The sequence below is a fragment of the Phyllostomus discolor genome, chromosome 8, assembly GCF_004126475.2.
Source record: "Phyllostomus discolor isolate MPI-MPIP mPhyDis1 chromosome 8, mPhyDis1.pri.v3, whole genome shotgun sequence".
Classification (NCBI taxonomy): Eukaryota; Metazoa; Chordata; class Mammalia; order Chiroptera; family Phyllostomidae; genus Phyllostomus; species Phyllostomus discolor.
Genome location: NC_040910.2, coordinates 106,637,293 through 106,703,128, shown reverse-complemented (window position 1 = coordinate 106,703,128; position 65,836 = coordinate 106,637,293). Strand labels below are relative to the sequence as shown.

Below are 65,836 nucleotides of genomic sequence, written 5' to 3'. Positions count from 1 at the left end.
CCAGCAGGGAGAAGGGAAAGGCCAGGTGGGCCTCCTGGGCCCAGGGGTAGTCGGGCCTGGGACACTGAGGCCCCTCTCACCGACTGGTCCGTGGTGAGGGGCGTGTAGCCCGTCATGAGGAAGTGGAGCCGTGGCGTGGGGATGAGCGAGGCGATGAGGCCGATGAGGTCGTTGTTCATGTAGCCAGGGTAGCGCAGGGTGGTGGTGCTGGCGGACATGATGGTGGACACCTGGGGACGGGGACGGCACACCGTGGGTGGGCCTGGTTGAGGGGTGTTCCCCTCTGCAGGCAGCACTCCAGTAGGGTGGGGCTCCACTCCACAGCAGCCCCGGAGTGGGGGCTCACCAGCTGGTTGATCTGGGAGAAGGACGGGTTCTGGATGTGCAGGCGGTCCGTGGCGATCCGGTTCAGGGCTGTGTTGTCCAGCACCACCTGCGGGGGACAGAAGAGGGTCACAGCACCTTTTTGAGGAGAAAGGGGGCAGAGAAATGAGTTATTAGCTTAGCCCCCTTCTAAACTCCAAAACCAGGAATTAAGTGTGTTAATTTAAAAGAAAAATACTGTGTCTGGGGCATCATGAGACACGTTTCTACCATCCAGTGCAGTAAGTAAATATTTGACTATCCCACGAGCCACACATGGTGCGGGCCTGCTCTGGAGATAACAGAGAAAGTAACGGGCATGGTCGTCCCCTCACCAGGTCACCAGACTAGTGGCGGGAGCTTGACATTAAATACAAAACAACAGAAAAGGATAGTTACAGCCTGGAATATGCGCAAAGGCACTTGACTTTGACTTGAGTGGCCAGGAAGGTTTGTACTAAGAAAGTGACGCTGGGGCTGAAAACTTAAGCACGAGCAGGCATTCATAGGCTAACTGGAGACACGTTGGGGACTGTAAGCAACTTGGGATCAGGTGCTTATTTCGTAGTTTGGGGCTCCAGGTAGGGCTTTGTGGGTCCTCTCGTTCCCGCGGCTGGGGCTCAGGAAGGGCAGGTGAACGCGTCCCTCCGGTGTGGAGGGAGGGACGCTTCCTCCTCTGTGCTCACCACACAGTCTGCGTTCTGGGTCAGCCGCTTGAGCGTGAGCAGGGAGTTGTAGGGCTGGACCACCACATCGCTCATCTCGTCCTGGTTGGGAAACACTGAGTAGGTCTGCACCAGCTTCTTGGGGTACCTGGGAGTGAGCAAGAGGGAGCGGGCAAGGTAGCACAGTGAACCGAAGGACTCCCACCACTGTTCATCTCTGTCTTCCCTGGGGGTAACAGGGGCCATTGCTTTCCAAGTGCCACCAGGTTTGTATTGCAAAAGGGTTTGTGTAAGAGGGCAGAAGCGAGTCTTCTGGGCACAGGAGCCAAAAAGCAGACGCCTAAAGCATCAAACCCTGTAGGTCCCCTCCTCTCCCTAGGTAACCCCCCATCCCCCCAGGGAACTCCTGCTTCCAAGGTGCTCCCTAGGTGGCCAGACTCTGTTCCTTCCTAGGACTCAAAGGGCTAGTTGCAGGCCTTCCAGTCCAAGAGAAAAAAGTGAGCAAAAAAAAAAAAAAAAAAAGACATCGCCCAGCAAGCTCAGGCTAATACCCTCTCTCCAAACACAGGCTTACCTGTCATTCAGTCGCTCAAGGAGGTAGGAGCCCAGGCCAGAACCGGTCCCCCCTGCGATGGAGTGGCACAGCACAAAGCCCTGCACGGGGAGGGGAGGGGTGGGGAGAGAGTCTCCAGGGCCCCGGGGAGAGGCTCTGGGCTTGTCTCACTCCCCGCTCCCAGCACACTCCGTCTCAGGCCTGCCTCTGTGTCCACCCCGGCTGAGGCTCCTCGGGAAGAATGACTCATATCTGAGAAGCTGATGCCAGCCAGGCTGGGATCTCCTTGAAGACAAGGACTGGGCCTTATTCACCTCGGTGTCTCACGTCTGATGCTCAATAAATTAGGTCTGACTTGAACTGCCCCCCTCCCACCCCCTGTTCCAGGCCACCTGCTGACCTCCCCCGCCCCCCCCCCCCCGCACTTGTGGGCTTTTTTGTTTTTTCCTTGCCTTCAGTGGGGCAGAACCTCACCTCTAGGCTGTCGCTGCCATCTGCTTCTCGGTCGATGATGTCAAAAATATCTTCGTGGATTTTCTCACCCTGCATAGAGACATGGGGAGGGAGGGTCAGGATGAAGGTTCTGGAGAGCATCTCCTTCCAGCACCAGGGACCCCACCCAGGGACGCTGCTGCCATCCTCAAGGAGAGCTGCAGCTGGGGCCCTCCACCCAGAAAAGCTGCTTTGCAAAGGATTCGCACAGTTTGCATAAACCTCTCCCTGGCTGTCCCTCTTGTTAGGGTATTGCTTTGTCTGCTATGATTGTTAATCGGGTCTAGTTAGATTCCCAGGCTGCTTTGAGCCGGCCTTACCTAGGGGAGAGGACATCAAGGGTCTCTGAGATGGCCACCTGAATACCTGGGAGAATCCACTGGCCCAGTTGTTGCCAGCTCCTCCTCCGTGCTCCGACAGGTAGATGTTCTCTGGGTTGTAGAGCTTGGCATAGGGCGAGTTGAGGATGGAGTGGATCACCCGGGGCTCCAGGTCCAGCAGCACAGCCCTGGGGATGTAGTGCTCATCGTCCGCCTGTGAGCGGGAGTCCAGGAGGGCGCCCACTCAGCTAAGGCCAAGTCCACCATCCTCCCAACTCTGGCTCCTGCTCCGCCTCCCTCCTCGAGCCAGCCACCCTGGCCCCTCTGCCCAGACAGGGTTCCCAGTACCGGGCCGTTGCCCTTCCCTTCAGGCCTCCTGGCCAAGTCGCCGGGAGCACCTGGTAGAAAAAGACGTCCTTGCGGTCAGTGCCCTCGGTGGCGAATTCCTCCACGATGCCCTCGGGGCTGATACCATGCTCGGCGCACAGCTGTTTCCAGAACTCGAACCCAACTGGGGGATGGGGAGAGATGCCTGGTTCTGCTCGAGTCACAAGGCCCCAGAAGCCCGGGGTTAGGCTCACAGGCTGTCCCAATCAGAGGCTGGATCCAAGACGCCTGGCCTGGGAGCCGTGACAGCCCTGGGCTGGAGGCGCAGCTCCGGGTTTGGGGCTCGTTCATCATGCGCAGTAAGGCAGGGGTCATGGGAGGAAAAGGGGAACTGGAGGATGCCAAGCGCTTGGGTGGGACCCGAAAGGGCAGAACCGGAGACTGGAGGGGCCCTGGCGCACGCTCGCTCACTCTGGTTGCCGCACTGGCCCAGCTGCAGGGTGATGATCTCCCGGGGCATCGCTCTTCAGACGCGGGCGTTCCAGCCCGGTCCAGCGGGAGTCACGACACAGACGAAAGCCTGGCAGCCGGACGCGCAGGACGTGGAGAGCGCGCTCTCTCTTCGTCTTTTGACGTGGGCGCTCGGTCTGCGCGTGTGCAGTGCAGGTCTCCCGGCGGCCGGCGGGCCGGGATGCCCAGGTTGGGCATCATTTTCACCAAAACACTTGCAGCTGGAATTCGGCACAGGCGCAGAGTGAGGCCACGCCTTCCCGCTAAACTACCTAGCTCCGCGCCTGCGCGATGAGACTAGCTGGGGCTGCAGGGTAGCGACTCCGGTGCTGGGGAGGTGAGCGGAGGGGCGGGGACAGCGGCCCCGAGGTGTGTTGTCTGCCGTGCTGTGGAGGCTGGTGAGTGACTCTGCTCCAGGGAGGGGCTGCAGTCAAACCAATTTTCTTTTCTCTTTTTAATTTTGAATTTTTAAATTAAATATTTGTAGCACAGAATTTACCATTTTAATCATTTTTGAATGTATCATTCTATGGCAGAAAGTACATTCACATTATTCTGCAGCCCTCAGTACCACTCATGTCCAGAACTTTGTTGTCTTTACAAACTGAAATTCTGTTCCCACAAACAGTAACTCCCCATCACCACTCTACTCTCTGTCTCTGTGATTTTTTTTTAAGATTTTATGTATTTATTTTTTTAGAGAGGGAAGGGAGGGAGAAAGAGAGAGAGAGAAACATCAATGTGCAATTGCTAGGGGCTGTGGCCTGCAACCCAGGCATGTGCCCTGACTGGGAATCGAACCTGCGACACTTTGGTTCCTAGACCGCACTCAATCCACTGAGCTACGCCAGCCAGAGCTATCTCTGTGATTTTGACTGCTCTAGGTACTGCCACAGGTATCAGAGATCACACAGTATTTGCCCTTCTGTGTCTGGCCTATTTCTCTTCCCACAGTGTCTTCAGGGTTACTCCATGTTGTAGCTAGTGTCAAATTTTCACTCCTTTCTGAGGATGTATAACATTCCATCGTGTGTGTGTGTGTGTATAATATATACATACACACATATATATTCTCACATTTTGTGTTTGTGCGTTCATCTGTCAACAAATACTGGGGATGCTTCCACATATTAGCTATTGGGAATAATTCTGCTATGTACGTGGGTATACAAATGTCTGAGTCTCTGCTTTCAGTTCTTCTGGGTCTATATCCAGAATTAAAATTGCTGGGTCATGTGGTAATTTCATGTTTAATTTTTTGAGGAACTGCTGTGCCATTTTCCACAATGCTGCACCATTTTACATTCCCACCAGCAATGTATTAGGGTTCCAATTTCTCCGCATCCTTGCCAGCAGCTTCTCTCTCTCTTTCTTTTTTAGTAATAGCCATCCTAAGCCCTGGCTGGTGTAGCTCAGTGGATTGAGTGCAGGCTGCAAACCAAAGTGTCGCAGGTTTGATTCCCAGTCAGGGTACATGCCTGGGTTGCAGGCCATGACCCCCAGCAACCGTACATTGATGTTTCTCTCTCTCTCTCTCTTTCTCCCTCCCTTCCCTCTCTAAAAAATAAATAAAATCTTTTTTAAAATTATTAAAAAAAATAAATAATAGCCATCCTAATGAGTGTAAAGTAGTATCTTATTTTGGTTTCCATTTTAATTTAAATTATAAAAAGCTTGAAACATACACGCGTGACTTTGTATTTTTTAAAATATTTTATTTATTTATTTTTAGAGAGGGAAGGGAGGGAGATAGAGAGAGAGAGAGAGAAACATCAATGTGCGGTTGCTGGGGGTTATGGCCTGCAACCCAGGAATGTACCCTGGCTGGGAATCGAACCTGGGACACTTTGGTTCCCAGCCCAAGCTCAGTCCACTGAGCTACGCCAGCCAGGGCTGACTTTGTATTTTTACTATATATTTTTGTTTTGAAATTATATATCAGTGGTATCAGAATGTAATCTTCTTTTGTAACCTGCACTTTTCACCCAGCATTAGGTTTTTGTAATACAGCATTGTTGATATCTGTAGGCTTATTTCATTCTTTTTAACTGCTTTATAGTATTTCGTCGGATAAATAAAACCAATTCATCCTATTTCCACACAGGGGCAATTTAATTGTTTCCACTTACTCCCTGCCACCTCGGAGGAGTACAGGATTTGTTCACTTGTGAACGTGAAGGAAGATATTCCCCCTAGATGGTTTTCACTCCCCTCCACCCGCATCCGCCCTTGGGTTGTCGGGTCTTAATTTTTGTCAATACCATGGCTGCTCAGTGAGGTCTTTTGGCTGTAATTTCCAATTGCGATCACAAGTGAAGTTGATTCTATTTTCTTTAGAATGCTCTAATGAATATTTTCATTAGTGACATTCGGAATTGCCTACTCATGTCCCTTGCCCATTTTTCTGTTTATGCAAACAAAGTGATCCATCTTTTCCTTCTGTCTTGCCCTTGTTGAAGAATCCTTCCCCTCTCCCAGCATCATAAAGCTGAGTTTTCTGTGCCTTCCTCCAAAAGCCCTGTCTTGGTTTCGCTTGGTCCCTGTAGGTCTTTAGTTCATTTGAATTTATTTGGAGGCCTTCTGTAAGACAGGGATCTAGTTTATCTTTTCCATGTGGACAGCCGGTTGTCACCCAACCAATGATTGAAGTGTTGTCTCCTCCACCTCCGGAACATTCCGAGGCCCCCCCCCCCCCAGCCCCTGACGTGGGCCCGCCTCTGGCCTCTGGCGTCTGGCCCCTCTTCCACTTGGCTGGGCTGTCCGTCCCCGTCTGGCTGGCTTTCTCCAGGGGCTGCTGCAGAGGCGCTGGCGAAACCGCCACCGCCAAGAGTCACGCTCAGACGATGTTTTTTGTTTTCTCTTTTTAAGAGAGCTCGGCCGCCTTCTAGCGCTGGCCGCCAGGAATCCTCTGGGCTCCTTTAGAAGATTCTGGCTTGCCCCACGCCCACCCCCTCCCCAGCCTCGGCTCAGTTTCCCGCCCCTCACCCTACCCAGGCTTCCCGCTCTCGTTTCCTGAAGATGCCGAGCCGCCCCCTGCAGGACCGGCTGCTTCGCCCTTTCAGGGAGGTTTGGTTGCACCCTTTGAAGTTTGAGGGTGGGGTGCACACTCCACCGTTAGCCTCGCGGCACCCCTCCCGGGCCAGAGTCGCTCCTCCAGGGCTGGCTGTCCTCAGAGGCTGTGCCAGGCCCCTTTCTGAGTGCGGCCAGGTGAAGAGGAAGGCTCTAAAGATGAGAGTCAACTTGCCAGGCCTCCCCCCTCCTGGTGAGTCTGGACCGGCTGTTCGCTTCCTGGAAAATAATAAGCTGGAAGCGGCTTATGGCCACTTGTGAAACACAAGAGTTTAATTCCAGCCTTTTCTGAGGATGAATAACAGTGCTTTGCTCCTCCTCCTGTTTTCCCAGATGTGGGAAACGTCCTTCCATCCCAGTTTATGGGCGAACAGGTTAGAACGTGTGGATTTCTCCGAGCTGGAGAAGTTGCAGAGTCAGTTTCCTCCGAGGAGCCACCTCTGACAAGCCGAAGGCTCCTCCTAGTCTGGAGAGGGGGGCGGGGGACGGGTGCTGGGGAGGGCTGCTCATGGACATCAGGAGAGCAGAATGTGAACGCTCCTGGTTATTAGCAGATGGACGTGTGTTTTCCATTTCTGCTGAGAAATGACCATTCGCATCTGTTAATGACGGGAGACCAGCACACAGCTCGGTGCCTGAGGCATCAACTGTACTCGGTACATACGAACTGTCACCGTGATTATCACCAGATGCAGTAGGAACTGAAAGATAGTTGGGCTGCTGTTACAGAGGAAGGCGCTCATGCAGGGTTAAAAGCAAAATGAGTGGTTGCTTTAAACACGTTTTTAAATATGAAAACCTACGTATTTGTCAGGATCCTACAGATTCGGCTTTAGATCTGACTTCATGGAGGTTGAGCAAAAGGCCCAGGTTCATGATCTTTCTAATGGGTTTCAGATCCAGGGTCTCAAGATCATTACCCATGATGATTGAGCGTTGAGTTTAATTTGCTTGGCTCCATATTCTGTGATAATGTACTGGGATGTGGCATTCTTTTGTATGAAGCCTTGGCCTGCTTCTAATATAAGTGTAGCATTTGTAAACTAACACGTTGGGTAAATGTCTTAAGCCTTTATTTGACATTCCAGGGTGAAAAGACATTATTTTGGCTGCGCCTTCATTTCTGGCTTTTCCTGGGCACCTGGTCTGCCGTGTTTCAGGAGCTCAGGTACATTGGGCAGGAAGTGAGGCAGAGGTGTGCGGTAGGGACATGAGGGTGTGTCTCAGAGACTGGGAGGAAGAAAGCTAGTTAGAGCAGTTTTAGACCCTGAGACTGGGATCCTATGGCTCCAGGGAGTTTAACTTTCCAAAGGAAGCCCAGGAAAGATTGAATGAAGGTGAAGAGCTTCAGCTCTTTACTGGAAGGTAGTTACTGATATGCTAAGTTCACACTTTGGTCATGAAATAGAACACAATGAGGGTATTTTGTTCTGTGTTCCTTTCTTTTAAAAAACTTATTTCTTTATTTTTAGGGTGAGGGGAGGGAGAAAGGGAGAGAAACATCAAAGTGTGGTTACCTCTTGTGCACCCCCAACTGGGCATCTAGCCCGCAACCCAGGCATGTACCCTGACCGGGAATTGAACCAGCGACCCCTTGGTTTGCAGGCCGGCACTTGGTCCACTGAGCCACACGAGCCAGGGCTGTATTGTTTTCTTAAGGAATAGGAAAAAGGAAATAAGCCCAAGAGCAATTTTGTTTGTGGTCATTTGCTCATTCTTTCATTCATTTATTCCGTACCTTTTTACTATGCAGAGTGCAATAATAGGAGCTGGGGAAGTAGAGGTAACAGAGCCAACTGCCCATGGCCTTGAGGAGAAGACACACGGCAAGGTTAGCACAGAGTGCAGAGTAGAGAGCCTAACCCGAGGGTGGGCGCAGGGAGAGGCCAGAGAATTGGGAAAACTTTTTGGAGGAGGTGGTGTCTGGCCGAGTCTTGCATGTCTGGTAGGAACTGACCAGGCAGGGAAATGCACAAGGGTACAAAGCGGTCAGAAAAAAAACCAACACTCAGAAAAAGATGCATAAAGGGAATAAACAGTTTAAGAGAAATAAAAAGTATATAAAAATATGCTCAGCCTTCCTAGTAATCAGAAAAATACAGATTTAAGGCAAAAAATTAGATAAGCAAAATGTAAAGTTGATGATACCTAGTATTGATGAGGACTCGGAGCCATAGGTGCTCTTCTGCCCTAAGTTTTACAATGGCTGGTGGTCATATAAATGGGTATATTCTGGAGGGTGAATTGGCAGCTCTCTTGATGTGTACAATGTACATAACCTTTGGCCCAGGAATTGCCTGGGTCCTTGATGACACGAGATGCTGGGACACGTTCACAAAGATATTTGTACAGGGGTGTGTGCTGCAGCAGCGTTTGTGATGGTGGGAACCACGCTAGATGCCCACGTGTCCACCAGTGGGGGTGTGGCTAAGTCAGCCTTATATCCCCATTGAGGAATACAAAGGGCCATTTGAAAGAAACACAAGGTGGGGCTCCCCTCGGCCTGCAAAAGTGGCCAACACAGGGCAGCTGAGAAAAACAAGTTATAGCACAATATGCACCATCTTATCCCTTACGACAAAACAAAAACACATGTATTTTTGAGTGTGAATGAGAGGAAATAGACATGTGTGTGTGTTCAAGGAGCTGATGGCATGGAAGCGGCAGCACGTCTACATGTGTGCAGGCTGGAGACGGAAGAAGGTACGTTGAGTTTCGGGTGAACTGGACATGGACACGTCAGCAAGCGCCAGACCTGGCCTTGCAGGATAGGAAGCTGCTGGGGAGTCCTGCACAGGGCTGGGACGGCTTCAGATTTGCATTTCAGAAAGCTCCCTCTGGGATCCCGGAGAAAGGCACAGGCTCAAGTGGAGCAGGAGGCTAGGTGACCAGCCGTGTCTGAGACGAAGAGGGCCCTGTGCAGGGATGGAGAGGAGCGGACAGGGTCTAGAGACACGGAGTGGAGAGAGTCTGCAGGAGGTAAGATGACTGCACGTGTAATAGGGTTACAGGGGAGGGGAGAGTCAGAGCTGACAGATTCCCTCTTGGGACGCTGGGCGAGGGTGGAGACATTGCCTGAGACACAGGGGATTTAGAAGGAGCGTGCATGCACAAGTTGAGTGTGAGACACCGGAGGCATATCCAGGTGGACGTGAGAGGCTGGCAGGCAACAGATACACAGGCCTGGAGCTGAGGAATGAGGTCTAGGTGGAGAGCCAGCTGTACCCGAGTGGCAGTTAAAGCCACGGGCATGCGTAAGGTCACCCGGGGAGAATGAGCGCTGTGGGGTGGCCCTGTATTGGAGGAGAACTGAAATAGGACCTAATGGAATACAATGCTTAAGAGGTAGGATGGAAGACTGTATTGCAAAGAGAAATATAGGAGCAAGCAGGGGAAAAAAAAACCAAAAGAAACACTAATGCGTGTCAGTGAGGGTCGATTGCTTACCCTCTTCTTTTCTGGCAGAGCCTGGAGTTTGTTCTGCTTTTCACCCTTCTTCCAGCACAAAATCCTCATCAATCCAAGCTGACTATGGTTATCACAGTTTCCTGGTCAGGGGCTGATTTAAGAGCGGACATTTGACGCAATTCAGGTCAATGAAATGCAAGGAACATTTTCTGGGGGCTTCTGGAGACGGCCTCCTCACTGGTTAAAATAGACGCACGGGAAGAGACACACTCTTCTTGTTGCATGTTGTCACTTTGGCATATGGCACCTCAAACTGCTGCCACCATCGCCTTTTAACTGTGCAGAGAGCATCTTGGGGAGGGAGCCTCTTGCTAGGGGTGGTAGAGCAGAAAGACGGGGAGCACCCGGGTCCCTGATGACACTGCCGAGACGTCAGATGACCCAGCCCTGGGGCTCCCCATATCTGGACCTCTTAAACTGTGGGATATATTTTTTTCTTACAGTTTAACCCAGTGGTTTTCAACTGGTTTGCCACCACAGTACACTGGTGTGCCGCAAGACTGTATAAAATATGCAATACCTGACTTTTTCGTCAGGGGCACTGACCTTTTTACCTTTAGATTGTCAAATAAAAACATGACAAAGCTGTGCGCAGCGGCAGCGTTGAAGCCAACGAGGTTTATCTGAGGAGCGATGATCGCTAATTGAAAGGAAACAAAAATGACAACAGAAAACACCACAATAGCCGTTCAGTATGAAGGAATCCAGTGTATACCTATTTTTTGTCAGCTTGGCGAAAAATATATTTTTGTATGTGCAGCAGAATTTTAGTAATTCGTTTGGTGCCATCTCATGTGCCATGAGACGAAAAGGGTTGAACATCGCTGGTGTAAGCTGTTTGGTTTGGGCTCGCAGCTCAAAGCGCAGCCCTAGAGAAGCAGACTGCGGAGGCCTTGGGGCGGGGGTGGGGGGGGAGAGCTCGGAGGAGCCAGTGGGTTGGCCTCTGAGGCTGCAGGGAGACGAAGTGAGAGGGAGACCCCAAAGGAGCCTTTGGGTGGAGGGAGGATATGGTGACTTCGGTGACGATAGTGACCCTGGGCCATGAGAGGAAAAACCAGATTCCAAAAGGTTACTTAGCCTTATACGTAGTTGGCACTAATGGAATCATATTTTATGATTTGAGGAATCATAAAATTGAGACGTGAATGGAAAATAACGAGGTGAGCGGGGACTATACAGACTTTAAAACCAGGGTTTTAATCTGGGGCCACAGACCTCCTCCAGTGTATCCATGGCTACAGTTCAGGGATCCGTGAGTGCTAATTTCTCAGTCACCTCTAACTGGAATTTAGCCTTTCCTTCCGTTAGGACTAAAGGCATCACACCTCGGTAGCATTAGCAGTACCTGCGACTATGCCACCTATAAAAGTCACAGCTGCTTTAATATCACATCACAGTTTGATGCCTATGTTACAAAAAATTGTTTATAGTCACCACTACTTGAAAACACAGGGTGTCCTTGCCTTGGCTGGGTAGCTCAGTTGGTTAGAGCATCATCCTGATACCCTAAGGTTGCAGGTTCGATCCCTGGTGAGGGCACATACAAGAATCAACTGGTCCCTGGCTGGTGGGGCTCAGTGGATTGAGTGTGAGCATCAGCCTGTGAATCAAAGGGTCACCGGTTTGATTCCCAGTCAGGGCACATGCCTGGGTTGTGGGCTGGGGGCGTGTGAGAGGCAACCACACATTGATGTTTCTCTTCCTCTTTTTCTCCCTCCCTTCCCCTCTCTCTAATAATAAAATAAATAAAATCTTTAAAAAAAAGATTGAACTGGTGAATGCATAAATAAGTGGAACAACAAATTCATGTTTCTCCTCAATCTCTCTCTCTCCCTCTCTCCCTCTCCCACTCTAAGATCAGTAAATAAAAATTTTAAAAAATATAAGTCAACAAATAAAATTTTAGAAAAAAAACCACAAGATATCCACTTTGAGATTTTTTAATTTTAGTGCATTAATAAAGGACACACAAAAATCAAAGAAAGAAGCACATGCATTACTATGTCACAACTTAAAAAAAAAATCTATTGTAACAGCTGTATTTCAATATAATTGATTTCCATGGTAATTCTATGTAGATGGTTGTACGCATTCAAAAACATTATCTGCCAGACTGCCAAAGACATTCCTGATGTGAGAAAAGGTTAAGAACTCCAGCGCTGGGGCAAGGAGCGCTGGGGCAAGGAGCGCCAGGGAGGCGGGTCCACCAGGAATGGGCGCGTAGTGTGTGAGGAACTCGGCCCTTTGCAACACTGGACAGGGGCCGTGTTGAAACGCTGAAGGGGTGGAGCGGGGATTTGGAGAGCCGAGGTCCCTGAGGATGCTGGAGCTGTTCGGATGCGGGGCTCAGGTGGAGAGATTAATACAGGAAGGAAACTTTTCCCACAGTAAAAGGGAGGAAAGGATGGGTGTAGATAAAAATAAGTGTTTTAGCGGGGTGGGAGTGCAGGCAGGAAGTTGAGGGGGCTCTGCCTGGTGGCTTCTATTTTCACCGTGAAGTAGGAGTGAAGTTGTCTGCTGAGGGTGAGAATGGGAGGGGAGGCAGGCGGTGAGGGCAGGGAACAAAAGAGGGGGCTGACCCCTGGCAGGCAGAAGGACTGACTACCAGCCCAGCGGAGCAGGGAGGTGGGGCAGTTAGAGACCACCAGTTGTCATGGCAACAGTGGGTGAGGGTGTGTGTGTGTGTGTGTGTGTGTGTGTGTGTGTGTAGGAGTTAGGGCAGAAAGTCAGCTAGGGGCGGGGCTGGAATTTTACCAGGAGGTTAGGGTGAAGATCAGGAAAGAAGGAAGGCTGGATCAAATTGTCCAGGCTGCGCGGAGAAGGACGAGAAGCTAGGAAGGGCTGATAGCTGGGGAGAGTGAAGCCAGCCGCAGGGAGAACGGGACAACGGGAATGAGAAAGTGGAGGTGCGGGAAGCGGTGGTGCAAGAGGGAACCGGTCAAGTGTAAGGGTGAGGAGCAGTTGGTGGGATGGCAGGTGCTGAGGCCTGTCCACGTGGTGTGGGTGACAAACGGAGGCAGTGAAGGGCATGAGAGGGGAGGAGGTCAAGGAACAGCCAGTCCAGCCAGGACCACCCTTGTGGAGGTCCAAGTTATCTAGGATGAAGGTGAGGCCTGGGGCGGGGAGAAGGTCTGAAGATCATGGGAGGGTGGAAGCAGGCAGACTGTGGGACACGCGGTGGTGGAGTGTGGTGGTGGTGGTGGTGGGTAACACGTGCCTCTAGGGGGGAGGGCTATTGCAGTGAGGTCAAATAGTAATGGTTTAAAAGTAGCAGTAAGAAGATAAAAGAGTGCCTACCCCTCCATGCTCCTGCTGTGTAGCCGGGGCTTCAAATAACAAACAAAGAAACCTTCCCTTTGGTAAAGAGGCCGGAGAGAACCAGACACAAGCTAGTGCAGTGGTTTCCATCCCCAGAAGACGGTTTCCCCCCACGTCCCACCCCAACCAAGGGGCATCTGCAAACCAGCAGAGGCCTGTTTGGTTGTATCACAATGGTGGGGGAGGAGGATACTGGCATCTGGCACCTGGAGAGCTGAGATGCTCAGTGTCCTGCAGTGTACAGCAGGGCCCCTTATGGTGACGAGTTGTCCTGCCCCCAAATGCCAGTAGCACATCTCATGCACTTTGTGGATGAGGAGATGAGGGTTCAGAGAGCCCAGATGTATAATGTTTTGGAGCTTCTATAGTCTTTTTTTTTTTTAAGGTTTTATTTATTTTTAGAGGGAGGGGAAAGGAGGGAGAAAGAGATGGAGAGAAACATCAATGTGGGTGAGAAACATTGATCGGTTGCCTCTTGCAGGCCCCCAACCAGAGACCTGGCCTGCAACACAGGCATGTGCCCTGACCGGGAACCGAACCAGCAACCTTTCAGTCCACTGGCTGGCGCTCAATCCACTGAGCCACACCAGCCAGGGCCGCAGCTTCTGTAGCCTTGCTATTAAGCTCTGTGTCTCTGTGTTATAGACAGTGTTGGTTATCGAATCCAACCCCCTTTCCCTCTAATGACAGGTCTGTGGTTGCCACACTTGTGGCCAGGAAGATGTGAACATAAGCCATGGAGTGGAACCCCTGGGAAAACGTTTCTGAAAGGGCAAGTGTGCAGCCAGATGCCCCCTTTGCCCTGCTCTCTTCGTGCCGCTCGGAACTTGGTTCGTGAGTGCAAAGCCGCGCACGGGAGGCGGTGGAAGCAAACAGAGAAAGGCCCTCTCCCTCTTCATAGTCTCCTCACATCCTTTACATGTACCTTCCAGAAAAGTACCTTTTGGAAACATAGGAGCGTTTCTGTCGTCTCCATTATTTGCTATATTTCTTTGTGTAGAACGGAGCTTCTGCCTCATTGCCCTGTGCAGTAGGATGTTGATTTATTGGCAGTGCGGCGACAGCGTGCGAGAGCTGGACGGGACATGGGGATCATTATTAACGAGGCCTTCCCAGCCTCTCCCCCTTGCCATTCGCAGAGATGTCGGGCACCCCAAGGACAGGGAAGGGAAGAGGCAGTTTGCTGGGGGGGATGGGGCGGGGGGGGGGTGGTGGCTGCCTGGACGCTCTGGTGACAGACCAGCACCCATTTAAGCACCCTAGTCTATTTCAGCTGTTCATTTGACGAATGAGGAAACGGAGGCTCATTTCTTTTTCCTTCTTTAAACAGTTTTTATTGTATTTTTTCATTACTATTTTGTTTCCTATATGCCCCTCCCCCTAAGGCTCGGTTTTTTTTGTTTGTTTTTTAAATGTATTTGCATTATGTATGCATAATAGTATTATTGTGCACGGTCTGTATTTTCCTTCCTTTTGAAAGTTGTGTTTTTCCCCTCCCTCTTACAGTAAATATGATTTCTGTTTGACTCATGATGTGTTTGTGTCGGCGCTCTCGTCACAGGTCTTTTCCAAGGTCCCGTTGTCCCAGCCGTTTGCGTTTCTGTGTCTTCACAGGTGGTTTCTCTGATGCGATTCAAAAATGCTTCCACTGTGATAAGAGATTGTGTTTTCTGCTACCGCTTTACTATGTTGTTATATTTAATAAGTAGATCTCTTTCAGCATCTGGGATTATTATTACTTTATTTCTTTTTAAATAATAGTTTACTTTTTATTGTATTTTTCCATTATCATTTTCTCCCTTTTACCCTCCTCCACCTCCATCCTCCCTTCCCCCTACTATAATTTTATATTTATATATGTATATATGTGTGTATATATGTATATAAATTTTGGTCCATTTTGACTACTGATGTCAGTACCTCTCTCCAGCTGTGCGAGGTTAGTGGGTTTGGCTAATTGAAACCACTTAGGAGCCCTGGCCAGTGTGGCTAGGTTGCTTGGAGTGTCATTCCGTACACTGAAAGGTCGCTGTTCGATTCCTGGTCAGGGCTCATGCCTAGGTTGCAGGTTCAATCCCCATTCAGGGCGTGTGCAAGAGGCAACTGGTCCATGTTTTTCTCTTTCTCTCCCCACAGCCCCCCGTCCCCAGCCTTCCCCTCTTTCTTGAATGACAATACAATAAAACTTAAAAAAAAACTTTTAAGGAAATTATTAGAAAGTAACTTTGGCCATGGTTTTAGTTTCCTGCTCTCCATCACTTGGTGAAACCAACAGCAAGCCCCGAGAGCAGTTCTGTAGCAGTCTCGTTGGAAATGGGACGGTCTGGCCATGACGGGTGTGGTTCAGTGGGTTGGGCGTCGTCCCGCAGAGTGGAAGGGTCCGGGTTTGCCATCTGGGGCACATGCCTGGGCTTCAGGCCCCATCCCGGGGTGCTGTGCATAGGAGAGGCAGCCAGTCGCCGGTTCTCCCTCTCATCTCTCAGTCACATCTCAGATGGATGTTTCTCTCCTCTTTCTACCTCCCTCCCCCCCGTCTCTAAAAATGAATGAAACCTTTAAAAAAATTGGAAGATCTAGCCCTATATTCACCGTTTAGCATTTTTTTATGAATGATTTTTTTTGTTTGTGTTAGAGCTCTTGTTTTCTTAGTCCTCCCTAGCCTGCCTGCCCCCCTGGCTCCTTACCCCTTCAGGTTCTGACTTGGGCTGTGGACCCTGGGCCTCTGCAGGTCTGTGACGGTGCTGAGATGTCTCCAGTGAAAACGGCGAGTGATAGAAGCGAGTCAGCAAGTGTGTTTTCTGGATGGACCAAGACCCAACAGGTTGAAACAGTGCTCCTTCTGTTGAATCAGCCTGTGATCACACAAGCGAGGAACCCGGGAAACGAGCAGTGCCCAGCTCCCTCGGCTGCGGCAGCGCCGGAGGGCCCGTGGCTCCAGGTGCTCTTTGTTAATCACGCGACAAGCAGGCATTCTCACGCTGTTCCCGCGGGTGGGGATCAGAGCCGATTTAATCTTATCTTCCCTAATCTGAGTTGACAGCTGTGTGACGCGGGCCCTCCTCCTTGGCAGATCTTAGAAGTGTTTGAGAGTGCACAACATATATATTTTGTGCTCTGGGGCCTTTGCTTTGTCAACATAGATTTGTGTTTTGAAAGGAAAAAGTAAAGTCGTGCTTATTACAGGAAACCTGAGACATGACTGTACAAAGAAAACCCCAAGGAATATAAAAAGAGGCTACTCGAACTAATAAGTGAGTTTAGCAAGGTAACAGGATACAAGACCCATGTACACACGTCAGTTATATTTTCAATTAAAAATTTTTATTACTCATTTATAAAAAATGGTGGTAAAATACACATAACAAAAGTTACCATTTTAACCATTTTAGGTGTGTCGTTCAGGGGCATTGAGTCCACCTCGACACTGTTGTGCAACCGTCACGGTGTCTTCTTAACTCACAGAATTTTTTATTGCTAAGCATGTAGATACACACTCATACATGGGAATATACAGTGAAGTCTTATATATTACCTGCATTTCTTTAAAAAAATTTATTTATTCCCCTGGCTGGTGTAGCTCAGTGGATTGAGCTCGGGCTTCGAACCAAAGTGTCGCAGGTTCGATTCCCAGTCAGGGCACATACCTGGGTTGCAGGCCATGACCCCCAGCAACCGCACATTGATGTTTCTCTCTCTCTCTCTCTTTCTCCCTCCCTTCCCTCTCTAAAAATAAATAAATAAAATCTTTTAAAAATTATTTATTTACTTTTAAACAGAAGGGAAAGGAGGGAGAAAAAGAGGGAGAGCAACATCAGTTTGGGAGAGAGACATTGATTGGCTGCCTCTCGCATGCCCTGATGTGGGGACCTGGCCCACAACCCAGGCATGTGACCTGACTGGGAATCGAACTGGCGACCTTTCTGTTCACAGGCTGCTGCTCAACCCACTGAGCCACACCAGCCAGGGCGATATTACCTGCTTTTCTACTTCAAGACAGAAAAATGTTTCAGCACTGAGTTATATGTATAACTGACTTACCAGCCAGTCTGGATGTGGCAGCATCAGATTTCTCACACTTCCTTGGGAAGACAGGAAAAAACCGAATACATTTGTTAATGGTAGATGACAGTTCATCCTATGCAAAATAACAACCTCAACCAGGTTACTCACTTTAAACATTACAACATCAAAACATATTTGTTGTAGTAAATATAGGAAGTATAGGTAAGCAGAAATACAGGAGGAGCCCTGGCTGGCGTAGCTCAGTGGATTGAGCTCGAGCTGTGAACCAAAGTGTCACAGGTTCAATTCCCAGTCAGGCCACATACCTGGGTTGCAGGCCACGGCCCCCAGCAACCACACATTGATGTTTCTCTCTCTCTCTCTCTCTTTCTCCCTCTCTAAAAATAAATAAATAAAATCTTCAAAAAAAAAGAAATACAGGAGGGACTGATAACTGCCCTTTTAGGAATTCTTAACTACCCCTTCCAGTATTGCAGGATTGAAACAGTACTGGCTGGAGTGCAACGTGATTGTAAGCCACAGTCAGCAGACTTCAGTTTCAGTAGCATCTCAGGGTTAATACTGAGCTCCTGGCAGTAACAAATCCGTAGGTTTTACTTCTGGTTGTGTATGAAAAGAAACCTTGTGATGCATTGATGTTTCATGTGTCCGCGTTTCTTTTTTTCTCCTCCTGCACGATGTTTGTCAGCTGCTTCCGTGTGCGCACGAGTGTACGGCGCAAGGGTACGTAGCGTGTTTTCCGACCTTTGAATCGGAAGAGACTTAATTTTACCAAGTGTCATTTCCATGCCCCGGCGATCGCCAGACTGGGATAACCCAAAAGCCTGATGATAAGAGTCTGGCTTCCATTGAATTCGAACGAGAGGAGGCAGTGCCAAATGGGGAACTGCCAGCGCACGCTCCTTATCGGTCCGGTTCAGGGCTGATGTTGCGCACGCCTCCCCGGAATGCAGCTTCTGTGCCCTTTTGGAACGCGTTCCCCTCTGAGAACAACAGGCTCTTTGATCCAGGGGCCCAACGCCTCATTTTCACAGACCCCGCGATGCCCCAGTCAGTCACGGGTGCCCCCTCCTAGTCTTCCTCCTGCAGTCACGTGACAGGGTATTTACATTAACACATAAACAACAGAGCGAGGCATTCTCCAGCCAGGAGATATCTTGCTCATCTTTGTTGTCTGCAGCATTTATCACATTGCTTGGATCTTACTAGCTTCTCAATAAATATTTGTGGAGTGAATGAATGATGTAACCAAGGCCTAGGGACAGGAAGTGACCTGCCTCAGATCACACACCTAGTTAGGAGCTGATAGGTAGTTTATGATAACATTTTAATTACATTGCCTTGCTTGAAAGCACATGTCGAGAGGCCAGAATTTGGCTGGGTCTTGGAGCAAAACCCTGGCACCAGGTTATTCACAGACCGGAAGTTCATGTGGTGGTCGGTCCACAGCATCTAGAGTCGACTCGGAGCCCTGGCTGGTGCAGCTCCATCGGTTGGTCATCATCCTGCAAAGCAAAAGGTCACCAGTTTGAGTCCCCGTCAGGGCACGTGCCTGGGTTGCGGGTTTGGTCCTGGTTGATAGGCAATCGATTAATATTTTTCTCTTTGTTTCCTCCTCCCTTCTTCTCTTTCTAGAAATGGATAAAGTTTTTTTTTTTGAACCTCTTACAAAGCAAGAAAAAAAAAGAAGAGTTGACTCTGAGGTCCATCTCAAGAGCTTTTTTTGGTACCTTAAAGTTTTGCTTTTCTTGCCAATGCTCTGCCAGTCTGAATGGCGGGGACATGTTTGTGGGATGGAGAAAGCCGTCTTCACTGAGAAAGGCTAGAAGGCAAGAAGTTCCTAATCTGTGGAGTGGCAGTGAGACCTCTCCCCACCCTGGGGTCCACAGACCCTCGATCATGTTCACGATCAGTCTTGGTTGGAAACACGTAATTGTTTTTGGCACAGGCTGGGGAAGGCTTGGTGGCATCCCTGTGTGTGTGTGTGTGTGTGTGTGTGTGCATGTGTGTGTGTGATATGAACACTTAGCCCCGTGCCAAGACCATGGCTGTTGTTGTGGTTGTTGTTTTGAGGCAGAGGGGATTGGAGGAGGATATTAACACGAGAACGCCAGCTCGGGGACAGCTGTGGCTTTTGAGGACTGTGATCTGGCGGTGAGGGTCCCTGAGCTCAGCAGCACTGACCCAAAGATGTGCGCCAGGGAGGCGTGGCCCAACCGACCTGCTGGAAGTCCTTATCGTCCACTATTTCAAGGTGCCATGGCGAGCATCGGACTCACCTGACTTGCCTCCATGGCCATACGGAAAGGTATGTAAGGTCTGGGCTGGATCTGTGTGTAGGGGCGTACTGGTGTGGGCAAGGGGTGGGGCCCGCCTCCCGCCTCCCTTGGTCATTATGAATCTGCTGCCTCAGCCGGGTGGACCGGTGCGGACAGCACCTGCTGGACCTCAGGAATGAGGTCGATCAGCTTTTTAACCCAAATCTTCTGCAGGCTTTTATGCGTACGGAGAACAAGTAGGGAAGAATGAAGCTTAAACTCTCACTCTTCTGACTGCCTGGGTTTTTTTTTTGAGTGCCATTATTTCTTTATTCTTTAATTTCTCAATTACAGTTGACATTTAATGTGCCACCATGTGTTTTATGGGTGTGTGTGTGTGTGTGTGTGTATTAGAGAGGGGGGAAGGAAGGGAAGGGAGAAAGAGAGGGAGAGAAACATTGATTGGTTGACTCTCATAAGACCCCAACTGGGGACCTGGCCCACACCCCGGGCTTGTGCCCTGACAGGGAATCCAACTGGTGACCTTTTGGTTTGCAGGCCAGCGCTCAACCCACCGAGCCACACCTGTCCAGGTGCCATCATTTCTTGACATCAGGAATTAGGTTGGGGTGTGAAGGGTGGGCTTTATGAGCCAAGAACCCCTTGAAACTTTTTTCAAACTCATGTTTTTATTTTTCTGAGGAGGTTCATAGCAGATTCTCAAAGAGATCCACGAAGCAGTAAAGACTGAGAACTATTGGTGTAGGGCGAGCAGAAGGCCGGCATGCAGTTACAGGGGCCTTATTCACGTGACAAGGGTATGAATGAATGGAGTGTGGCGGGGCGGTAACGACCAGTTTGGCGGCTCAGGGTGCACGGATCAGCAGCTGCCTCATCACCTGACAACAGCAGTTACCTGGAGGCACGTACACACGTATGTGGGTCAGAGGTAGTGATCAGGAATTCGCTGAATGAGCAGGGGCCCGTGGCGGTGCCTACAGAGAAATAAATACTATGCATTCAAAGGGACATAGCTGGTCGGGATGGAAGTCACTGTGGGGAGAGAGCCCTGAACACAGAAGAACACCATAGTGTTGTCAGGACTGATGCGTTTACAATCCAGGAACTTCCAGGGGCCATGTTAGACTTCACTTAAGGTTGTTTCCCGGCTGTGGGTGGGGGACCCTCTTCAGCCGTATTGCCTATGGTTACGTCCTAGAAGCAGAAATGGTGGGCTGGCCTTCCTTAGCCTCCTGACCTAAACCCTATATTATATGCTTCTCTACTTCATTCTTGTCTTGAAATTCAGGATATTTTCTCTCTCTTCCTCCCTCCCTCCTTCTCCCTTTTCCTCCCTGCCTCCCTCCCTTCCTTTTTAAAAGCTTTTATTTATTTATTTTTAGAGAGAAGGGAAGGGAAGGAGGCAAGGAGGGACACATCAGTTGGTTGCCTCTTGCTCACCCCAACCGGGGACCTGGCCTGCAACTCAGGCATGTGCCCTGGCTGACAACCGAACCAGCGACCTTTGGGTTTGCAGGCCAGCACAGAATCCACTGAGCCACACCAGCCAGACCAAGGCACTTTTTCATGCTATCCCTGTGACCAGTGCTGTCTGTGATTCATTTCCAGCCTGGGGGCCCAGGCTGATGGAATACTCAGAATAGCACCATTACCAGGACTGGAATCTAAGCGGGCAAGTGAAGAGTTCTGGGGAGCAATTCTCTCGAGACTTAGGAATCCTCAGCAAGGGTGGGGTGTGGAGTCAGAGCTCTTGGAGAGGACTATGGATCGGGGACAGGAAGATAAATCATTTTCGAGACTTGGGCAAGAGGTGGGGCTGACCCTGAGGCCCTCTCTCACCTCCTCCTCCTCCCAGCCACCTCTTGACCAAGGCTGTGCTCCTTGAGCGACGCAAGACACTGGAAGTCGCTGCAGAGGAACTCATCCAGTTGGCAACTGCGTCACCGTGTGGGAGACCTTCCAGCTGAGTCAGCTCTGACCACACCCTTCTGCAACTTACTTGACAGGTTCCACCTTGGAACAGCTCTACCTCCCACTGGCATCCCATTTTGGTGCAGTTGTCCACAGATCCAGCTCATGATTCATGGCTACTATTCGATCTTGTAGCAAGTAAGATACTCATAGTCCCCATTTCGTTTCCATTCAGGCGCTAAATGGCACTTTGGATAAGGTATCCATTGAGAACATTTGCAAAGGATCAAATGTCAGAAATTCAGCTACATCAAGCCATTTGGGTTCCTGATACCATACGCTATTCAGTGTAAGAATCTTGGCCTATCTTTTCTTATGTCATGCATAAAAGGAATTGAAAAAAATTCATTTCTAAAGTTAAGTCGCAGCAATGACAACCCTTCCTCCCCGCCCCCTTCCTCTTCTCTTCGAAAATGGTCTAGAATTCAAGCCCCAGCATTCCTGATCTGTGGGCCAAGGGGGAACATGCAGATTTGGCCTGGGGCACACTATTATCTGATGGCGTGGCAAATCTTTTAATGTCTGGTGGAAGGAGAGGCAGGGAGCAGCCAGTGTGGCCTTGACATCTTTCTTTCGTCTGCCCAACCCGTGTTTGTCCAACAGCTGCATTGTGCCGGGTCCGGTGCCTGGGTACCAGGGGCGCAGGGATAAAAGACACCGTCCCAGGCACAGAGGTGCCTAGGCCAGCCGGGAAGACAGGGACGTGAGTCATTAACTGAAACACAATGGGAGTCATCGCCAGGAGAGCAGGGACAGGGTGCAGGTGACCCTGAGGAAGCTCCTGGCTTCTGCTAAGTGGACAAGCAGTAGTTCCTCATTTTTCTTTTTCTTTTCTTTTTTTTTTTCCCAAGATTTTATTTATTTTTAGAGAGGGAAGGAAGGGAGAAAGCGAGAGAGAGAGAGAGAGAGAGACATCAATGTGTGGTTGATGGGGGTCATGGCCTACAACCCAGGCATGTGCCCTGACTGGGAATCGAACCTGTAATGCTTTGGTTCGCTGCCTGCGCTCAATCCACTGAGCTACGCCAGCCAGGGCAGTAGTTCCTCATTTTTCTGCTCTTGTTTTTACCTTCGTCGCATTTTTATCAGAAAAAATTCCATGTAGATATAAGCATCAGAGCAGATATCTAAGGAACTATTGTTCTCATAATTGGCTGACACATTTGATCCTCCAGGTTCCCAGTAGATCTGAAATCTTATTTGTTTGAGTGCTGTATGCTTTCGGGGGTCATTGGATTAGCCAGCCTTTGGGGGGAACACATGTCAAAAGTCCGCTGTATAACATGTATCGGTTACGCTTTATAGTGAGGGAAACATATCCATTGCAAAATTTAAGAACATGTATTTTTTAAAATTTTTAATTGTATTCAAATTAGCATGACATAACAGGTGAAGTCTGCACGTGCTCTGTGGATTGTACCATGGTCAGTTCCCAGGTTTTGACATTGCGCTGTAGTCACGCGAGATGCTAACATCAGGGGAGGCTGGGTGAAGGGTGTGGGAAACCTCCCATTCATTTCCTGGTACTCTGTTGTGAATCTATCATTATTTCAAAATTGAAAAGAAACAGTCTGTAGGTAGAGTTTCGTGCCCTACTTTTCCCATGTGTGTTTTCATTTTTAACAGAAAGAGAATGTTCCACGTTTTCTCTCCATGTGTCCTGGTCACTTTCAACAACAGTCTCAATATACAGGGTGCCGCACAAATAGCGCCCTCCCTGTTACAAAAACTTTTATTACAAAATCATAAGCGTGTAATTCTGTAACACAGCAATATCACACTCAGGCACACCATGTGACGTTTTAGGTGAAGTGTTCACATGGCTGTCCATCTCAGGGGAGACATTCACATGCCCTACCCACCACACTCAATGGCGTTCCTTCTGCTGGACCCTGTGTTTTAGAATGACCAAGTTGCTTCACCTCTCTGAGTCATTTCCCTACGGCGATAAACGACAAACATCTTACCTCCAAGGGTTCAGATCATTATTGTGAGTGAAAGTGCACCGTGATGAGCAGAAATGCTGTGCAAATGGTAACGATGCTACATTCTCCCCCCCCCCCCATTAAACTGGGAACCCCCTTAGGCAGGGTCCATTGCGAAGCTCAGTGGTGGGCAATGTGGTCTCTATTTTTAATAATACTTGCTTAATTCATAAGCAAACAAATGTCCACTAGGCCTAATTCAGCCCTGATCATTCATCTGTACTACTTGAAGCTTTTCTGATCACTCTCTGTGGGGTTAATTTAGGGTGGCCAAATTTTCCTGGTTTTCCCAGGACTGAGGGAATGTGGACATATGAATTTTAAAACTGAATCCAAGGGGGCTTTCGGGACTCAAAACTTTTAGTGTTAAAAGCAGGATGAGTTGGTCACCTATTGATGATTCAGTGACAGCTCCGGCGGGGTAGCTCTGTTGGTAAGAGCATTGTACCGATACGCCCTGGCTGCGGGTCTGATCCCCCATCAGGGTGCACACGAGATTGAAGCAACGATGCATAAATCAGTGCAACAACAAAGCGATCCTTCTCTCTTCCTCCTCCCTCCCTTCCTTTCTTTCTAAAGTCAATCAGTAAATAATTTTTTTTAAAAATTCAGTGATGGATTGGAGGGTTGGAGGGGTAATGGTCCACCTCTGTGCCCCACAGCCGGCGTCACTGCCACGGACGTGAGGAGGGCGTGTCCATCGGGCTTGCATGGGGTGTCAGGCCCAGAGCAGCAGGGCCCACCGCTTCACAACACACTCGGTTTCACCAGTTCATGCCCCAGTGATCTGGCCCTCGGCAGTTCAATGAAAACTTATAAATAAATGACGGATTAGGAAATCAGAACGTCAATTTAAACTGTCCCTGCCTTGGCTGGTGTGGCTCAATGGATCCAGTGCCGGCCTGGAAACCAAATGGTCACTGGTTCGATCCCCAGTCAGGGCACATGCCTGGGTTGCAGGCCAGGTCCCTAGTGGGGGGTTGAAAGAGAGGCAACCACACACTGATGCTTCTCTCCCTCTCTCTCTCCCTTCCTCTCTCTCTAAAAATAAATAAATGAAATCTTAAAAGAAAACCAAAACTGTTCTGGTTAGTTTTCCAGGACAGCCCCTACCCTGCTTAAGATACCCGAGAGGCAATGAAAGGTGAGCCAGTGACGGCAGGCATTACGGGAGAGGGGCACGGATACTGGAGTTGGGTCGGCTCTCCTCTGCAGAGGGGCTGCCTATCTCTAGGGAGATCTAGAATGCTCGTGGCTGGTGGGGGCCGTGGGTAAGGCTTCCTGGACTGGTCCCCAGCTCTGCTCTGCGCCTGTGCTTATTATCCTCATCGCCTCTTCACCTCCTTCATCTGCAGCCACGTTCCGAAGTTACGATCCCTGAGTTTCAGATTCGTTTACACGAGTCTGTTTTTGGTTATGTGCTTCCTGCTGCTGGGTCTCTGTCCCATGCCTGTTCGAGGGTCCCATCACATGGCGTGTGCTGGGAACATTACTTTTCATCAGCTCATTTTCTCTTCTTTGTTCGGTCAAAAAGAGGCCCCTGTTCCAGGCCTGAGCATTCTGCTTTCTCTCCAGTTTTTTTTTTTACGCAGCAGCCTCTTGCTGGGACTGTCACCGCTGTGGCTGGCAGTCTCTCAGGCCACAGGGATTTTTCCCCACCAGCACCACCTGCTGCCCTGATTCCCGGAGGCGCCTCTCCCTTCCCACCTGGCCTCCTCACTGCCCTCTAGGTGACACACAGTACGGGTTTGCCGCCGGCCAAGAGCAGGGAGGGGCTGTGTTGGTGTGGGGTGATGGGCGATCTGGAAATAGCCGTGGGGGAGGGGCTTGGCGCTGAAGCTGACCTGGAGGTGTTTGCTCGCCCTCATCATGCCTGGCACTCAGCAGTCCGAAAACGGAGGCACTTTACAGATCCAATTCATTCTCCCTCCTGGGGAGGCCCACTTGTCCAGGGTGTTTACTCCTCAGAGTTGGAGACGGCAGTGCTATCCGTACAAAATTTTCATTCTGGACTAGCTGGGTGTTTCCTCTGCCTGGGGCTCCACACTCTTACTGGATCCTGCAAAGGAGGGCCCTGGGATCGTTTGCGGCATTGAGGCGGGCCAGCCAGCCGCTCACATGTAGCAGTCTGGCCACATCTGCCGGCTCATGACCCCCCCTTGTGCAGATCCCCACGTGATGAAATGCTAGTCATCGGGGCAGGAACAGTAAAGGGGGCGGAGCAAGGCAAGGTACCCAGTTGTGCAGGGGTCAGAGGTGGAGCCAAGAAGGGACCAGGTGCAGACTCGTTTTTTTTCCCTGAAGGCTGGTTTTCCCTGAAGTGTCTTCCTCCCCTTGGGGAAGACAGGCAGCTGGTTGACGCCCATCAGGCTGGATCTCCCTGAGTCAGCCTTGGCAACCGGCAGTGACAGGCTCGGTGACAGGCTTGTGGCCTCCCTGCCACCCCTCACGCAGCCCAGGGCCTGGCTTCTGACTGCCTGTTCTCTGCTCAGCAATCCGGCCGGGGTCCCTTCTGTCCATAAGGGTATGGCCCGTGTGCTCTTCTCTGTGTTTACAGAGCTTTATTCGAGATAATTAGGCTCATGAGAACAAAAGCGTGTCCCAGGCCAACAGTGAGCAAGAGGGAAAAAATTATTCATTTGTCCGAAGTTCCTGGGTGTCCTTCAGTCTCCGTAGGGAGCTGCAGAACTCTTTCAGGGTTGGTGCTTCCCTTGTGTGCTGAGCTCCGCCAGCCCCAGCCCCTCCTCCACCGGGCCTGAGCCTTTGGCTTTGGCCCCAGACAGCCTGGGGTGCTGAGGGTAAGAAGGCAGGCACAGCTCCCCAGCTGCTCTGACCTGGTGATGGTGACACTTTGTAGGTGTACTTGTAGCCAGGTGAGGCTGACACTCCCTTCCCTGGACTGCATCTGCCCTGTCTGCACAGGTGTTCGAGGCCCTCAGGTCCTGGGATGACCAATGAATGGCTGCAAAAGACCTCAGAGATGGGACGCTCCCATGCCAGCCCTGTAAGACGCCACAGGAGGCAGGGCGGTGTCCGACGGTCAGGACCACTGCTGCCAGGCAGGCCGGCCGGGGTGGGACTCCAGCTCTGCCGGTTACTAGCGGGCTGACTGGGTCAGTTAGACTCTCGGCCTGTTCCCTCATTTATAAAGTGGGATTAATGATACCATCTACCACTTCAGAGGGTGTCCGGGGGATTAAACAAAATGTTTACTACTTAGTGCAGTGCCCACACGTTACTGCTCCTATGGGCCTTCCCTTTGGGTTGTATGGGGGCCTAAGTAAGAGGGGTCCTGACACCCCATCACGGTCTAGGGACAGCCTGCTCTGCCCTTTTGATCCTGAAGATTTAGATCACTCTGTATTTACTATTTCCCTGCAACCTTCCGCCCAATGTGGAAGGCCCTGGCCCTCTTAGTGATGAGACCACCGGAGACCCAGTTTGGGCCCTGCTTATGGTCTAGGCTTCAGGTTTGGTGTCCTGGGCTAACCGTCCGAGGCCCCAGCTGCCTGACCAGTGGCTCCCCAGCACTGCCCCACTTGCTGCAAGACCAAAGGTGCTGGGGCGGGCTGCACTGCCTGTCCGGGGCCTGGTGGTGGGGGTGGCAGCCGCCGGTCCCTGCTGTGACGTGCAGCAGGTCACTCTGACGTGGGAATGCAAAACTGGCGGAATGGTCACCTGCAACAGGGAGGGGTGGGAAGGAACTGGGACACTGTCAGAGAGCAAAGTAATATCCGTGGGCCCTTTTACCCCGGGAACACCTTTCTCAGGTAGCTCCACCTGACCCATGTTCTCTAAATCCAGGCAGGAGAAGCAAAAAGTGAGGGGTGGCTGCCTGCTCAGAGCTGAAGATGCTGGAAGTGGGGGAAGGTCCTGCCAGCGACGGAGAGAGAACAGGTGTTTCCTTTCTCTGGTTCTCCAAGCCTTCAAAGAGACCAATGATTTATATCCAGTGCTTTATTACACATAAATAGTCTCATAAAAGGAGAAATAAACGTGTCCCCAGGCCAACAGAGAGTGTGTGTGTTTATGACAAAGAAATGTACGAGGTCCCTGATCTGTGCTCAGAGCGGGTGGTCAGCCAGGCGAGGCCTGGGCCGACCAGTAAGGCAGATGAGGGTCTCTGTCCTGGGGCCCTCACTGCTCCTGGGTGCCCCAGGAGATGTAGTCCGGCCGCGTGGCTGCGTGGTACTCATCGATGAGCTGCTGCACGATCTCCCTGGACGTGTCCAGCTCGTCGAAGTTCTCCTTGAAGATGTCCTCCTTGCGGAACTGCTCCAGGAAGGCCTCCCGCTTCCGCAGCTTGTCGTACTGGCGACAGGTCCGCTCAAAGAGCTTGAGGCGTGCAGAGAGCAAAGGTCACAAAGAACTTGGAGGGAAAATATGGCCCCGAGAGCCAGGGAACCAGAGCTGGGCTGTCTTCACAGTAAACAAAAGCCAGAAGCAGAACAGCAGGGATGCAGAGAGGTGAGGCACCACCAGGAAAATTATTATGGGGAAATAGGTGCAAACCGTGAAACTCACCGAGGAGATGCTGGTGTGGTTGGCCATCATGAGCCCGCTGACCCGGTGGGCAGAGGGCAGGTAGGGAGACTTCCTGGACAGGGCCACCTGGATGCTGGCCGGGCCCCAGGGGATGAAGTTGGCCAGCTTCCGTTCCCGGATCCTCTGCAGGCTCTTGTGGACCTGGGGAGGGCACAGGGGTGGTGGTGGTCGCCTCTCCTCTACCCCTGCAGGTTCCAGGGGTGGAACGAAGGGGCCTCACCTACCTGAGTGGGGTCCACCTCGCCCTGGATGATGTTGAGGATGGCGATGTAGCAGTGGTTGGTCTGGCGATCCCGGCCGGTGGACACCATCACATTCTTGGGCTGCAGCAGCCGCCTCATGACATCCAGGACCGTGGTCTTCCTCACGCTGGCCACCTGAGGGGACAGTGGGCCACAGGGACCAGGCCAGCACTCAGGGCACAGCCCACAGACGCATGGACAGAGGACAGCAGGCCACACGTGTCCCCCACCAGACTGGGGGCAGTGTGGTCTCTTTGGGCCGTGTCTTTAGATTCGGGTCTATACTGAGCCTCTGCTATGGGGTCAGGAATCAGAGCCGTGCTCAGCTCAGCAACCTCACGCCCCTGTGCGGGAGCATGAGGAGGTCCCATAGTACAGCCCAGGCCCTGCAGGGAGCCGAAGGCAGCGGGGAGAGGAGAGCCAGTGAGCAAAGAAGTGGTCCAGTCAGTGCTGGTGCCTGAGCACAGAGCCTGCTGGGCCAGCAGGGAGAAGGGAAAGGCCAGGTGGGCCTCCTGGGCCCAGGGGCAGTTGGGGCCTGGGACACTGAGGCCCCTCTCACCGACTGGTCCGTGGTGAGGGGCGTGTAGCCCGTCATGAGGAAGTGGAGCCGTGGCGTGGGGATGAGCGAGGCGATGAGGCCGATGAGGTCGTTGTTCATGTAGCCGGGGTAGCGCAGGGTGGTGGTGCTGGCGGACATGATGGTGGACACCTGGGGACGGGGATGGCACGCCGTGGGTGGGCCTGGTTGAGGGGTGTTCCCCTCTGCAGGCGGCACTCCAGTAGGGTGGGGTTCCAGTCCACAGCAGCCCAGGAGTGGGGGCTCACCAGCTGGTTGATCTGGGAGAAGGACGGGTTCTGGATGTGCAGGCGGTCGGTGGCGATCCGGTTCAGGGCTGTGTTGTCCAGCACCACCTGCGGGGGACAGAAGAGGGTGGTGGATTTTGGGGATTTGAAAGAACAGGAGCTCTGCCTGTGCCTGGGCTTTGAAGTTTAATTTCCCTTGAGCCTCATGGCCAGAAAGACCCATCCAAAAGGGACTTGCACAGTACCGGGGGCCAGAAGGAGGCCTCAGAACGGAATTTTTAAATGCATGAAAGTGATGGAAGAGAAAGGGGGGTTGGGAGTCGGGAAAGGTGGACTCCAGGGCTCACCACACAGTCTGCGTTCTGGGTCAGCCGCTTGAGCGTGAGCAGGGAGTTGTAGGGCTGGACCACCACGTCGCTCATCTCGTCCTGGTTGGGAAACACTGAGTAGGTCTGCACCAGCTTCTTGGGGTACCTGGTGGGGTTGGGAGAAGAGGGCCAGGACCTGGGGCTCCCGACAACTGTCTCTGCAAGCAGCTAAATCTGGATGAGGAGAATCGTGTGGGGCCACGGGGTCAGCAGAGAAGGCAGACTTGACTTTTGGAGGTCTGCAACTTTCTCCAAGGGCAGGGACATAGCTTGGGATCAGAGATTCCAACTCCAGCCCGTGCAGACTCCCTGAACCTTCATCTCCTCGTCTAGGGCCCGGGTTCTAGGCTCCGGTCCCAGCCCCAGGAGGGAATCGGGTTCTCAGTCATCGCATCGTGACTTTCGTCCCTCCGGGAGAAGCCAGAAGGTCCCTTCCCTGCTCCAGTGAATAGGAAGGTGTATCTGGAGGGATTCCCAGTTACTTGGGAAACCAAGTCCTCCCAGCCCCTGGAAACACAGACATACCTGTCGTTCAGTCGTTCTAAGAGGTAAGAGCCCAGGCCAGAGCCTGTCCCCCCAGCAATGGAGTGACACAGCACGAAGCCCTGCACGGGAAAGGGACAGTCAGTGTCCAGGTGTCGTGTGGCAGGACTGCATACTGGACCCATCCCACAACCTCCCAGACTCCTGTCTTCCTGAGCCCTCTCCTCCCCTTCCTGCGCCCCACACATATTACTTAGGAGACTCTGTCTGAGTTCCCGGAAGGTCTGGTGGTTTTTGTCCAGTGGAAAGGGTACAAAGGCAGGTCTTGTATCTTAACAGGTGGCTTCTAGAGGGGATTACTGAGCCTGCCTTACGTTGATTCCCACCAGCATTCCCGAGACACTCACCTCTAGGCTGTCACTGCCATCTGCCTCCCGGTCTATGATGTCAAAAATGTCCTCGTGGATTTTCTCTCCCTGCACAGACACAGGGAAGGTCAGAGTGGTGGGACCATGAGACAAGGACTCTGACATCAGAACAGCCACCCTTGCCCTGGTCTCGTAGCTCAGGTGATTAGAGCGTCACTCCATATACCAAAGTTACAGGTTTGATTCCCAGTCATGTCACGTGCAAGAATCAACTAACGGATGCATACATAAGCGGAACAACAAATTGATGTTCCTTTCTCTCTCTAAAATCAATCAATTAAAAAAAAAGAATGCCACCCTTCATTCACCTTTTAGCACCTAGAAGTCCTTTTTCGGTGCACAGTGGCCCTGCTTTCTATCTGCATTGAGAGGCGGTGTGGCAAGGTGGCTGGGGGCAGGCATTCCATGTCCAGACTGCCCAGGTTCACATGTTAGCTCTCATTCCATTTAGCCGAGTAACTCTGGGCAGGATACCTGGTTTTCCTATAGCTCAGTTTCCTTACACATATGACAAAGGTAATAATACGGGTCCTCATGCCCTTATCTAAAATCTTTCGGGCTTGTTTTGGGATTCAAATATTCAGATTCTACAAAGGTAATATGGGACATATAATATACGTGCATTAAAATGCCAATGGGGGTCTGAGGTGCGCTAATCAAACATTAATAGTTCTACAAGGAAAGCATGAGTAATAATGACAATACATTGGACAGAAACTATAAAATAGCTTGTCTTCACTGAGAATTGGTTTTGCTGCTAAATGAGTTGTCATCTTCTGCTTTCAGTTTTGTTTTTTTTTTTAAATTCTGGAAAGGCAGGTAAGTATCAATGGGCTGTTCAGGAGTTTAAATAAGCTAATATATGTAAATCGCTTAATATGGCCTGGCACACAGCACTAGCTAGTGTAGTCTCTCAATAACATTACATAGTTGACTTAGAGAAAAGAACTCCCCTTGGAGTCTCTCTCTCCCACTCTTTTCTCCATCTGATTTCATCTCTTGGGGGTCATAGGGCCTGTCCCCACACAGGAAGGGTGTTGAGGGTCCTGCCAGGGAATAACAAATAACCTGGGAGAATCCACTGGCCCAGTTGTTGCCAGCTCCTCCTCCGTGCTCCGACAGGTAGATGTTCTCTGGGTTGTAGAGCTTGGCATAGGGCGAATTGAGGATGGAGTGGATCACCCGGGGCTCCAGGTCCAGCAGCACAGCCCTGGGGATGTAGTGCTCATCATCTGCCTGTCAACGGCGGTCCAGGAAGAAACCCAATCAGCAAAGGCCTGCCCAGTCCTCCCAAGTCTGGCTCCTGTGTCTCCTCCCTCCTCCAGCCCAGAAGGGTTCCCAGTACCAGGCCGTTGCCTGCCTTTCCCTCCAATCCCCCTGGCCAAGTCACCGGGAGCACCTGGTAGAAAAAGACGTCCTTGCGGTCAGTGCCCTCGGTGGCGAATTCCTCCACGATGCCCTCGGGGCTGATACCATGCTCGGCGCACAGTTGTTTCCAGAACTCGAACCCAACTGGGCAGGGGAGAAAGAGGATATCTGGGTCTGGGCAGGTTTCAACTAAGAGCTAGGGGACTGAGCGATAGGAAGTAAAGCTCCAGGCGTCACTCTTGACAGAGAAAAGGGCCGTATGCCAGGGGCTGGGCAGGGAAAGGCCCCTTGTGGTTGGGGCAACTGGACACTGGGGCAGGCATGTCCCGCCTTTACGATCCTGGGAAGGGGCAGATGGGAGTCTAGGACCCCACATAGAGATCCCATTGAATCTAAGGTGCCTGGCTAGTGGAAGGACCGGAGGTTCGCTCACTCTGATTGCCGCACTGGCCCAACTGTAGGGTGATGATTTCCCTCGGCATCGCTCCTCAGGAACCTGCGTTGCAGCCGCTCCCCGCTAGGAAAGCCGTAGCTCGCCAGCCCGCTCACCGCAAGACGCAGGCGCCAAACAACCCGCTCCGCCCACGAACTTTCTCCGCTCCAATGACGATTGAGTTCTGGCGATGGCACTTCCTTATTCATTTGGCTTCAGTCGTGCAAACTGCGCGTGCGTACCTCTGGAAGGCTCAGCGCCCGCGAGAAGGGGAGGTACTTTGACGCAGCATTCTTCCCTCCCAGTGGACGGCAGCTCGAGCCCGTGCGCAGGCGCGGTGTCGAGGGAAGCCACTTCTCCCGCTGAATCGCGCGTCTGCGCACTTGGTGTTATTGTGATTGTCGGCCCGCGGCCCCGGATGTGGTGGCTGCCGGGGGGTGATGGCGGAGGCAGAGGGGGTGGCCGCGGCCCCAGGCCCAGCTTCGGGGCCGACGTTCAGGGGTCGCGGCGCTACGTCAGGCTCCTTGGAGCGGGACCAGCAGGTTGAGGCGGCGCAGCGGGCCCTGGTGAAGGTGCTGGGACCTTACGAGCCTCTGCTGAGCCGAGTGCAGGCAGCCCTCGTGTGGGAGCGGCCAGCCAGGAGCGCCCTGTGGTGCCTGGGGCTGAACGCGGCTTTCTGGTGAGAAACTGGACCCTGGGAAACCCACCGAGGCGCGAATTCGTCAGGTTTCTCTAGGGCTCCGCCTCTCGCCTTCCCTGTGGAAGGCGCTGCACTGGCTCTTTCCTGTGCCTGCTTAATTTTGCCTCACCTCCCTCCACTCCCGCCTGCAAGCTTCTCACCGCAGTTCTCCGCAGGGCCTCCCAGGTGTCTTCCCCGCTCTGCCTCCTCCCGCAGCCCCGTCCTGCACATCTGGCGGGAGCTTTTGCTAACGTCTCGAACCGCCCGCGGTGAGCGAGAGCGCCTCATTTTAGCCAGGGAAAGCTGTGTCCTTTAAGGCCATCACCTTCTTTCTCTTGTCTGCTCGCAGGTGCTTGGAAGACTCCCCAGAGATTGTAGTAGTTTTTACTGGGGTGGATGCCTGGGGTCTTGAAAGGCTGTGATAAGGAAATCTGCTCGAGCGGTATGAATTAGAGTGAGCGTGTTTAGATATCCTTTTCGCCCACTCAGGGAAGTTTGTGAAGTCTGAGCGTCAGAGCCTCCAGAACTGCAACTTGAGAGAAAGTTATAAGCTTTTAAAGAACGGTTGTGAAACCGTGATGGTGAGATTTCACCCCTTTGAAAGCCACCGAGGATTGCAACTCCTTCCCGTTCCAGGGGATTGGGCATCTGTAGCCATGGTTTAGAGGCCGGGAAATTGAGGATGTCCAATAATGTAAGTTTCCCTGAGCTGGAAAAGGGGGACTAAAATACACTTGAAGAATCTGTGTCGTGCTTTGTTCCAGTGGAACTGCTGCTTCTCTTAGTTGTCCTTATCTAAAGTGGACTTCGGTCTTCAATCGACCTGCCACGCACATGCAGGGATCTATTATTGATCAAATTCCCGGGGAACTGAGGAGTAGGGGCGGGGCTTGTGCACCTGAATGAAGTAAGACTATTCTGGATAAGCCTGAAACAGAACAAGGTATGTGTTCCCAAAATTTTTTTTTTGGTTTTGCTCAGAATCGCTTTCCTCTTAAGATTCTTGGTTTTAAAACTCAAGCATTTATTATCTTTTCTCTGAAAGAAGATTTTGTCAGCTGGAGCAAAAACATTCTGAGTTCATGGACACGAAGACACAATGGGCGTCTATTAAGTTGATCCTCTCACGGTCTGAAGGAGACTCGGGTTAAAGTTGTCACAGTAGTTTCTGCAGTTTGTTGCTTCCAGAGTCTTTAGCAAACGTGATGATAAACAACCTTAAAAAAATAGCATTCTTTCTTTTAGGACGTGGGTAGTACTTCTTCCTTGATGCCTGGTACCTACTTCTCTCTTGTTCTCTGTAACCTCGTTCAGGAGTGTTTACCAACATGACCTTTTCTTTGCTTCCTTCTGTATCCCCATCCCAACCCCCAAGCCCAGGCCATCCAGTCCAAACTTCATTTCCCATATTGGGATTGTACTCGTGGGGGGAAAAAAAAAAAGGTGGTCCTCAATAAGCCATTTTGTATCAAAATGTGCCTGGCTAGTACATAAAAACTTCATCAAGATTTCAATGAATCCTGATAAACTCAGGGTTTATTAATGTACATGGGTCAGTAGCATGGAAGTGGGTATTTTTGAGGAGGGGACTTTCTATATGCCCCTAGCCCGAGAGAGAATTTTGGAGTAGAATACAGGTGGTAGATCTGCCTATAAGGAGCTGCTCTGACTGAGACACATCTTTGATGTTAGTGTTAGCCCAACAGTGCTTACTTCATTTTATTAATATGCTGTGTTTAGAATCTCAGATCCCCTGTGCCTGCTGGTCTCGTAGGGCAGTGTTGTGGTTGGTCTTTGTCTGGTGCATTTGCTGGTAGCTCGCCTGCTGTGTATCCAGAACAGCACTCTAAGTAGGTGGGGGAGAGAGGCAGCAAAATGAGGGTGTGACTGACACTGAAAACAAATGGATACACCATTGCCTGTAAAGGGTGCGGAATGATTGATAGCATTAGGGCCCCAGCAGTTAATACAGTGTGGCATTGGTGGTTACAGAATTGATCCTATTAGTAAATGTGCTTCCTGCAAGGTAGTTTGAGGTTCAAAAGGAAAGTCAGACTTCACATTCCAGTGGCATCGTATTGAATATGGGTGTTAGTATTTCACCATGGAATGTCAAAGAGTGACTGTTTTAATTCTTGGACATTCTAAGTGTTGATGAGATGGAGGAGGATCATTGGCTCAGGTCAGAGAAAAATCATTTCATTACTTGTTTTGAATCATGATATATCACTAATTGAAGTGTTTTATACGTTTTGAAGTTCAGAAGATTGGGTAGGAGTGCAAAAAAATCAGAATTCAGGGAGGTGACTTTTAACTGTTGGTGTTCTGTGAGGGCTTCTCTTTACCTGTGAGCGTGCTCTCTTAACATCTTAATGAAAAGACAACAGCATAAAAGAGAGATAGATGTAGGCGTCTTGCCACTGCAGTATTTCAAGGCTTTCACTTAAAAAATGTTCTTTCACTTTTCACAGAAGTTAGGTGATTACATCAGAGCTCTTCCAGCCCATTTGGTTTCTGGTACTGACACATTATTATCACTAGGATGGTAATAGTCCTGTCAGGCCTTCATTTCCAACTGCTTGTATTTTATTTTATTTTTCCTTTTTCTTCTTAATTTTATTTTTTCCCCAGTTGCTTGTCTTTCCATTATCCTCAAAACCACCTGTAAAAGAATGATTTGGGGAGGAATACAAAGACAGAAAGAGTGTCTCCTGCGAGGATCAGCAAAGAGCCTGTTGGAGTAACGTTTGAGTCTGGCACAGACCTTGGAGGAGATCTGGGGGGGGGGGCCTGGGAGCCCTGGGAGTGTGTGCAGAGTGTTCAAGGAGGGCTGGAGGGCGGTCCTGAGCGCCTCTCCAGTCCTCAGCATTCTGTGATTGCAGGGGGTCTTTTGATTGCAGGTGGCAATTTGGAGCGATCCACAGGCTGATTCTCTGTTGGGATCTGCTTTTGCAGTCACCTGTCTGAGTTAACCATATCGTATTCTAGCGAATATTATGGAATCTGTTGTTTTCACCGATGGAAAAAAAAAAACAAAGTGTGTCCCCGCCCCCGAAAAAAAAATTCCCCAAATTAAAAAATAGCCCCAAAAGTGATTAAAGGTGTATAGCAATGCCGATTTTAAAGGTTAGCATTTGAGTAAAAAAACACTAATGAGGAACAGGAAATGGAAGGGAGGACACATTGAAGTCAAGACATTCGCCCTGTGAAAAACACGTACCCATCAAATTTCAGAAGAAATCTGTAGAGCAAATGTTCCTGATGATCGTCTTTAGAGGGTTCTTGTTGCTTTGGGTGGCCAAGAAGATGCCGGAGGATGCCTTGGCTTTTTTTGTTGTTGTCATTTTGGCCCTTTTGCCATCAGTTTTGATCTGTCTTAATTATAAGGCTGGGTGCTTTCTGTTCATTAACATAAGGTAGGTCAGAGCAGCTCGTGGTTTCATTTCTGGTTTTGTGCAGGCGGAACTATCACTGCATGACATAGGCTGGGCTAATATTTTTCATTCTAATTTACAGCGACTGGCTCACTAACCAGGGAGCCACAAGTACTGCACAATACGTGGGCTTTCTGTCCCTGTAGCATGAAATGCTTTGTTCTGAGGTGTCGCTGAGACAGACTTGCTGTGCAATTACAGACGAACCCAGAAATAGTGTCTTCTTTGATTGAAAGTAGACATGTGGCCCTGGCTGGTGTGGCTCGGTGGATTGAGTGCTGGCCTGTGAACCAAAGGGTGGCTAGTTTGATTCCCAGTCAGGGTACATGCCTGGGTAGCAGGCCAGGTTCCCCGGTGCGGGGCATGTGAGAGGCAACCACACACTGATGTTTCTCTCCTATCTTTCTCCCTCCCTTCCCCTCTGTCTAAAGTAAATACATAAAATCATTAAAAAAAAACTTAATTAATACCTTTTTAGGTGCTGGGGAAAATGGGGAATGATTGCTAATGGTTACGTGTTTCTCTTTTGGGGTGATGAAAATGTTCTCAGATAATTGTGATAGTTGTACAACTGCATATCCTAAAACTATTGACTCAGACAGTTTAAAAGTAAAATTTTATGGTATACAAACTATATCTCAACATTGTTAAAAAAAGTTGATGCCTTTTTGACTTAGTAATTCTACTTAATCATAAGTAAAGACAAAGATTTATGCTTAGTGATGTATAGTTCAGCTTTATTACATCAAAAATTGGAAATATCCTAGTTCTGTTAGGGAAAGGTTTAAAACCCTAAATGTATATATGTATGATGCAATCATTTTACAAGTTTTTGATGTTTTTCTGAGGATATAGGGAAGCGTATCTATGCATTGTTCAATGAAGAAGGTTTTTAAACCAGATATGCCATATACTTCTATGGAGTTGTTATATGTCTTTGGTCTTTATATGTGCATATTTTTTTAAAGGAAGAGAATAACCTCTTCACATTTTGGGGTATATATGTGGACAGTGGGTCACTTTGAAAAACTTTTTAATGGAAACTTTAAAACATACATAGACAGAATAATGTGTACCACCATATGTCCGGCTTTACACATTTTCACTTCATGGCCAATTTTGTGTTGTCTGTACCTCAGTTCTTTTATATCTTCTTGAATTTGAGGCAAATTCTAGACGTCATATTATTTAATCTGCATTTCAGTGTGTGTCTGAAAAATAGACTTTAAAAATACTACTACCACTGTCACAAGTAAAAAATTTTAATGAAAGCCCTGGCTGGCGTAGCTCAGTGGATTGAGTGCGGGCTGTGAACTAAAGCATCGCAGGTTCGATTCCCAGTCAGGGCACGTGCCTGGGTTGCAGGCCACGGCCCCCAGCAACCGCACATTGATGTTTCTCTCTCTCTCTCTCTCTCTCTCCCTCCCTCCCTTCCCTCTCTAAAAATAAGTAAATAAAATCTTTTTAAAACCCTTTTTAAAAATTAATGATTTCAGTCCGTGTTTAAATTTTCAATTTTCTCATAAATGTCTGTGTTTGTTTGTTTTTTTTTTAAGCTATTTGTTTGGGTTAGGATCCAAACCAAGTCCCCATTATTGAGACTGGTTGCTCTGTTTTTTACACCCCTTTTACTTTGTTGGTTCCCTTTCGGTCGTCTTTCCTCCTTACATTGTGTTTGTTGAAGAAACCAGTTTGTCCCGTAGAGCGCCCCACAGACCGGATTTCGATGACTGCACCCTCACCCACGGCCTAACGTGTTCGCGGTGCTCTGTATCGCCGCCGGTCGGTTGGCAGTTGGGTCTAGAGGCCTGATCCGCTTCAGGTTCAAAAAGATTTTTTTTTTTGCAAGTTAGTGTATTAATTTCATTTTTATTTCCTTGATTACTTACATTTTTCTAAACTTTCTTCAGTGAGTGTGCTCCTCTTCAGAAGTCAGAAAAATAACCATAAGGAAAAACTGATTGTGAACCCACAGTGGGTAGAAGGAGTAATGGCCTGTGGGCAGTGAACGCCCAGTTTGACTAATTCACATGTGACTGTCCAGAGTTGACTACATTCGCCGTTGTTTTTGCTAAGTTGGGAAGTTCTCGTGCTGATGATAGTTGCTGAAAAGTTTTGCATGTTATCTCGCCAAACTTGTACACTGTTACATCTGCATGTAAATTTTGTGGCCTGTGTGAATAGGCATTGCAGGATTAAACTAATCCAGAGGGATCTTTCCTTATTTTTCTTTCTTAGCTTACCTACACTAGTCCCAAAAAGTACTGTATCTTCAATTAGCGTGTCTGTCCTTGGAAACAGTTGCAGAGTTTTTTACAGGTAGGCTTTCGGGTTACCTCCGTAAAGTGCCAATGATAATGTGACCCTTGGTATACCCAAAACACACCTGTTGAGAATGATGTTCCCTTTTTGTTTAGAAATGTCCCGTGGAGGGCTCGTGGAAAAGGAGCACACGCTTACCTGTGTTCTTTGCAGGACCCCTGAGGGAGCGTTGATACTGTCTAGTTACCTTGGAGGGCTCAACGCTAGTAGTTTGAAGTGATCTTTTCTCTCCCTTTAAAAAAAAAGATTTTATTTATTTATTTCTGGAGGAGGGAGAAAGAGAGGGAGAGAAACATTGATGTGTGAGAGAAACATCGGTGGGTTGCCTCTCACATGCCCCAAAGGGGACGTGGCCCACAATGCAGGCATGTGCCCTGACCGGGAATCGAACTGGAGACCTTTCGCTTTGTAGGCCAGCGGTACTCAGTTCACTGAGCCATGCCAGCCAGGGCTGGTCTTTCTATTAATTCAGTTTTTATCTATATAAAGGAAACTATTTTCCCAAGAAATGTTATTTTATACCACACAAAAACTCTTCCTTTGAAGTTCCTGCATTGGCTTGTCCAATAAAAGGATATAGCTGGTCCTAAAATTGACTTATGGACCAGAATTGATCTTGTTCAGGAAGATGTGAGCCTTCAGGACCTGGAAAGTACACACTGCACTCGTAAAGCTCTTCACTAGATTCGCCTTCAGAGTCCAGTGCCCTTGGTCATAAAAGGCGTTTCATGGTCTGACTCCTGCCTTTCTCTCCGCGCTCATTCCCTCCTCTGTTCTGTATGTGTCGGTTCTGTCCCAGGGCTGGTCTTACGTATGTCACGCCAGCTGGCTGTTCTTCCTGTCCTAATGTCATCTCCTCCTTCCCTACATCCTTTGGCCAGTCTTTTCTTACCATTTGTCCCTCCAGTTCCAGCTTAGATGTCTTCTTTGTTATTATTACCATGGCAGGCTATATTGCAAACACACACACAGACACATAAATACACTCGAAAGTAAGGTCCATGTCTGTCTTACTCTTTTCCGTAACTGGACAGCTTATGAGTCATTGGCATGTAATAGGGACTCAGGTGTTTGTGGGGTTGAGTTGAAAAGCATCGGTAGGGGGGCTATTCAGGCTACTAAAAGAGTCCAGGTCTTAGAGAAACAGTATTTCTATTGCTACTATCTTTGGAAAACCACCTTTCTGAGGAGAGCTTAACATCCTTCCCTGCTCCAGTTTATGTAAGTGTTAGTAATCACGAGCTGGGAAGTGGGGATTGCAGACAGTCTGGACCGCCTCCCCAGAGGGCTGCGCGAAGGGCTCTGGAGAAAACGGCAGTCATGCCGCAGCCCGCTGCTGGGGGAACGGAAGCAGCAGCGCTGGGGAGTGGGACGCTCTCCAGCCGTTATCCTTGGCCTCGTTAAATTTGCTTGTTTGTTGGGGTGATCTGGCTTTGGAGAGACTAATGGCCTGGGCCAGCTCTGGAGGCTTATTTCTGTTAAGCCTGTCTCTCTAACTTCATGTACAATTACAGTGTCCTTCAGGTGGGAGGGTGGGAAATTGGAATAGGGTTGTTCCTGCTGATGGGATTTCTAAGTTCTTGTTTCATCCCATCCCAGACATTATATCACTTTATTCATAAATATTTTAGTATATACCTCTAAAAGATAAGAGCTCTAAAAATAACTTCTATAATATTATCACACCTAAAAAATTAACAATAATTGCTTACAGTGTTCAAGGTTCCCAGGTTGTTTGTAAATATCTATTATGATTGATTCCTTCAAAGACGAACCAGCTTTTCCTTCACTTTGTTAATGTACCTTCGTTAATGTAGTGATACCTTACATTTATTGATTTTTGAATGTTGAACCACCCTTGCATTCCTAGAATAAATCCTAGGAATTGATCATGGTGTGTAATCCTTTTATACCATGCTGCTGCTGAATTCAGCTCGTTAGTGTTGGATTGAGTGTTTTGCATCTGCATTCAGAAGGGACATTTGTCTGTAGTTTTCTTGTAATGTCCTTGTTTGGCTTTGGTATTAGAGCCACGCTGGCCTCATAAAATGAGTCAGGAAGTATCCCTCTTCTTCAATTTTTGGAAAGTTTAAGACAGGTTGGTGTTATTTCTGAAGAACTGGCTTTTATTTTATTTTTATCCTCACTCAAGGACATTTTTTTCACTGCTTTTAGAGAGAGAGAGGTGGGGGGGGACATCATGTGAGAGCAAAATATTGATTGGTTGCCTTTTGTCTGCGCCCCGACCGGGGACCGGCAAACTTTGGGTTTATGGGCCGATGCTGCAGCCACTGAGCCACACCAACCAGGGCTGAAGGACTGGCTTTGAGACATAGCTTCAGCGCTTCCTGTGTGACCTTGACAAGGCGTTTTACTCTTTGGGGCCTCGGTTCCCAAAGGATATCCATTTGAATTAAATGCTCTTTAATGCATCTCTACCGGTTTGTTGCCCTACACTCAGGTCTAATTTGGTAGAAAGATGTTTGCTTTCATCATAACCACTTGTTACCGAGGATGAATTTTTCCCTGAAATTAACAGAATCACAGACGTAAAAGTTGAAAGGGTCTTTAAGAGGGTATTTGGCTTAGTCCTCTGCCTTTATAGAAACAAATTATTATGTCTTTCCCATAGGTAAAGTAGATGAAATTCAGAAAGTTGAAGTGATTTTTCTCAAGGCCTTAAACTTTAAAACCTTTACACTTAAAACTAGGATATAAGTGTATTTACTACAGAGCCTGTCGTGCACATTATGGTCTTTTCTGAAACTATCGTAATTAAATAATGACCTTTCTTCTGTTTTTCCTTCTCTGTAGGTTCTTTGCACTGACATCCCTTCGTCTTGTATTTTTACTTGCATTCAGCTCGATGATCCTGGTGTGTATAGATCAATGGAAGAACAAAATCTGGCCTGAAATAAATGGTGAGTTTGATAGCATTTAGAACACTCTGAACTGGAAGTGGTCCTTCTTGTCATTTTTACCTTTAGTTTTGGGCGTTTATGAGGGCATATGTGGAACTGGGACTGCCCTTTATTGATGTTCACATTGTTTACTTTAGGAGACAGTTGAAGGGCTAGCGCTCCATGACACGTAGTTCCTTAGGACTGGGCTCTGCCCTCCGCTTGGAGCTCGGGAGATCTCTCCTGGCCTCCTGAGACGTGCTTGCCCTCGTAATTGGCCTGAGGAATAAGTAGCCCTTAAGTAGTCCTCGGGTTTTTAAAGAAGACTTCACTTCATTGGGTACTATGTCTTTACTGAGGCAGTATCCATTTGCCTCTCAGGAGTTTTCTTTTAAATTGTATATTTGCAAAGCATGCAGCTAAGCATTATGATTTATATGAAGTATTCTAAGATACAGTTCCTTTCTCAAAGATTATACACACATAAGGAAAGTTAAATGATGGTCATAGAACAGTGCCAGAGGTGGCGTTGTGACCAGTATGTTTGTCGTGCATTTTTGCCCTAGCGCAAGCCTTGAGCAAAGCAAAAGATTTGGACAGGTAGAGAGAAAACTGTGTTTGCAGAGGGACCACTAGCTTGATCAGTCTGAGGAGCCAGAAACTGCACAGCATCTCCCGAGGCCAGGGAATCGACAGTTCCCCAGGAGTGACGAGGGCTTTACGAGGAGTGCTGGGAAGGAAACAAAGTACGTTGGGATTAGATTTGATAAGCCTTTGCAGTTGGACTTAGAAGTTTAGTTTTTACCCAATAGGTAGTAGGAGGGCATTGCAGATTTTTAAAATTAGAGCTACATGCTGAGATGATATTGAAAATTAAGTTTATGATAGCATTTTACAGGACTGCACGGAAGGAGAAAGGGGAGGGCGAGAGACCAGGTAGGAGGCTGTGGCGGTATTGTGAAGAGCAGTCGGGGGCGTCTGTGGGAACAAATGGTGGCGAGCTCGGAGAGCTGTGAAGGAGGAAGACACATCAAGACTGACAGGTGGGGGCTAGAAGAGTAAGGGGTAAAAGCTGAATCGGGATTTCAAAGCTAGGGCAGCAGGAGAACAGCGTTACAGTCAGCAGATGTAGGCGACGTGAGGCAGGGGAGTTGGTTTGGATGGGGAGAGGGTGAGGAAAATTGATACGGGTTTTTTGAAGTGTTAATTTTGCAGTGTTGGAAGGATATTCAAACCAGAGTGTGCAGGGTTTAAATACATTCCCATCCTATTTTGCAGAGACTTCAAGGAATCATGTCAAAAGACTTGACACCACTCATTGTAGTTAATGCATGTCTTTTTTAAAAGAATAGGCAGATTCTAGTGTTGGAGTAGTTATGTCTCGGTAACCTGGTGCACATTGGTGTGTTTGAGCAAACCAGGTACCCTTGAGGGGTGGGGTGGACTATTTTTTGTATGTACCTTGGCTCCCAGCTTCAGTAATTAGAAGAGGCCCTATTGCTCCATTTGGACCTCCCCCAGCCCCCAACCCCCAGTCTGCTGGAGAGGAGAGCAGGTGTCAGGCATCATTCCCTTGTCTGCAGTTCCCTAACCCTGGCAGTGTAACGGAGTGTCTCCTTTTCACTCCCCGCCCCCAAACCTATTAAAACTTGAGCAGTCAGACCAACAGCCTAACATTTTCATGTTTAGTTTTCCCTACCAACTAATGCTGGTGTTTGTTTTAATATTGTAGTGCCAAGACCCGACGCATTAGACAATGAGAGGTATGGAATACTAATTAAATCCATTTTTGTTGCTCTGATTGATTCTCTTGTTGCAATGCTCTGGTTACATGTTGTTAACCCCGTGTTCTGGACAAAGTGCACACTGAGAGCCTTGTCTGCTCCAAGTAATCATTTTGGCAAATCCTAAAGTTCAGGCCACAGTAACATGTTGAGATGGCTGGTATTCTCTGATGTTTTCAAAAGAGAAGTCTCTGAACTTCTTACAGTGTCCCATGACCTGACATGCCAAGGAATTAGCTGCTTTATCTAGACCTAGTGTGAAAACCAAGAGGCAGCGTACTTCATTTGTCTCCTGGCTTTCACACCAGGTCACTGAGTGTTTTCTGTGACCTCTGGCTCTTTCACGGTCCCTGGTCAGAAAACACCCTGGTTCCTGGCATCGCGAGCCAAAGATTCCTCTTGTGTCTTGCAGCTCCTGCTTTCATTTCTCGGTTCATCCATCCCATATGTGCAGTCCCAGTGATTTTCTCTGCTACGGTTTATTTTCGGTTGTGCTTTGTTTTCTCTCTGAGGGGCATGTCCACTGTCGCCTCCTCCTCAGTGGTGGTCCTGTCTGACCGCGAGTCACGCCCCCCCCACCCCCTGGATTGCAGTCACAGCGAACTGCAATGGTTGGTGCAGGGCCTTAGATGTTTCTAAGCACAAAGGGCCTTGGAGCCAGTGGCAGGCTTACACAGGAGGAGCGGGCTGCCTGCTCATAGGGTTGAGCCGTCAGAACAAGTTTGCCCTCGCAGTCCCTAAATTCAAGTTTCAACCTGGTGAGCCAAGAAGAAAGTCATGCTTCACTTCCAGAGCACCTAGGACAGCCACTCCCCTGTCCTTACTTAAACCCGGAAACAGTGGCTGCCTACGCAGAAAGATGGAGAACCCTCAGCACCCTCCTTTCACAGCTCCCCCTTCTCTCTCCATAGCTGGGGCTTTGTACACCCTCGGTTACTCAGCGTGCCCGAGCTCTGTCACCATGTAGCTGAAGTCTGGGTTAGTGGGACCATTTTCATAAGGAATCTTTTGCTTTTCAAAAGGCAAAACCCAGGCAAGGTAAGACCCTTCCCTTTTTCCCTTTCACTTCTGGCTTCTCAGTTCAGTTCATGCTAAATGGAAATAACCCTGTACTACATGTCCTCATTCAAGAAAGAAAAGACCATGACTTCCGTAGAGACAGAGGCAAGTTGGAGGAGAGGACTTCCGACCAGCCACTCGGACTGAAGCCAGGGCTCGAGGACTCCTCCTCGGGCCTTGCCTCCTAGATTAGACCCTCTGTCTGCCCCCGATGGGACAGGGAACTTGCTTGTGTGCATTCTGTGTCATGTTAAGCATGTGGCAGGTTGTTGGGTTTTATTTACTTTTTTACTTCGACTTAAAAAACCCACCACCAGCACTTACTTGCAGAGAGAATATTTGGCTAAGTCCTATTCAAACCAGTTTCGCAGCATGAAAGGTGCAGCCCTACAGGGCTAGCCACATAAAAAGGGTTTGAATAGATTCCCAGAATCATCCTCGACTGCAGAGCGATCAGGTGCAGCTGTCATTCTGATGTGTCCATACTCGACTCATAGGTCGTAAAGAATTGTTCCAGTCCCATCTCTGCCTCACCTCCCTTCTTACCCCAGTCCCCTGCCCTGTAGCAGAAACTTAACACTGTTTCCTGACTCCCCCAGTTCTGCTTGCTGAGCTGCGGGATACTGACCTTTTTGGCCGTCTTGGGCCGCTACATCCCCGGGCTCCTGCTCTCCTATTTCATGTGTAAGTATGGCATGCACCGCCCCTGCGCGCCTGCCCACGTGTAGCTCTCCAGCCACTGCCGACTCTGGATCTGGGGAGTGGACTTTTATGGTTTGGTTCCCTGGGAAATTGTACCTTTTTATTTTTTTCATGGCCTGTTTAGTGTTATGACATACCTTCTTACCTGTAGAGCAGGCTCCCCACATATAGTCTGTATCTCAGCAACTCAGCTTTAGAAGTTGGGCAGGGCCCACTAACAGGTACTGCATTACCAATTGTGAAGGACCGTCTATCCCTGTTTGAGGAGGGGAGTTTTAGAGTCTGTATATTGTGCAGCCACAAAATGTAACTCTTAGGGCACCCTCTACTCGCTTCTGTGTAAGTACGTTCTCCCCCTTGGAGCGCAGCTCTGTAAATGACTTCCTGCTGGCATGAACTCTGCTTGCCCGAGACTGGAGGAACTGAATAGCTGTGGCTGTGGCCGTTGTATAGCGGAAGCTCACCTGATTTGTTGTGTAATTTCTGAGCCATTGTTACCGTTTGGCCTTGTTTGTGGCTCGGAGACATACCTATGCGAGCGACTGCACTGCCTTGTTCTGCCCTCAGTGTATCGGCTCTGTAGATGGCCGCGTTAGCGCCTGCCCTCCAACAAAGCCTCCCTCGTGTAGGAGAGGGGGAGACTCGTGAAGATGAGCAGCAGAATGAAGCATAACTGTCCCACACTGAGTGTTTGGGCCACGGTGACACACAGTGGCAGAGGGGCAGGTAGGACTGTTGTGCAGCCCCTTCTCCATTTTGCCATTATTTCCCACTCCTCTCAGTTGTCACGGTGATGATGTGGCCCCTGGCTGTGTACCACCGGCTGTGGGATCGGGCCTGTGTGCGGCTGAAGCCAGCTCTGCAACGGCTGGACTTCAGTGTCCGCGGCTACATGATGTCCAAGCAGAGAGACAGACAGCGTAAGTTTCACAAGGAAGCTTCCTTCCACTTGGGCAGTTTGGGGAAGGGAAGGAAAGCCCATAGGTCTGACATAGTGGGTAGGTCCCCAAAAGTGGGACGAGCGGGGTGTGGTCAGTGTGCAGCGGGTGGTAGATCAAAGTGATACTCTATTCAAGGGAGATCTATGCAGGCTTACCAGTTTTCCTCATTTGGAATTCAAGACGCTCCCACTTTAAACAATCTGAGAAAAGCTCTCCTGTGTTGAGTAAAAGACTGTGAAGACATCCCTGGTGTTTGCTGCTGCTTACGAAGTGGTTTCTGTAGCCCAAGCGCTGTGCTGGCTGCTCTCCACACACCATTGTATTGAACCTTTACAACAACCTTGAGAAGTGGGTGGTATTACCTTCCTTCTCCAGTTGAGGACATTGAAGCTCACAGTTACTAGTTGGCAGAGTAGGCCTTTTAAACCCCCCCGCACCGGGCCTCTCTTCACCCCTGAGAGCCGCTGGAGATGACTTGGGACTGCTGGCTCGGAAGCCAGAAGTGGACTAGCCTGCAGTCCCCCCGCATGATGAGGACAGCTGTGAGAGCCTTTCCTCTCCCGTGGTCTGACCAGGGTGGGTGTTTCCTGAAGCCCTGGCCTTCAGAGAGCTCTGCAGGGCCACCGAGGCCCCGCTTGCCCTGGGGCAGCCAGTCATGATACTGATTAAGTATCAGCCCTCAAAAGCCTGACCCAACTGGGTAGGGCCTCTCCCTTTGGCCTCAGCAATAGCGTCTGCCCCTCACTGATCCTGAGAACTGCTCACAGGTCTGGTAGTTGATCTGTCCAGAGCAAAGAGGGTTGTGGGGGGCCTAGGGAAGGGGGAGCTCTTGGGAGAGGGCTCTTTCTCTTCTGGGTTATCAACGCACCTTTGTATACCTAGGCTCTGCAGCCCGCCCTCAGCCTTAGGCCCACATTCAGAGGGGTCGGTTCTCTCCGTTCTCACTGTCTGTCTTCAAAGCCCAAAGCGGGTGGGGGCTCCCCTCAAGGGAAGGCGTCACGGCCCCCTGCTCTCTCCACGCAGTGCGCCGCAGAGCTCTGCGCCCAGAGCAAGCCGTGGACGACCACAGTGACAGCGAGGAGGAGCTTGCCGCCTTCTGTCCTCAGGTACCTTGGCCGTGGGAGCTGCACCACTGGCTCGTTTTCTTTAGCTCCCTTTGAACACCCAGCACCCACAGTTAGGCCAAGAGCTCGTGGCTCAGAGACCCCTCCCCGTGCCCCGTGAGAGCCCAGGCGTGAGCGTAACCGGCACTCCGTGAGGAGGAAAGCTAGAGTTATGTTGGGGCTTTGTATGTAGACGTCAGTTTGAGCCTGGTGACCAGCACACCCTCTTCCGTGTCTCCCTTTAACTCCTCCCATCGCGGCAGAACTTCTGGAACTGGTGTGATCATCTTTTAAAGAGCCCTGCTCACCTTTGGTTGGGCAGTGCGTGTGTCCTCCAGGCCACCTGTGAAAAGTATCCTCTGGATAAGTTTGCTTAAGAGTAAGTAGCTGACCGACTCCCGAGACTGCTTTCCTTCATGTACTCGAGATGAGTGGATAAGAGTGTTTTCCTTGGGGGAGCAGCCTAAAAACGGGCAAGATTTTGACACGTCCCCATGCTTTCCTGGTTACACTCGTGGCTGCGGGTAGCCTTCAGGGCCAGCTGACCGGTAAAGCTGTTACTGGGGAACTGCGTCTGTTCTCAGTGGCATCCTCGCTTCATGCTTGTCCGTCTTTTCTTTCCGAAGCTGGATGATTCTACTGCCGCCAGGGAACTGGCCATCACAGACTCGGAGCACTCAGATGCCGAGGTTTCCTGTACGGACAATGGCACGTTCAACCTTTCACGGGGCCAGACACCTCTAACAGAAGGCTCTGAAGGTGAGGTGGACCTTGGGTCTGAGTTGAAAATGGCTTTGACTATTGCCTTTCAGCTTCCCCGGACACAGGGGATACTGCCCTCACCTCTCCTGCTTCCCAAGTAGTGGATTGGGCGGCAGAGCAGCCTTAGGGGTGCGGCTACAGCCAGGATGGCACAGCTGCTCTCCTTGAGCCTCAGTTCCCCAGTCACCTCAGGCTGTAGGTTCAGTGGGGGCATAGTGGGAGAAGAGAGGGGAAGTTCTCTGGCCAGGAGAGGTCACGGCGGTCTAGAAGTGGAGGGGAAAAGCTGACCAGTGCCACAGGTTTTGCCCCTCCCACACCCACCCCTTGATCTCCAGGGAGGAGAAGTCTGGGTATATGGGACTGGCTTGTGGGGCGGAGCCAGGCAGCTGCCACGTCTCAGACACCTTTCTGTTCTTTCAGACTTAGATGGTCACAGTGACCCAGAGGAGTCCTTTGCCAGAGACCTTCCAGACTTCCCTTCCATTAACGTGGATCCCGCTGGCCTGGACGATGAGGATGACACCAGCATCGGAATGCCCAGCTTGATGTACCGTTCCCCAGCAGGGCCTGAGGAGCCCCAGGTGCCCCCCGCCAGCCGGGGCGGAGCTGCGCTGCCGGGGCTCCTGCTGGAAGCCCTGCCTGCCGGATCCAGCCTCACCAGCAACCTTGCCGGCCTGGTCTCCCAGGGCATGATCCAGCTCGCCCTGTCAGGGGCCTCCCAGCCAGGCCCTTCTGGCCCGCCTCCCCGGAGAGCAACCAGAGGTGTCCTCCGGGCCCCCAGCTCAGACCTGGACACTGATGCCGAGGGGGATGACTTTGAACTTCTGGATCAGTCAGAGCTGAATCAGCTGGACCCTGCTGGTTCCAGGAGCCACTGAGGCAGAGACTCCTTTTGGGGGTCACTGTGGTTTAGGTTTTTATTCTCCTCATCCCACTAAAGGTGAAGGGGCAAGGGAAGAACCCAGGTCCTGTCCCCTGAACATGTGTGTGTGCCTGGTGGCCCGGCTGGCGCTCAGAGGGCTGCTGACGAGGATGCCCCCTTCCCTGCCACCAGCCGGGCGCCGGCTTCTGAGCTCAGCCAGCGAGTGAGTGGGCGTCCTTGGGGAGGCTCCTCTCCATCAGGATGGTACTCGTGGGGAACACAGTAGCCAAGGGCACGGGTTCCCCTTTGAGGGGGTGCTGCTGTTTGCTTCTGGGTATGGGTGCTTGGGGGCCCTCGGTGATAGAAGAGCCCTTCGTCTCCTTCCTCCTCCATCACCTCCCCGGAGGTGCGAGTCAGGCAGCAGCTGGAACAGTTGCGTTGTCATCCTCCTCTTTTGCTAAGCCATGATTTGATTTGTCTCTCTCTAAGCAATTTACCGTTTGGCTCTGCAGAGCAGGCCTGTTCCCTCTGCTCCAGCCCATCCTCGTTTCTCGAGGCCTCACTCCAGTGCTCCAAATCATTGCTTGTGAAATCTAAGAAATGTGAACATGCCGAGGGGTGGGCCTCTTCCAGGTCATCTAGGGCTGTGGGGTCAGCTGGCTGGGCAGGTGAGTGCCTCCGTAGCTCGTGGTCTCACTGAATCTTCGGGAGCTGCCTGGTTGTCTTTGGTGCTGCTAACCCCTGGCTCCGTTTGACCATTAGCCTGAGCAGCTAGCAAAGCAATACCATACCGTATCCGTTCCTGTGTTCCTGCTCCTTCCCCTGCTCCTCCTCTGGAGAAGGAACGTTCCCTGGGGGATGCCAGAGTAGCACTTTACAGATGGCTCAGTGGCGTTCATCCCAGGAGCCACCAGCTCTTCTTGCACCAGCTCTTCTTACTCCCTGTTCAGCTCCTTTAGTACTTTTTATATTTCATTGCTTCCCAACTTGGTAGGGCCCCTTTTAAGGATGAGCCCGTTTAGCAAGAATATGTCTGTAATGAGCAGAGACCCCTCTAAGGGGCATCTGTTAGACTGCCCCTAGTAAAATCATGAGACAAATACTGAAATTGGTAATTCTACGTGTGCCAGCTTACATCCTGTCTCTGCCTCCCAGATCAGAGCTGAAGCCAAACTCTCCTATCTCTCTCCCTCTCTGCGTTAACCCTTTGCGGATCCTCAGGGACCACTCCCCCAACACCTCGCACCTGGGTGAGGGATGCTGGACAGAGCCCATTTTCATGTGCTACAGGTGGGAGTGTGCGAACACATTTGCTCTTGGTTGATGGATGAGGTAGAGGCCAGGAAGTGAAAACAGGTAACAGTGAGAAGGGAGAAGAGCGACGTGCCTGTTCCACAGGCACCTTTGTGTGAAGACTGGGGTGATGGCATCTCCCCACGTCTGGGTTCTCAGACAGACTGTGGACACCTTACCTCTCAGCAGAGCCAGATGTCTTACAGGGAAAAAGTGGGAGGTGTGGGAAAGGAGTGGGATTTCGCGTGTGCATGAGTGTGTGTAGCTTCAGGCCTTGGGAGTGAGCGAGAGGGAGGGAGGGAAGGAAGGAGAGCAAACTCTTTGGATGGTGTGTCTTGTACATGGGGGATCCTGCTCTGAATCTCCTTAGTCCTCCACTGTGAACTGGGGTGGGGATGGGGTGGGAGGGGTGCTGGGGAATAAATCTTGTATGAGAACAATCTTGAAGAGACTAATGTTGAATGGTGTCCTCCCCTTGGTAGGTTTTCTCTCTCGTTCGTCTGATGTGTGATTAATTTGAGGAGGTGAGAGCCTCGGGAGAGGAAGCCGAGGTGGGAGGGACCCGCTTGCCAACGCCGGCTTTTCCTTGTGATGGTCAGAACCACCACCGTGGTTCGGGCCACCGTCCCTCCCCCGCAGAGCCCAGACCTATGCATGGCTTGCACTCCTGGCCGGCATCTAGCCCGCCGTCCCATCACTTCTGATTCTTGATGTTGCCCCTGAAACGTGTGAAGACAAGTATCTTTCAAAGGCTAATGCAATTTCAGGTAACAGAGGTCTTTAAAAAGTAACACCACCCTTCCTCTGCATTGTTTGGGCTGCAGGGACAGCTGCTCTTTGGCCTTCGGCTGACCTCAGAAACTAGAAATACTTATTTTAGGCTTTGTCCCATTGGCCACTGTGGGCAGGAGTGGAAAGCACCTGCCAGGTGTTGCCAAAAGATTGACCCCACCAAACGGAAACTCTTTTAAAGCTTTGTGGCTTAAGACTAGCTCCCTCCCAAGCCTACCTGCCCTTGGCATTCGAACCTCAGTGTGAGTTGAGCGCCCTCTGTGTGCGGAGCTCGGTAGCGAGCCGACAAGGGTGCGGAGCTCTGCGCGGCGTTTTACGCGGTGAGTCTTCGCGACCACCCTCCTGCGAGCACCTCTGGTCCCTACTCGACCAACGGTACGGCTGGCTGGAGAGGAGCCTCGGGCCGTGGGGCAGGCCACGTCCCCGTGCGTGACGGCCTTGGGACCTTGAGCCGCCGCGGACTCGGCGGGAGCTGCCCCTGGCGGATCCCGTGGGAGGCTCAGCCCCGCTCAGCGGCACGGGCGCGTGGGCCCCGTCGGGCTGGGGTGGAAGCCGAGGCGTCACTTACCACGGCTCTCGTCCCCACGGGCGGAGGGCCGGGCGCCCCGCCGCCTCCGTGGAGACTCGGGAGGCCGGGGGTCGGAGCGGCCCCCAAGTTCTGAAGAAAAACCCACCACGGTGCCCCGGAAGGGGCGCTCCGTTCCGCCGGAAGGCTCCCCCTCCCGCCCGCCCCCGCGCGGGGCCCGCCCCTCCCGGCGCCGGAAGGAGCCGTTGCCCGAGCAACTGTAACGTCCGGCTTTCGGAGTTTGGTGGCGGGAAAGGCCATGAGTAAAGGCCGGGCTGAGGCTGCGAGTGGAGGTAAGCGGGCCTACGGAGCCGGGGCGGGGGAGGGGGCTCGGCCGAGTGGCCCCCGCCCCGCCTGGCTCATCTCTTCCGTAGCCCCCGGGATCCTCCTGAAGTACCTGCGGGAGCAGAACCGGCCCTACAGCGCCCAGGATGTGTTCGGGAACCTGCAGCGGGAACACGGACTGGGCAAAGCGGTGAGGACCCTCTTGCGGGCCTCCCCGCCTTGGGGCCCCTCGAATCAACCTGGGGTCCTGCCCTCTCGCGGCTGCCGTTCTAGCCTTGGGCTTCCTCGGGCTGTCGCGCGCCGCCCCTTGTCACTGGCTGTCCGGCCCCGAGTCACTCTGATTGCTCCGCCCCTCCCCTCTGCCAGGCGGTGGTGAAGGCGCTGGACCAGCTGGCCCAGCAAGGCAAGATCAAAGAAAAGATGTACGGCAAACAGAAGATATATTTTGCGGACCAGGTGAGGGAAGCCTGCGCGGATTCTCACCCGCGTGAGGGCCCAGTATGAGGTGGATCGGCCCCTAGTGTGAATTGTCTTCGGGAGAACTGAGGCAGTCCATGAAACCCAGCTGTCTGACGCCATGAAAAGGGCCCCAAGCCATTCTTGAAATCAGCGGGTGCTCCCTTGCCGTGACCCACACTTCCTGAGATTTCCAGACTTGAAATATAGTAGATAACAGAAAATCCTGAATTGTTGCTCCCGAGACCCGTTTCCACCGGGAAGTTCTTGTTCCCAATCTTCTAGATTAGAACCACCTCCCGCCAGATGATTTTCCTCGTCTCCACCCCCATCCGCCAACACACAGTAATTTCGTACCTCCAGCCCAGACCTCCATCTGGGTGTCTTTCAGATCACTGTGACTGAAGCAGAATGCCTCGCCTCTCACACTGGCTCCTCTCACGTTCCTCTTTCTTAATGGAATCACTCTTTGCCAGGGTCAGAGACTAGGAAGCCATTGCTAACCCATCTCACGTGGCCGGCCGGCCATCACGTCCCCCCTTCCCACTTGCCATCACCGCGCCGTTCCAGGTGCTCCTCGTCTGCTGCAGTACCCTACCATCTCCTGCCTCCTCCCTCATCGCCGCCAGAGCCACCTGTGTTCCTGCAAACCTAGTCACGCCGTTTCCCTCCTAAAAACCCTGGCGCTCTCTGGAACGGGTGAAAGGAGGCACCTGGAGACTCGGCCCCAGCCTGCCTCTGACCTTACCTGTCCCTGTTGTTTCTCCACCCATGAACACTGGACCATCTCTGTGTGTTCTACTCCTGTATCCTTTGCTCGTTGTCCTTCCACTGCCCAGAGTCTTTCAGTCCCTCCATCTTCTTCTGCCTCTGTGCCTGCTAACTCGCTCAGGCCCTAGAGCTGCACCCAGGCAGCACCTCCTGCAGAGAGACCTGTGAGTGTCGGCCGCCCTGAGCTCACCTCCTCTTCCGGCGCTCACCTCTACAGGCGCCCTGTATCACCGTTGTCTTTTTACTCATCTCCCTCATGGCACTATCCTGGGACGTCTAGTCCCCATTTCTCATTCATCTTCCTTTAGCACCCCCACGACATTTAATGCCCAGCAGATGTCAAATGCGCATTTAACCGAACCCAGCCACTGTCCAGGCTAATCTTTCTAAAGGAGGTTTCATTACATTACTGCCCTGTGGAAGGTCCCCTGAAGGAGCTGGCAGGTTTGTTTCTGTAAAGGACCAGACCATTAATATTGTCATGCCCTGCAGGCCGGTTGGTCTCCTGCCACAGCTACACAAGTGTGATGACTGCTCAAGCCCACCACTGCAGAGCAAAAGCAGCTGTAGATAATATGCAACAAATAGGTGTGGCTGTTTCTGTATTTTTAAAAACATCCGTCTGGCAGGATTTGGCTTACAGCCTGTAGTTTGCTGCTGTTTGCTGTGAAGGTTTACCTGGCCTTAGTGTAGAGTCCAGACTGCCCAGCATGGCACTCGTGCCCTTTCTCACCTGCCCCCCTCACCAACTGAGGGGACCCCTGCTGAGCCCCACCACGGTCCGGTCCTGTTCTAGCGGCTGGTTTCCCATGGGAGGGGCTCCACAGACTTGTACTGAGTCCTCCCATCATGCCTCTTTGCCTACCCGGAGTCTTCCTAGTGTGGAAGCCAATAATTTAGGTATCACCACTTTGGAAAGAATGTTCCTTCACTCATTCAGCCCAGGGAGAGGTTTAACCACTAAACTGACAAATATTCCTCCTAGTCAGTATTCTGCCAACCTAGAACCCCTTGAGAACAGGCATGAAGTTTCAACTTTGATACTTTTTTGTTGGACCTAGAACTAAACTGACTTCTCAAAACTACACTCCCACTATTTCCCCAGGCCCTTTGGAAGGTTGGGGAGTCCCAGGTTCTTAAGTGATGCGCACGTTGCCTTTCTAGACACGGGTTCCCATCCTGTGCCAGACATCAGCCCTCTTCTCTTCCCTCTTTGGCAGGACCAGTTTGACATGGTGAGTGATGCTGACCTCCAAAGCCTGGATGCCAAAATTGTGGCCCTCACGGCCACGGTGCAGAGCTTGCAGCAGAGCTGCCGCCACATGGAGGCCGGTAGGAGCGGGCTGTTCCGGCGGGTGCCCCTAGCCCCGGGGTCAGTCCAGAGGTCAGGAGTCACTGAGGGAACGGTTGTCCCATTGCAGTGAAGATCCCTTTGCTGGGCTGCCATGGCATTACGGTAAAAGAAATGTATGATGGCCCCTGGCTTTTGAAATACAAATGGGCAAGACAAGTACTTGCTTTCTTTACCGTGATTATCAGTATAGTCTTCCCACACTTCCCTTTACTCCAAGCTCTTTTAACTGGCTACGGCTAACAGTCTGTTGAGCCTCACACCAGACCACTACTTGTAGGTGGAGGGGGAAAGGAAACTATTGGCTTGGCCAAAAAGTCAGTTTAGTTTTATCCGTAAAAAAGACACTTTTTTCATTTTCACGAATAACTTTATGTCAGCTATCTCCCGCTATTGGCTTCTGGTGGGTAGAGGCCAGGGGTGCTGCTAAACATCTTCCAATGCATAAGACAACCCCACAGCAAAGAATTATTTGGCCAAAATGTCAGTAGAACTAAGAAACTTCGCAAATGACTTTTGACACTTTTGATCAGAGCATGTTCTCCATACACCGCACAAATCTTTTCTTGCCGTTCAGTGGTGTTTTTACCCTTCTTGAAATAAAAAAAGCACAATATGCTGAACATGTGGTGTATTTTCTTCGTCTTCAGCATTAAAATAGCTGCACAAAAATTGTTTTGCTAACTTTTTAAAAAAAATTGCATGCTGATATGATTGTCACAGTACAATCTAACAAAATTGTTTCCAATAAAGTTAAAGACAACTAAGCACTACTAGAGCCACTGTACAGAAAAAACTAAAGGAACTTTTTGGCCAACCCAATAAACTGGTCATTGTGTAAGTGTTCATCTCTCCTGGGCATTTCTGAAGAAGGGGCCCAGTCTGGACCCTACGTGCAGAATCCAGAGCGAGCAGAGGCCTGTTTCCCCGCCTCAGGGAGCGCGCATGGGGGAAAAAGAACACCTTTGGGGGGTAGCAGCTGACCCCAGGGATTTGTGGTTTCAGAGCTGAAGGAGTTAACTAGCGCCCTGACGACACCGGAGATGCAGAGAGAGATCCAGGAGCTGCAGAAGGAGTGTGCTGGCTACACAGAGAGACTGAAGAACATCAAAGCAGCCACCAACCACGTGACTCCAGAAGAGAAAGAGCAGGTGGGTTAGGAGGGCCAGCAGGGCCGGCTGGCCTCTCTCTCCCGTGCAGAGCAGTGAGGACAAGGGTTGACCCCAGCAACTGCCCACTGCCACGGGGCTAAGGGCTTAAAGGAACCTGTTTCCCCGGCTAGGTGTACAGGGAGAGGCAGAAGTACTGCAAGGAGTGGAGGAAGCGCAAGAGGATGGTAAGTGCAGGAACTCCGAGGCAGGCCCGGGAGACGGCAGCCCCAGAGAAGCTGCTGCGCAGAGTCACGGGGCCGTCGGGCAGGGCCCGTCCTGCCGGTCTGCAGAGGGTGGGTTTGTTTCTTCTCAGGCGTCAGAGCTGTGCGACGCAATCCTCGAAGGGTACCCGAAGAGCAAGAAGCAGTTCTTTGTAAGTGGATCTCGCTCCTTTCCTTGCTCCCCTGGGCTGTGTGTCCGGGTCTCCCTCACTTGTCTCATTGCCCCGCAGGAGGAAGTTGGGATAGAGACAGATGAGGACTACAACGTCAAGCTCCCAGACCCCTGAGAGCCCCTGCGGCAGGACTGGGGGGCTGGGACAGAGATGTCCCGGACTGGCTGCCCTGTTTAGGCCAGTTTTTGTTGTTAGTGCCGCTGCTTTCCTCCTTTGAGCGGAGCAGGTGGGAGGGGTGCAGAGCAGGTGGGGAGCGCTAGTTGCCCGGGGTGGGTGGTCATGCTCACTCCATCGTCCGCATTTCAGCTGCAGGAGCCTCACCCCTTAGATTTGGAACAAAGCTGAAGGAAAGCATTTGGCAATATTTATTGTAATATAATTTGATATAAAAATATTTAATTTCCTCTGGATAATCAAACCTCAGATATCAAATCTGAGGAAGGCAAAAGGGGGAGCTAGGGGGACGAGGGTAGAGAGGCTATCGGGCACAGCAGCCAGGGGGCACAGGGCTGCCCCTCGGACTCCCTTGGTGCTGCACCCCCCAGTGGGCCTCCACCCGCCCCCAAGCCCTGGGAGGAGTGCAGGCGGCCCCGAGACGGTGGAGACCCGGGTGCGCCTGACTAAAGCTGGGAGAGGTTGTGAGGCCCGGCTGATTTTCTAAAATTGTAACATTAGCAAAATTGTGTTGTTGGTATTTAGAAAAATAAAAACTTGAACATGTGGTGCTGCGTCACACAGGACTTTGCTGTGCAGTGCCGCTGCCTGTGGGGACAGAGAGGAGGAGTGGGTGGGGAGGTTGCTTCTCGACTGCCCAGAGCAGAGGGGGAGGAGAGCGAGCAGGAGGCAGGAGCGGGGACCTGGCAGCCCTGCCCTGCCCTGCCCAGAAAGCTGTGGCTTTACCTCGGGCGGACCAGGCAGCCCTAGCTTAGGCACGAATGGCCTTTCACCCTTGGCAGCTGCGGAAGTAGTTCCTCCTAATCCTTTTCTCCCGTCCATCTACTGCCCAAGTGGCTTGGGCCACTTATTGCCCAAGAGACCAAACAGGCCAACAGTAGTTTCTAAATATGAGTAGATCATGTGGTGAAATTTGAAACCTGAGGCTTAGGAGAAGGGGGGTGCCCAGAGCAGACCCCCGTTCTGAGGACTTCTGTGGGGAGGGGTGGGCGAAGACTGGGCAGGTTCGAGCTCTACGGTCGGTATAATAAATTAATCAGAAGCGTTCACAAAACAAACACCCCAGCCCCACCGCAAACGAGGCGGGCCAGGGAGCCAGACGCCAGGGGGAAGCCCGCTGACTGGCGGCAGGTGTCGCAGTCCAACCTCATAACCCCAGTGGCTCTGGGACCAAGTAGGAGACGGGCCTCTCGCTGGCTGTTCTGCTGGTCAGTAAAGCTGGTTCTTCAGCTGGTGCAGCACACCCATCACGATCTCCCGCAGGGTCTGTTGGGAGGAGAGTAAGAGATGACGCTCGGGTGGGGCGCAGAGCTGTCCGTGGCGCCTGCCTCCACCAGGTAAGCTCTCTGGTGAAGGCAGCCCCCGGGGAGCACTGATGCCCACAGTTCACTTTGCAGTGCCCCCCAAACAGGATGGAGGGATGGACAGCTATATGATAAAGCAAGCACAGAGAACGTTAAGAGTAGAATTTAGGTAGTAGGTCCCCAATGCCTGGGCTGTGGACTGGTACCAGCCTGTGGCCTGTCAGGAACCGGGCCACACAGCAGGAGATGCGTGGCGTTGGGCCTGCATCACGGCCTGAGCTCTGCCCTGCCCCCACCCACCCACCCTCATCCATGGAAAGGGGTTGGAGACCTGTGCTTTAGGTGATAGATATCTGAATGTTCATTGTACACTCTTGATGTTCCAGTATGTTTAAAGTGTTTCACAATAAAAATGTTGAGAAATAAAAAAGAGCAGGAATCTCAGATACAAGTTCAAGCCTCAAAAAAAGTGACTAGTCCTCAAAAGCAGAAGACTCAGTTTGATACCATTAACAAACTACACTATCACAAATAATAAGCCCCAGGAAAAACGACCTTACTAGACCCAGGGTTGGGGGCCAGAAATCCAAAAATCCCAAGTAATTCTGCTCCAAGTGACGGGGGCAGCCGAGGAATGACGGAGGTGGCCACAGCATGGGCTAAACCAAGGCTGAACGTGACCTCACAGGGCCAAGTGCTTGGACCGTACCTGACAAACTGTAATAGGAGGATCTGGACTTCAGAAAGCAGAGGGGGAAACAAGAGTATTTAAAGTTGTAGACACACCCTGAAGAAACCTAAAACCTGCGACCTACTTTTCTGAAAGTGGCTTGGGTCACGATGCCTGAGGTCGGGGAGGAGACCCCAGGTCCCAGGACCGCTGTTGCCCCATACCTGAGGCTTACAGTGCTCCTCAATCCAACTGAAGACACAGGCCGATAGCTCCTGAAAGCTGGCCATGGAGACAGAGGCGTTGAAGGACTGGAACAGGGAGTCCATGATGCCTTGAAACACGTTGAACTTAACCTGGTCGGAGACCTGGTCCTCGCCCTCGTGGGGGTTGTCCTGGTGTGCCTTCACAATCTGCTCATAGTTCCTGAAAGCAAGCAGACCAGGGCTAAGGTGCTAGCTACGGCAGCCCTACCAGGCCAGGAGAAACGGGGTGCCCCTCCACACCACCCCCACCCGGAAGGGGACTCCTACAGAGCCTGTGGGCTATATTCTTCAGCTAGATACTGCTTCTGGGATAGAGACCTATCTCCTCCAACCTTCATTTTATGACCGTAACAGGCTTTCCAGAGCGTCTGTTGTGTCTGGACCTGTTGGGGTACAGGGTCCTGCCTCCAAGTGACCACCCAAGGGAGCAGGAGTATTATCTGATGGGGCCCTCGAGCTGGAGTCGGCCTCAGTCCCCTCAGGAGCCTGGTCCCCACGGTTCAGCACCCCCCTTACACTTTCATGATCTTTAGGGCCATGACGTCCTTGCGTAGAGTGGACACTTCCTCCTCCTGCTTTTTCTTCTCCTTGTGTAAGAACTGGATGTAGTCAATAGCTGGGGGTGGGAAGGGGGTGGACACAGAGGAAATCTCAGTCGGAGGACAAGGCGGATCTTGTTTCCTCTGTCCCCATCCCCTAGCTCTCCCTGTACAAGCACCCCACCAGGCCAGGCCGACCATGAGTGAGGCTGGCCTCCCAGCCCACAGCTCCAACCCCGCCGGTGCGCTCCCTGGCCGTACTCTTCTGCAGAACGATGGCTTTGCTGAGCTTTTGGGAGCCAATGGAGAAGTCCTGCTGCTGGCAGGTGGGGACAATGGTCTGAAGGTCGTCATAGCCCCTCTGTGGAGAGAGAGCGGGAAATAGGTCCCTTAACTTGGAGGGATCAAAGGCAAACTGGCACAAAGCTTTTCTTCCACAACACCACATTCTAGGCTCACAACTAAGGGGCGAGGGGCCGGAAGGGGGGAGGTGCTTCATGTCCAGGGACGGGACTCACTGTCCCCAGGCCGCTCGGGGCTGTCTGATGGGGTCAGGGCACAAGGAATCTCAAGTGTCCAGGGCCTCCCTGAGCTGGCCGAGGTCTCCCCAATCACCTTGATGGCGTCCCTCCTTTTCTGTTCAGCCTGAGTGTGCGCTCGCCGCCGCCGGTCCTTGTAGGACTCCTTGTAGGACTCCTGGTGGTAATCACTGTCCTCGTCATCTGCACTCAAGAGTTGGGGGCAGGAAGAGGTCATCCTGGGGCCCAGTGAGGCCCAGCCAGTTCACTTGTCCCCACCTGGGAAAACTGTGCCCAGATGGCAGATGGGAACCTAATATTCTAGACGAGGTGAGAGATGGCGAGACTCTGTGTCTAGCACTAGGGCTCTAGCACCTCACGTAGATAGCTGGAGCTTCCTGACTAAGAAAGATACTAAAATGCTGGCATGTCTGAGCCCCGCCAGGTTGGGGGATGTTGCTGCCTACCTGTGTTGGGGACGGAAGAGGCACTGGTGGAACCGATGCTATTAGCTCTGGACACTATGCTCCCTTTTCGGGTGCTTTCTACAAAAAGCCCTGGAAAAGAGAGGCCCCGATCACTAAGGGGTAAGGTGGGGGAACACTGCTAGCCCCTCAGACACCTGTGGGCACAATGGCTCCCTGAGCCTTAAATGCTGACCTCTCCCCTTAAACTCAAAAGCCAGCCATACTGGGCCACCCACTTCCTGTGGCGCCATGCTGCGATGCTCCTGTCCCTAGTGCCTACACTGCTCCTGTCCTTCAATGATGCTCCTTGGCTCACAAAGTAACGTCTGGGCTTGATGAGGGCCGTCACTGTTTCCATCTCTTCCCTGCTCCAGGGCGGAGGAAACTAGAGGCCACCCTCCTGTGCTTCCAGCTAACCCTTCCGTGCTTCCAGCTCCTCCCCTCACTGTTTCAGGTTCAGGGACAGCGGACCGTGGTCAGGGGTGGCCGACCACGCCAATCAAACCTACAGGGCTGAAGTGGGAGTGTCAGCCACTCCAGAGCTGAAGCCGGTGGGGGAGGCACTCACCGGGGTCCAGGCTGTTGTCGCTGTAGGCATACTCCACCTGCGGCACCGAGTAAGGGAGAAGAAAAGCTCATCAGACCTCCATCCCGGAGGGAGTCGCCACCTTTCACTCTGCGTGCACGCGTAAGCACACACGCGGGTGCGCGGGCAACTAAAGGACGGACACACACATGCAGGCAATTAAAGGATTCACCCCAGAGCTAAAACTGGATAGTTCGTGGGAGCGCCTCCCCTCGGCATGATCCCGCCCGCCCCACACCTCCACTTCCCCAGTCGCAAACCCCGTACCCTCACACTTGCGCACACAAGCCTCAGTCATCTCCCGACCTTGGAACGCGCAGGGGGCGAGCTGTCTTCTCTGCAGCCCCTGGGCCCAGAGAGCGAAGGTGGGGATACTTCGGGAACCAGAGACACTTCCCTCATCTTCCGGGGCCCCTACGTGCACGCACCCGAGCCGCCCTCCCCTCACCGGCGTGCTCGCCCACGGGGCTTGCCTTGACCCAGGGGTCCTCCGGGGAGGCGCCGGATTCCGTCATCTCCAACCCACCGCACCGGAAATCAACTAGCGGGTGCGCGCGCGCATCGCCGCACAGGGTCAAGAGCGAGGTGAGCCCACGTGATCCAAACCCACCAATCCGCGACCAAAGGCAAGGGGCGGGGCTCGGGCGGTGCGCATGCGCAGCGCAGGGAAGCGGATCCCGCAGAGTGGCCTCTGCTTGAGTTGGCACAGGTTGTTCTCTCCTTTCTTTCGGGTAGACTGCATGAAGCACATTCTGTGAAATGGGGTCCATCCAAAAGGCTTGTTCTAGTAATGTCGCAGATAGTTGTGCACACCTGCAGTGCTAGGCCCATCCGGTTCCCGGGGACGCAGTCCCCTGCCAGGCGACCCCGACTTGTAGTCCTGGCCACCTCATCCCACTTCTCCAGGCTGCAGGCTCTGTGATGGCAGAGGCCTGCCTGGCTTGTTGAAGGACGGTCCTGCCAACACTCTGCCCAGCGTCTGGCTCGGTATTTGTGGAATTAATGCTATCAAAGAGCTCGCTGGCCAAGTAATGCTACTTTACAGATAAGGAAATGAGGAGCCTATAAAGTGTGTAACTTGTCCAGATGCACACAGCCAGCCAGTGACAGGGCCAAGGCTGACCTCAGTCTGGCTAGGTCCAAAGGCCATGCTCTTAACCACTGCACTGCTAGCTTTCGGCCAAGCCTGAGCCCTGCACTTGTGGATCATGGGTCCCAAAGACACCCAGAGACATCAGAACAGGAAGCAGACACCATACAGGCAGCACCTGCAATCATTCACCTTTAATTGTATTAAAAGTTCCAGTAATTACCTTCCCCTGACCTCCCACCCCCACCCCAGCCACAAGTATTACAGGCAGGGGTAGGCAAGAATGGGGTTGGAATGCCAGAGGGGCCTGATCCCCTATGGACCACATCCTCAGTGATGGCCAAACGCCAGCAAGGTGGGTAAGCTTCCTGTGTCCACCAGGCACTGCCCTGCCCTGCCCAGCTCAGAGCCCTGCAGGCCCAAGCTCTAGGGTGAGCATTGAAGCCCCCGCTCCTTCTCACCACTGGATCTCTCCTCAGCTCCAGGGGCCCATCTGGCCCCACAGAAAACTCATTATTGGTCACGGCCTGGTCGCGTCTAGTGGATACGCTTCTGCAGGAGGGCCCAGGCTTCCTCCACCTTTGGACAAGCCACAATGTTGGGAGGAAGAGAGGACAGAGTCAGACAGGAAGCCACTGGCGACTCCATCCCCACAACCCAGCCTTTCCCTGGGCACCAACCTGGCGCTGGGTGATGTGTGGCTCCCATAAGGTGCTCAGCACCACATGGCTCTGATCCACAAGCTGCTGCCCACTCATCTGGCTCTGCAGCCGGCTCTGAGCTGCGGCCTCACTCAGGCCGTCCCTCTGCACAATTCGTCTTACAGCCTGGACACAGACATGACATTTGTTGGACCACTGGCTTAGGGCAGGACGTGGTCTGCAGTGGAGACGGGTGGCACGTGGGCTCCAAATACCTCAGTCTCAGGGATGACAATGGTCCACACCTCATGCACCATGTTCTGCCAGCCGGCTTCAAGGAGCATGGCAGCTTCAATCACGCATACACGCTTTCCTATAGAGAGGCCCCAGTCACTGCCAGTGGTACCCTGCCACTTGGTACCAGTCAGAGAGCCAATGAAACACAGTTCCTGGCAAAGGGGATGGTCTGGCTTGGAGTGGGGAAACTCTTAGGAAAAACATGTGCTTAACTGCATCCCGCAGCCACTCCCATCATCCTTCCTGCTCACCCTCAGCCACAGCCAGGTCCATCTCCTCTCGGGCCAGTTTTGCAATAATTGGCCACATAATGTCTGTGAGCATCTTCAGCTGCTTCTGAGGAGCAAGACAGAGGGAGTGGGCAGCAGTTACCTCCTCTTGCAGACGGAGCCAGCCCAGAGAGGTCCACTGGGCCTCAACCCCTGGATCAACAGCAACTGAGAACCTTTGGAGAGGTGTGCATTTTACCTTGTTCCCAAAAACCCGGCTGCCCAGGATCTTCCTGTTGATGGTGCCATCTTTAAGGAGAATGTCTAGATGACAGAGACAGAGGAGTGGGCAAGGAGACCGGGCCGTCTCCCCACTTCAGGCCTCCTTCAGCTCTGTCCAGTTATTACCTGTTCCAAAGGTTTCCAACACGGGCTGGTAGGCAGGACCACCCGGGGCATAGGCCCGATGGCCCAGTTGGTCACTGTCGATGATGAATGCCCCCAGGCCCTTCAGCCGCTGAGACACTGAGCTCTTCCCAGAGCCACTGATGCCTGTCAGCCCGATCACGTAGAGATCCGAGGGGAGCTCGGGCCTCTTCTGGGGGTAGATAAGAGGAACCCCAGTTACCAGGGTTCTCAGGCCCAAGCAGTCTCTGCCTTCCAGCATCTCCAGCCCCCCCCCCAAGCAGGGGGGAGGGAGGACATGCTTACATGTGGAGGCCGCAGCAGTTTTCCCAGCATTCGCTGGCGGAAGCTGGAGGAGCTGACTTTGTCCTCCTCATTTTCCTTGTGGTTTAGGTCCTTCAGTAGCTGGATCTGGTACAAGGCAAGCTCTTCCAGGCCCTGAAGTAAAGGAGGAGGGGTGTGGAGGGCTGAGATGAAGAAGGGCAAACACTGACACCCAACTTGCCCCCTTTATCCTCCCCTACTTACCCCAGAGGTAGAGCTGGCCTCAGAGGACAACCTGGGAACAAGCTCCTCCTTGCCTCTTTCTACCACCTTGAGCCCTCGCTTCTCTCCTCTGGGGTCATGGTACATTTCCAACAGCCCCCCCACAACGGCCTTCCCCATCCCCATCCACTCCCTCTGCCAGTCTCCCCCGGGGGTTACATTCTCAAGGCGGAAGCGGTTGACGGCCATCCCCCCACGATAGGTCTCCTCGCTGACCACCAGGAACTCCAGGGAGGGGTCAGAGCCAGCAGGCCCATAGGGGTCCAGCAGGGGTATGATATCAAAAGTCAAGGAGGGCTTGATGTCCACCAGGAACTCACTCAGATGTTCCACACGCTCTGTGTAGGGCTGGAGCAGCTCGGGGAGCAACTTGCCTGAGGAAGGGGTCCAGAACAGTGAGACCTTTTTACTGGGGAGGAAGAGTGTGGGCCAGTTTGGGGAAGAGTGTCCCTAAGCACCCTATCTCCAGAGGCGGATGGCAGAAAGAAAGGACTAAACTGAGAAGTGGTTGGTGACGGGAAAGCTACCAGGGAAGCACAGTAGTCCCTGCAGGGGCTGGCATGTGTCTGGAGAACTGGCGGTACCAGTGGGCACCAGAGCCAGAGACTTTCAAGAACCGTATCTTGCCCGAGTCCCCTCTTACTGTCTTTGCCACCGCTACCTACAACCTATGCACCCATTTACTCCCAGGGTCTCAAACTCCAGGGTGCCTCACCTGGAGACCTTGTTAAAAGTGCAGCTTCCTTGGCTCCACATTTGGGGATTCTGATTGAGTGGTGACTAAACCACACATTGAGAAAGCTGCTTTTACTCATTTAACAAGATTTCCTTAGCGTCAACTGAGTGCCAGGCACTGGGTGTGACATTTGGGGGGCGGTCCGGGGGAGAAATGGATGGCCCCGCCCTTCTCAGTCTTGGCAGTGCTGAGTGCAGGGAGTGTTGGGGGTTCTCCACCACCCTAACCCAGTGTCTCTCCCACTCACTCTTCAACAGGTCTTTGTCCGCTACTCCCACCACAAGCTGCTCCTGGGCCAGGATGCACGCGACACTGAGCAACACCTTGTGGGCATTGTGCAGGCGGTCAAACGTGCCACCCAGAGCCCCACGACTGTAGCCACGCACGGGCTGCTTTGGAGATCTGGCCACCGGGTAGGATGGCCTAATGGTGGAGGGTAAGGGATCCACGGGTGGCTCCACGGGTGGCTCTCCATGCTCATAATCGGGGTATAGTAGCACTGAAGAAAGTTGCGGACAACAACTGTAACAACTGGTGGCATAACGCTCTAGCTGTTGCTTGACCGGGTTGTACTGGCTTCCATCCAGGGTCTGGAAGTCAGTCAGCACCACCTCCGGAGGGTGGGCCAGGTTCTGGACTGAGCTGGCTGGGGGAGGGAGAAAGGTGTTCTTGGTTCGGATATTGGTCAGCAGGATCCTAATGTCCAGGTTCGTGTGCATGTTGGCGCCAGCGTATAAGTGCGTGATGAAATCGAGAACCTCAAACGTGGCATGCACGGGGCTGGACTGGGGCTGAGCCGGGCCCTCCAGGCTCATGCCCGGCTGCAGGTGTACATAAAGGGTGTGATTCACCAACCGGGCCGCGGAGGTCAGGATAGGGGCCAGGCGAGGGGCCAGGGAGGCCAGCGGCGTCGTCAGCACCAGGAGGCCCGACCGGAATAAGGCCATGCTGCTTAGGCCTGTAGACAGTCAGGGAGACCAGTAGAGGGTGACTGACGGGAATGTGCCCGAGGTCGATGTCTGTAGGGGACCTTGGACCCAAGGAAAGGAACATGGAGAGGGGTGAGGTCTGTGCCAATCGAGAGGAACCCAGGGGCGGGGGCGGGGCCGGGGTCTAGTAAGCAGCGCCTTGGGGCTGTGCTGTAAGACTGGGTTTCCTCATCTGTAAGACGGGAAGGTGAGCTTGCTGAACTGAATGGAAATCCTGGGAGAGGGAACTGAACAGGAGCCCCTGAGTCACTGGGCTGGGGATCCAGAAATCTTGGGCCCTCCTGCTAAGCTTCACCAGGGTCTTCAAGGAATCAAATGAGGGGACTAAAGACAAACACTCAGGATCGGCTAGGTCCCCTACTTACTGATACCTCCGGGGTTTGGTTCCACTTTCAACACCGCTGAGGACAAACCCGGATGCAACCCGGAAACACTGATTTAGGAATTGTGACTCCGAGCTACGGAAACCGAGAAAGGCCAAAAGTGTCTAGTTCTGTCCGGCGCGGCATTCTCGCGAGACTTACAAAGGGGCGGGGCGGAGTCCGGATGTTTGGGAAATGGCAGAACGCTTCCCTCTAGACGTCTGCCACACGAGACTGAGCAGCGGAGGACAATGCGAGCCTGAAAGCCCATTTCACGAATGTCCTTCAGACCCTGAGAGAAAAATTAGCTTCAGCCAGGTCATCAAGGGCACAACTACAAAAGCAGAACACCTGGCTTTCTTAATAAATTACAGAGACGGAGGTCAGAGGTCACAAGGTAACGCTTAAATTAGGGTT

At 51.6% G+C, this 65,836-nt stretch overlaps 6 protein-coding genes and 1 long non-coding RNA gene across 12 annotated transcripts in view; 3 read left to right on the top strand and 4 right to left on the bottom strand.

Moving 5' to 3' along the window:
* LOC114502479 (tubulin gamma-2 chain) overlaps positions 1-3,471 on the bottom strand; it is a 4,733-nt gene extending 1,262 nt beyond the window's left edge. Inside the window, exons 1-8 of the mRNA XM_028519468.2 lie at positions 3,192-3,471; positions 2,792-2,904; positions 2,440-2,607; positions 2,056-2,124; positions 1,603-1,682; positions 1,050-1,176; positions 347-433; positions 81-230 (exon numbers count right to left, since the gene is read on the bottom strand). Coding sequence (XP_028375269.1) covers positions 81-230; positions 347-433; positions 1,050-1,176; positions 1,603-1,682; positions 2,056-2,124; positions 2,440-2,607; positions 2,792-2,904; positions 3,192-3,240 — 843 coding nt within the window. The 5' untranslated portion in view covers positions 3,241-3,471. The remainder of the gene's footprint in view (positions 1-80; positions 231-346; positions 434-1,049; positions 1,177-1,602; positions 1,683-2,055; positions 2,125-2,439; positions 2,608-2,791; positions 2,905-3,191) is intronic.
* Positions 3,472-3,730: 259 nt separating this feature from the next.
* Positions 3,731-16,506, top strand: LOC118502220. Its single transcript, XR_004904923.1, has 3 exons — positions 3,731-3,857; positions 7,388-7,467; positions 15,778-16,506. It is a non-coding gene; the product is annotated as an uncharacterized LOC118502220 (long non-coding RNA).
* A 10,776-nt stretch (positions 16,507-27,282) lies between these two features.
* TUBG1 (tubulin gamma 1) lies at positions 27,283-32,166 on the bottom strand. Its single transcript, XM_028519467.2, has 11 exons — positions 32,015-32,166; positions 31,613-31,725; positions 31,282-31,449; positions 30,193-30,261; positions 29,828-29,907; positions 29,282-29,408; positions 28,956-29,042; positions 28,690-28,839; positions 28,113-28,265; positions 27,868-28,029; positions 27,283-27,678 (listed from the first exon to the last, which is right to left on the bottom strand). The coding sequence occupies exons 1-11, from the start codon at positions 32,061-32,063 to the stop codon at positions 27,481-27,483; spliced, it is 1,356 nt and encodes a 451-aa protein (XP_028375268.1). The 5' UTR covers positions 32,064-32,166; the 3' UTR covers positions 27,283-27,480.
* A 157-nt stretch (positions 32,167-32,323) lies between these two features.
* On the top strand, positions 32,324-49,940 carry RETREG3 (reticulophagy regulator family member 3). Of its 2 annotated transcripts, XM_028520172.2 has the most exons (9): positions 32,324-32,693; positions 41,264-41,370; positions 43,082-43,112; positions 44,045-44,171; positions 44,792-44,876; positions 45,677-45,814; positions 46,859-46,941; positions 47,565-47,697; positions 48,121-49,940. In XM_028520172.2, exons 1-9 carry the CDS (start codon positions 32,455-32,457, stop codon positions 48,576-48,578), a joined length of 1,401 nt encoding a protein of 466 aa, XP_028375973.1. In that variant the 5' UTR covers positions 32,324-32,454; the 3' UTR covers positions 48,579-49,940. The 2 variants fall into 2 exon arrangements, with proteins under 2 accessions (XP_028375973.1, XP_035889825.1); XM_036033932.1 differs by lacking the exons at positions 43,082-43,112; positions 44,045-44,171; positions 44,792-44,876 and having other exon boundaries at positions 32,388-32,693.
* A 1,382-nt stretch (positions 49,941-51,322) lies between these two features.
* Positions 51,323-56,341, top strand: LOC114504039 (PSMC3 interacting protein). Of its 2 annotated transcripts, XM_028521684.2 has the most exons (8): positions 51,329-51,505; positions 51,587-51,687; positions 51,864-51,953; positions 53,945-54,056; positions 55,081-55,226; positions 55,358-55,411; positions 55,540-55,599; positions 55,678-56,341. In XM_028521684.2, the coding sequence occupies exons 1-8, from the start codon at positions 51,472-51,474 to the stop codon at positions 55,732-55,734; spliced, it is 654 nt and encodes a 217-aa protein (XP_028377485.1). In that variant the 5' UTR covers positions 51,329-51,471; the 3' UTR covers positions 55,735-56,341. The 2 variants fall into 2 exon arrangements, with proteins under 2 accessions (XP_035889828.1, XP_028377485.1); XM_036033935.1 differs by having other exon boundaries at positions 51,323-51,505; positions 55,540-56,338.
* MLX (MAX dimerization protein MLX) lies at positions 55,965-60,719 on the bottom strand. 4 transcript variants are annotated; one of them, XM_028521682.2, is made up of 8 exons: positions 60,618-60,719; positions 60,127-60,163; positions 59,559-59,648; positions 59,189-59,295; positions 58,835-58,934; positions 58,551-58,650; positions 57,993-58,194; positions 55,965-57,060 (listed from the first exon to the last, which is right to left on the bottom strand). In XM_028521682.2, exons 1-8 carry the CDS (start codon positions 60,657-60,659, stop codon positions 57,004-57,006), a joined length of 735 nt encoding a protein of 244 aa, XP_028377483.1. In that variant the 5' UTR covers positions 60,660-60,719; the 3' UTR covers positions 55,965-57,003. The 4 variants fall into 4 exon arrangements, with proteins under 4 accessions (XP_028377483.1, XP_035889826.1, XP_028377484.1 ...); XM_036033933.1 differs by lacking the exon at positions 60,618-60,719 and adding an exon at positions 60,451-60,572; XM_028521683.2 differs by lacking the exon at positions 59,559-59,648.
* Positions 60,720-61,408: 689 nt separating this feature from the next.
* On the bottom strand, positions 61,409-65,525 carry COASY (Coenzyme A synthase). Its single transcript, XM_028521047.2, has 10 exons — positions 65,423-65,525; positions 64,316-65,026; positions 63,492-63,706; positions 63,093-63,224; positions 62,790-62,979; positions 62,641-62,705; positions 62,424-62,508; positions 62,151-62,248; positions 61,915-62,061; positions 61,409-61,813 (listed from the first exon to the last, which is right to left on the bottom strand). The coding sequence occupies exons 2-10, from the start codon at positions 65,013-65,015 to the stop codon at positions 61,772-61,774; spliced, it is 1,674 nt and encodes a 557-aa protein (XP_028376848.1). The 5' UTR covers positions 65,016-65,026; positions 65,423-65,525; the 3' UTR covers positions 61,409-61,771.
* Between the last annotated feature and the right edge of the window lie 311 nt (positions 65,526-65,836).

Coding starts and splice junctions, on each gene's coding strand:
- LOC114504039 (XM_036033935.1), top strand. CDS start 51,472: ATGAGTAAAGGCCGGGCTGAGGCTGCGAGTGGAG. Junction 51,954..53,944: donor AGATATATTTTGCGGACCAG/GTGAGGGAAGCC, acceptor CCTCTTTGGCAG/GACCAGTTTGACATGGTGAG. Junction 55,227..55,357: donor CTCCAGAAGAGAAAGAGCAG/GTGGGTTAGGAG, acceptor TTCCCCGGCTAG/GTGTACAGGGAGAGGCAGAA.
- RETREG3 (XM_028520172.2), top strand. CDS start 32,455: ATGGCGGAGGCAGAGGGGGTGGCCGCGGCCCCAGGCCCAGCTTCGGGG. Junction 44,877..45,676: donor CCTGCTCTCCTATTTCATGT/GTAAGTATGGCA, acceptor CACTCCTCTCAG/TTGTCACGGTGATGATGTGG. Junction 47,698..48,120: donor TCTAACAGAAGGCTCTGAAG/GTGAGGTGGACC, acceptor CTGTTCTTTCAG/ACTTAGATGGTCACAGTGAC.
- COASY (XM_028521047.2), bottom strand. CDS start 65,015: ATGGCCTTATTCCGGTCGGGCCTCCTGGTGCTGACGACGCCGCTGGCC. Junction 62,706..62,789: donor GTTGGAAACCTTTGGAACAG/GTAATAACTGGA, acceptor TCTGTCATCTAG/ACATTCTCCTTAAAGATGGC. Junction 61,814..61,914: donor CACACATCACCCAGCGCCAG/GTTGGTGCCCAG, acceptor GCTTGTCCAAAG/GTGGAGGAAGCCTGGGCCCT.
- TUBG1 (XM_028519467.2), bottom strand. CDS start 32,063: ATGCCGAGGGAAATCATCACCCTACAGTTGGGCCAGTGCGGCAATCAG. Junction 28,840..28,955: donor TCTCCCAGATCAACCAGCTG/GTGAGCCCCCAC, acceptor CCCCGTCCCCAG/GTGTCCACCATCATGTCCGC. Junction 28,030..28,112: donor GCGAGGTGGACCCCACTCAG/GTAGGTGAGGCC, acceptor TGCCCTCCCCAG/GTCCACAAGAGCCTGCAGAG.
- MLX (XM_036033933.1), bottom strand. CDS start 60,546: ATGAGGGAAGTGTCTCTGGTTCCCGAAGTATCCCCACCTTCGCTCTCT. Junction 59,649..60,126: donor CGACAACAGCCTGGACCCCG/GTGAGTGCCTCC, acceptor TCTCTTTTCCAG/GGCTTTTTGTAGAAAGCACC. Junction 58,935..59,188: donor AAAGGAGGGACGCCATCAAG/GTGATTGGGGAG, acceptor CTCTCTCCACAG/AGGGGCTATGACGACCTTCA.